Source organism: Physeter macrocephalus, chromosome 8 (genome assembly GCF_002837175.3).
Source record: "Physeter macrocephalus isolate SW-GA chromosome 8, ASM283717v5, whole genome shotgun sequence".
Lineage (NCBI taxonomy): Eukaryota > Metazoa > Chordata > Mammalia > Artiodactyla > Physeteridae > Physeter > Physeter macrocephalus.
The window spans coordinates 91,785,329-91,857,417 of NC_041221.1; the positions used below are offsets into that span (position 1 = coordinate 91,785,329).

At 35.2% G+C, this 72,089-nt stretch overlaps 1 pseudogene; it reads right to left on the reverse strand.

Moving 5' to 3' along the window:
- Positions 1-46,528: 46,528 nt before the first annotated feature.
- LOC102986220 (coiled-coil domain-containing protein 6-like) lies at positions 46,529-48,722 on the reverse strand (annotated as a pseudogene).
- Between the last annotated feature and the right edge of the window lie 23,367 nt (positions 48,723-72,089).

Genomic DNA, 72,089 nt, shown 5'->3' on the forward strand with positions numbered 1-72,089 from the left:
TCTCTTTATTCTAAATATCACATTTCTTATCTATTGATACCTCCAAAAAGATAATTATTATAAAACAGAGACCATTAATCTGTATTTGTGCTTATGTTTATGTTAAACAGTGGACATATATTAATTTTGTAACAGTATGCTAGTAATTTCTAGGGACATCTTATTTTGTTTTATTCATAAACATAACTCTAAAGTTTTAAATGTAAAACAAAGCATTGCCCTGGAAAGTTAGCACTGATTAAAGTCACAATGTGCTCTTTTGTGCTAGTGTTTTTAATAAAAAATTATCAGTGGTAAAATGTAAATAAAAAAGCAAATTTCTTTCTTCATCATGTATTTTAAGCAGTTAAAATGAATGAACTCTCCTTTGAGAAAACATCGACTAAGCAAAATAATGGTTATGAGTTTGAGAATATGTTTAATGAACTTGTTAAAATGCAGTTGTTATTTTAGAGCATATTATTTTATGTTTTATTTTTTTCTTTTAAATTTTATTTTTTTATACAGCAGGTTATTATTTTATACATATTAGTGTATACATGTCAATGCCAATCTCTCAATTCGTCCCACCACCACCACCACCCCCAGCTTTCCCCCCTTGGTGTCCATATGTTTGTTCTCTACGTTGCTCTTGAGCCTATTTTATGTTTTAAATTAATTGAAGTTTCTTTGCTCAGAGACTCTTTTTTTCTTTTTCCACTTAATATTCCAAAATAAATGACCTTAGTAACTCATGTGGATGCCAAGAAGTTACTAAGCAGGGAATGCTGGTTGACATAACAGCATGTGAATGTAAGAGTGTGTCCATGAATCTTCATATTCTTTTATCCTTTGTCAATTCAAATGCAAAGAAGTTGATAATGATTGAGCATGATTGTTCTTCAAACAGCTCATATTGTAAGCTTTCTGATGGACTGATATTCAGATTCTATTTCTTCTTGTTCTGAAAACACACCTATTTACTACATATATGGAAGTTGAAATTATATTCTGTCTATATACTGAAATATTTATATACATATATATATATATACACACACATACATATATATACACACACACATGCACACATATGTACCCATTTGTTTAGGGCAATGGGAGTAAATGTTCACTTTGAAAATATAAACCTTATGGTAGCTTTATTCATAATTGCCAAATCTTGGAAGCAACCAAGGTGTCCTTCAGTAGAATGGATAAACTGTGGTACAATCAGATAATGGATTACAACTCAGTGCTAAAAATAATGGAGCTATCAAGCTTTGAAAAGACATCAAGGAAACTTAAATGCATACTATTAAGTGAAAGAAGCCAATATAAAAGGTTATATACTGGATGATTCCAACTATATGACATTCTGTAAAAGGCAAAACTATGGAGACAGTAAAAAGATCAGTGGTTGCCAGGGATTAAGGGAGAGGGAGAAATAAGTAGGTGGGGCACAGAGGGCTTTGAGGGCAGTGAAACTAGGCTGTTTGATACTGTAATGGTGGATACATGACATACATTTGTCTAAACCCACGAAATGTACACCGCTTACAGTGAACCTTAAGCTCTGGACTCTGGGTGAGAATGATGTGTCAAAGTAGGCTCATCTATTACAATAAATAAAGCACTCTGTTAGGAGATGTTGACAGGAAGGGAGGCATGTGTGGGAACAAAGGATGTATGAGAAATCTGTGGATGTTCTGCTCAATTTTGCTATGGACCCAAGACGGCTTTTAAAAAAAAGTATTTTAAAAAAATGTAAGTCTGACTATACTAACGGTTCTAATATTTAAAACAGGCCTAATTCTGAAAAAATAGATGACAGCTCTAAACCATGCTGAGCCAATCAGATGACTCATTATTCAATGAATTGATAATGTCAGATCCATGCCTATATAAGGAACATTGTGTTCCTGCACATGGTAGGAATTTAGTAGCTACAGTGCAGTGTTTGATTAAACTAAAGAATAAGTAAAGTGGAAGTTTAGATGAAGATAAGAGGAAATTATTTGGAAGAGCTCATATTAACAAAACAATAATAACAGATCATAGCCAGAGACATGTTGAGTGAGCACATTCATAATAGAAGAGTGGGGGAGCACATCATGTGTTATGTGAACATGGGGGATAACAAAAGTGGACAGTTTTCAATTACAAGGATGGATTTGAATCCAGAGCTGTCTCTTAGTCTCTTAATAGTTTTGTAATCTTGGCAAGTTAATTTATGTCTCAACCAATCAATGCCTCTACTTCTTCATTTATGGTGAGGTAGGAACTAGGTGGACATGAATATTAAGTGAGTATAACTGAAAGTTCACAGACAAAATTTCACTAACAGAATCAAGATTTCTGAAGCACGAACCTGACATTCCATCGTAGTCCAGATCCTATGGGACAAGTGATAGAAGCTAGGGAATATGTGTGGAATGAGTAAACAGGAAAATGTGGAGACAAGAAAATACATAATGGATGAGAGCCATATTATGAAGGATTATGATAAGCTCCAAAGAAAGGAAGGAAGGAAGGAAGGAATGGGAAAAAAGGAAGGGAGGGAGGGAAAGAGAGACAGAATGAAGAAAGAAAGAAAGAAAGAAAGAAAGAAAGAAGAAAGAAAGAAAGAGAAAGAGAAAGAAAGAAAGGAAGAAAAGAAAGAAAAATGAAAGAAAGAAAAAGGAAGGAAGGAAGGAGGAAGGAAGAGGAAAGAAGAAAAGAAGGAAAGAAAGAAAGAAAAGAAAGACATATCTATACCTACTGCGTATCTTCATAGTTTACAATATACAAATTGTATAAACCATATACATTCTTCAGACGTGTTTGGTATTTGACTAGTGAAATTGGGCATTCAATATATTCTGGCTATGATTCTGCCTCATATAATATACAAGTATTCTTTCATTCATTCATTTATCCAACAATATTTCTTAAATGACTATAATATACTAGGTATCAGGATAAAGCCTTAAATAGGACAATGTCTGTCTTCCTGAAACTCATATTCCAAAGCAAAAAGGGGAGATTGATAATTCTGATTTCATATTGCTTTTATCAGATAGATAAAAACATCAAAATTATATGGTGGTATAGCCAGAATCTTGAAAAGCATGTTTTAAAAATTTATATATTTTTAATTTATGTATAGTAAAATTCTCTCTTTTTAGTGAACAGTTCTATGAGTTTTGAAAAATGCATACAGCTATATAACCACACCATAATCAAGATACAGTTTTATCATCCCCCAAAAATCCCTTATAAAAGCAAGCTTTTGGTAAGCTTTAGATTTTTTCAAAGAAAATAAACTTAGCATAAGAACAACCCAAGTGACTCAAATTATAAAACTATAATTAAGTTCTGTAAGTGTAATCTTAAGGCATATTTTAGCTTTAAGACAAAGAAATCAGTGCAAAGTAGCTTAAAGTAAAACAAACAAACAAAAACATGGGATACAGTCCTTGTTAGTGAATACAGGAGGGTCTTACATAAGTGAAATAAAGTATCAGTACCCATGGGAACTCCACTACTCACTCCGTCTCCTTCTCCTAGTCTACATAATCTCTTATCTTTGCTCACCCTGTGGTCATGGCAGCTTTAAGAAGGGCGCCCTCAATCCCTGTGTCCATATGATATCACAGACTCTGCACCCACATGGAACTAACATGCACAAATTCAGGTCCCAAAGTCCAAGAAAAAAATTAGATGTGGCCAGGGAGGTGAATCATATGATACACAGAGTTACTCATTTTAGAGGGTATAGATGGTTTTGTCGGTCTCCCACTTCTTTGCAGTGATGTGTCAGAAAGAAGTGTAGTAGTAGTAGGAATAATATTAATCACAACAATAGCAATACCAAGATTCCAAAGTGAAGAACATGCTTTATTTTAAAAAGATAATCCGGATCATAGCTATCAAAGTCCAGTGAGATAATATCTCAAACAAGAAAGGAACTATCAGAGCCAGGAAAAGTGAGAGACTCTATTAAAGAAAAACTAAAAGGGGGAAAAAAAAAAGGATTCCAGTAATAGTGACCAATTCCAAAATAAGCTAGCCAATATTTAGAATCTTGAGCATTGAGGAAGACTTACAGATTCCCTGGAAGATGTTTTGGAGATAAACTCTTACCCTAATTTATTGTAATTTACTTAAACACATTAAAAAATAACCACCATTTTATTGCACGGCATTGACAATGCAAATAAAACATTAATGTTTAAAGGTGAGTTCCTGGACAATCAAACTTAAATTCATGACAGATTTTTGACACTGCCTGCAGCAGTTGATGAAATAATCTGTTTATATTCCTATAATGACACACACCTGTGATATTGGACTAGAAAGTTAAGATCATCTCCAATTAAAGTTGCATATCATATTTCTTTTGCTCCTAAAGATCTTGATAAGGAAATGGTATAAATACAGTTACCAGTTATATTGTCAAGTGTCTGGGGAAAAAACCCTGAAATCCTAGAAACAAAACAGAAAGAGAAGACATGTTTTATTTTCTTTTCCATGAGATCCAAGATGATAAAGAGATATGCAGAACACACATTTTCCTCCTACTCAAGCCAAAAAGGATAAAGAAAAGAAAAAGTATTCTGTTCGAAAGCCAAAAAAGAAAAGGGTGGGAAACAATGAGAACTAAAATGTTTGCAAAGTATGTTTTCAGAATCTAAATTCTATCTAAAAATTATGTTATTAGTTTAGTGAAAATGATTCCTGACTCAGTAAACTAGAAAGAACTCATTGCCTAAGAGTCATTTTATATATCCATATTTATAGTCATTATGTAGATTAAAAGTTATAAGCCATCGTCCAGGTTCTCCTCTTTGGCCTTAGTGGTTCTTGGTACCGTGAAATAAAATCTATTCATATGCATTGGCATGTGCACACAAACACACTCACACATACATAGCACCAAATTATGTTTTGCTATCTTCCAAACACAAGCTTGATAATGTTGAAATCAATCATGGACCAATAAATCTACAACAAAACTTGCTACATATATCAGTAGGGTCACAGAAAATAATCAAAATTAGTACAATAAAAATTCTACACTGATGAGAGGAGCTGGGCTAAAACATCTATAATCTCGGTGCAGAACAGACATATATCTATTAATATAGAGAGAACATATTCTACAATTTGGAACAGGATAACCTGCAAAAATATATTTGTTCTATCATCTAATGATCCACCTTTCATGGGAAAAATGGCTGTGTTCTCTATCCTCAATCCACCTTGAGGACTCTGAGTAGATACTCTCAGCTGTAGTCAATGTAATGGACACAGTCTTTAGAACCTCAGAAAATGGATTTTGAACTACATTTCTAGCAAGTTTTGATAGAAAATACATGCAGCAGATAGAGGTTTAATGTAGTTGAATTCCCCATTATTCAGTGACTAATTACTCCTTTTGTGGTGATCCAGGTGTGTAACTTCTCTCTTTTTTCCCCATGGCTGCCTGCCTTTGGCCATTTCACAGTTCATTAGCACCTTCAACATCTAATCGGCAAGTGAAGAATACAGACATGACTCAGATCAGTCAATTTTACAGTTTTGTATCACTGGGACTACAATTTTGATGAGATATGCTATTGAAATGAATACCTAAAATGGAATTGAAAAGGCTTTTCTGAATTTCAAATAATAATTTTCTGTCATCGGAAACACTCAAATTGATTACATTGACTTGGCATAACTATGTATTTTTTTTAGGATTTTTTTTGTTTTTGAAATCACCTCTCTTCTCTTTCTTATGTAATTACCCAGGGTTCACTGGCTTACTGCATAATGTAGACACATGACAGACGTAGAATGTGCTGGATTAAAATCATGGAAAGAACACACTGCATTAAATTAAAAAATCTGCCTACATCACCAGTAATCCCCTGTCTTCTTAATGGCTTTCGCTCAGAGTAAATGAATAGCTAATAAGCAAATTGAATCATTTAAACTGTAATATTATACACATATATAAGTATATATTTATAATAATATATTACATAAATAACTATGTGGTATATCTGTATGTCATATAGTGTTTTGTCCAACATATTTCCTCACATATTTGTAGGTCATTTATATACTATTTGCATATATATATATTCTCATATTTTGAGTCATATTTTTTCAAATATATATTTTTAATTAAGATGAGTAGACATTTACACTTAATTTGGTATTGATTCTTCTTCAGAAAATTAATAATTGTATATTAAAATTAAGAAAACAAGCCCAAGCCCAAGTGACTTCACTTATGTAAGCTTCAGTTTCCAATAAAGTTACTGTGAGATTTAAATGAGAAACTGTAGATCATGTATTGTGCCAATGCCTAGGGCATAATAAACAGTCGACAGATAGCATCTTATATTATTAAGATTATATACGTATATGTGTGTGTTTATTTACGTTTGCTATGGTTTCAGGGTGAGAATTTGTACCTCAGTGCTACTTTCCCTATCACATACTTGTCACTCTAACAATCTCCTGAGGGCTGTATTTTCTACTTGTACGATGTATAGGGCTTACCCCTTACTGCAATTCAGCAGTGTGAGGAATCTTCTACACTTTAAAGGGCCAGAGTCTAAATACCTGAGTTCTAGTTTTGACTATGCTTGAACGAACTGTATGTAACTGTGACTAAAGCATTCGACTTCTCAGACCTCCAAAACTGGTCATACCTACCCCGCAATATAACAAAGTTATATGATATCATGTCACTGAAAGTGTTTTGTAATCCATCAAAGGATATTAAAGTGGAAATATTAGTATTACAAAGGAGAACAATCCATATAAAGCAGTTTAGATTCCATTCTATAAGCTTCTAGAAAGTTGTGAACACTAAAGAGACAAAGATAGCAATAAATTCTAAGAAGACAAAGATGGTACTGACTTGCTACTGCAGGAATCTAGGCCGTTTAATAATACTGGGGCATGGGTGGAGAGGTGGAGAAGCTTAGCAAAGCAAAGCCTTAGGAATGCATCTATCATAATGATTCCAATTAAGACTTACCAAGGACAAAACTCAAATCTATCTCTCCCATTTTTGTCATATTGTAATTTGCAATTAGTAATAGCGTGAAGCCACTTGCATATTCAATCTCATATCTGATTTTCCACATGCCAGATACGTGATCACCAGGGCCTAAGGAAGTGTCACGATCCAACATAGTATCAGATGCAAACTCATTAGGTATAGTATAAACTGGCCATCTCCCAATTCACTAACTCCACTTCACACAATTTTATTACTCTGCAACCCCATTAATATATTTTAAAATACTTTCTCCCCTTCCAAGCCCTCACCGTCATGTCCACACGTCATATTCCTATGTCTACCTCTAGACAATGGGTCACATGCCTCTTTTTGTCTGTATTATCTCAACTTATAGAAACTTGATTTATATAATGGCCAACATTGAACTCATATCATTTGGGGTATCTACTGCTCAAACATTTTGTGACCAACTTATCTTGAATCTTAGTGGACCATTCTTTTGTCATCAGAGAGTCTTACTTTCCATAAAGGACTAACCCAAGTTAGATGTTTTCTTACTTCCCACTCCACTAACACTTTTTGTGTTGTGGGATTTTTGGTGCCCTTTTCTCTTGGTAAGGTGTTAGTTCATAAAATTTGATAAAATGAGATCTCTCCCAGGATATACTTAAAGACACATTAAGGTAGTCACCCTTCTGTGGTTTACTTATCCCGTGCTATCCTCATTCTTCTCTGAAATTGTCTCTTCCTAATCCAGTTCATCTATCTTGTTTGTCTTCAGAAATACATGTTGTCTCATATCCTTATCTTCTCTCATTTTTTGTGTATATACATCATATTTACACTAAGGCAAGAATGGTGTCTTATTTGGATTTCCTTAGTACTCTACTTTTTTCTGTATCCAGGAACTTCTCACAAAGAGTTAGGAACCTAGTAGGCATTTAATAAATATTAGTTGAATTGATTGAATGAGAATCACTGAGTGGTCTGAGCCAGACTAGGTATGAAAGTACTTAGAAGAAAAGTACCGTGATAAATAATTGGATAACTAATAAGGAAGTAGCAAGTGAAAGTCTGTGGGGGAGGTTGACAGAGGGGAAGTGAGCATTATCGGGAGGAGAAAAGGGAATAAAAGACATTGAGAAAGAAGAAGTTCTCTTAATAAAGGGCAATATTTCCCAGAGGATGATGTAGCATTAGATAGTCCATGTACCTCCTTTTTATTTCTGTTTTTAAAATAGAGCAGCTTTGTCCAGCCTATTATTTTAAACTTCTTTGACTTACATAGGCTATGCTCAATAAATGATAATAAGAAATGTTTGAATAAAAGTTTTTTACAAACAAAAGGCCAGTTGGGTTAATTTTGTTAATATGACTTAATTATTATTCCTTTTCAAGAAAGAAAATTAAGTTAAAATAAGATTCTTTGTAAAAGGTCATTGACAGTTTCTTTTTGTAAAAATGGAAGTAAATTGCTGAGCACTGGTAAATATCACTACAAAATGGAGATGCTCATTTTTATAAAGGCTTCCTGATTATAATGAGAGAGGGGGAGAGACAGAGTATATGCACACACATGCATACATGTGTGTGTGTATGTATACACACACATATATAGACTTTATAAAATGCAAATATATACTTTATATAGTATATGTACTTTATAAAGTGTGTATATGTATACACTTTAAATATATATTCATACTTTGAAAAGACACACACACACAAATGCATACATATAAAAAGAGAAGAGTATGAAGTAAAAGGTTGGTAAGTCTGAAACTCCAAACTCAGTTACATGTCGTTATTATAAGCCAATGAGTGAAAAACTAGGCTAAACTACAGTTGATCCTTGAACAATGTGGGGTTTAGGGGCGCCAATCATCCACACAGTCAAAATCCTGCCTGTAAGTTATAGTTGGCCCTCCCTGATACACGTGGTTCCTCCTTATCTGAGGTTTCTTCGTATTCACATCTGCAGATTCAACCAACTGCAGATCATGTAGTACTGTGGTATTTACTATTGAAAAAACATCAAGTATAAGTGGACCCACGTGGTTCAAACCCTTGTTGTTCAAACCCTTGTTGTTCAAAGGTCAAGTGTAGTTCTTTCAATGAAATAAGAGTACATTTGAAGCATTTCAACAATAACTGAGTAGGTTAAGAATGATTACGAGAACATAGAGACATTTTCTTACTGAACTCCTTGTACATCAGTTTATTTATTTAAAATAAAATGATTTTCTCTCTTATGTTGAATATGAATTAAAACCTTTGTTCTCAGATATTGATATATTATGATTATTAGGTTACAGAATATCTAATTTACCCAGATATTCTGAGTCTACATCTGGATGTTTTCTTGAAATTTAAAATGGAATTAATATAATCAATATCTGAGTAATATGTTGCACTAAATCCTTTGTTATTAAAATCTCATTACAGAAATAAAAACAAAAACACAAACAGAAATACCACTCTGCCAACAATGAATTAACTTGACCTGTGTTTGCTTGCTGTTTGTTGTTGTTGATAAAGTTTTAAAAAAAAGAACTGTAGCTGGGTAAAATTGCATACTCTTCTGTTTTTTTGGTCCCATTTCCAACATTATAAAGAAATTATTTGTATTATTTCAATTAAACTAATATTTTGGAATTACCATAAGATTCAGCTATTCCCTTCCTATGTATATACGCAAGAGAACTGAAAACACACTCATGCAAAACTGTACATGGGTGTTTACAGCAGCAAGATTCATAATAGTCAAAAAATGTAGGGCTTCCCTGGTGGCGCAGTGGTTGAGAGTCCGCCTGCCGATGCTGGGGACATGGGTTCGTGCCCTGGTCCAGGAGGATCCCACATGCCGCGGAGCGGCTGGGCCCGTGAGCCATGGCCACTGAGCCTGCGCGTCTGGATCCTGTGCTCCACAACGGGAGAGGCCACAACAGTGAGAGGCCCGTGTACCGCAGAAAAAAAAAAAAAAATGTAAACAACACAAATTTCCATCAGCTAATGAATGGATAAATATATTGGGTAATTATATTCATGCAATGGAACGTTAAAAGGAATAAAGCACTGATTTATGCTGCAACTTGGATGAACCTTGAAAATATCATGCTTAATGAAAGAAGCCAAACACAAAAAGGTTACATATTACATGATTCTATTATATGAAATGTCCAGAATAGGCAAATTCATAGAGACAGAAAGTAGGTTAGCTGCTGTCAGAGAATAGAGGGAGGGATTGAACAGTGGCTACTAACAGGTATAGAATTTCTTTGTAGGGTGACAAAAATGTTCTGGAATTAGATAGTGGTGATCATTTTACAACATTGTATGTATATGAAGACCACGGATATATATTCTTCATAATAGTAAATTTTATGGTATGTGAATTATATTTCAAACTAAAAATATTCTAAAAACAATAATATTTGAGATTAGTCTTATTGTTTAATTTGACTGAATTTTGGAATAAAGTTTGCAATATTTTCCTTACTTTGGGGATTTCTCAAACTTAGAGGATTAATGTTATCATTCATAACATTATATATTTATTCTTTACAACGTGTTGCTTGCATAACCTTTATTATGGTCTGTAAGCAAGTATGCTTATTTCCTTCCTTATGAAATGTTGGATTTCTAACAATAGTCAAAGACCTTGAACATGAGAATTCCATGTGTTTCCCACCCCTCCCCCCCAAAAAGTGAAAACATTAAACATTATCTGAATTTGCAAATGAAAATTATAATTTCTAGGATGTTGTACCAAGAAAACAAATTAAAGAATTGTAAATATACATATTCCAGGATATAAAAATTAGAAATTTTTATTTTATACAATAAATAATGCTCTTTCCTAATTTTGTTATCTCTATATCTCCTATATTTCTATTTTGTAGAAAAGGAAGCATATTTATTCACAAAAGTCTAGCATGGAGACAATTTCTGAAGTATACAAAATTATCCCATAGTTCATTACAAATAGGCTACTGATAAAAAGTAATAAAATGATGAATCCACATTGAAGATCTGAAAAATAACTGCATGTATAATATTGTGCAAATTTTTACCTACTAATATCCATCCACAAGCATCAGAGGACCTGGTATACTATAACAAAACAATCAAAAGAGAAATTCTAAAAGACCTACATTTTTAACTGGCAGATGGTAACCAAGTCGTAGAAAAAATAATAATAATATGACCCAATATGGAGTGTAGGTATCAATTTGAAACTCTATTTTCTTGGCAATTAATCACTTCCTATGAATGTCTAAATGCCTAAAGTATTTTCACAAGTTTCTGCCTTCCATGCAAAAAAAAACAAACAAACTCATCTCTTGCTGCTTCCCTATGAAAATCTTGCATTCCAGCTAGATTTGTCTTTTAGCAGGAGTCTAAAAACTCAAATGAATCCAGGAGCCATGAAGTAAGAAGGCCTGGAGACAGCAGAATTGTGAGGACTGGCCAACTGTGAGGGACAGAGCCATGGGAGGCAAGCAGGTGCTACTCAGAAGAAGCAAATTGTATTAATGTGGATATACAGGCCTAAGATTATGGAATTACATCTTTAAGATGCCTCATCTCTAAAATGCTTTATGAAAACAGTAAAATGACCACAAAGCTGAATGGCTAAAACAAAAGACAAGAGAGCAAAAAATAAAAATTAAAGAAAAGAAGTTAGGAATTGGGAATATAGAAAGTCATAAGAAGAAAACCACAACACAATTTATGTAAAAAGAGGAAACTTTCAAAAACAAATGGTGTAAAATGAAAAAAAATCTCTGCTATATATGTGTGTGCCTACTGTTTTAAAATAAAACTTGAGTTGTATTGAGTTATTTCTAGCAATTAAAAGACATTTAATTAGTTATATTATTTTGAAGGAGATTTAAAATGATTGGCTACTAAATCCAATTATTTAAAAATTAAGAAAAAATTGATTCGATATTCTTTTGTGTGTTAAAAATCTGAAGGTGATTTTAATATTCCGCATTTTTAGGTTTAAGCCGGCAGCCAGCAGTTGAAATTGACATGTGAGAGTTCTAAGTCCCAGATGCTAGCTGCCAACTGCCTTTTTGTTCTTGTTTCCTTGGAAACGGAGGTTGGTTTCACAAAAACAAGGTAAGTACAACTTTTACAGAAGAGAAATGGAACACTCTTGTCAACTTGCTGGCTGAGACCTGTGAGTGCAGCTTTCCAAAAAACACTGAAGTTGGAAGCCAGTTGAGGCGTAGAGGGGTGTGTGGCAAACCATCAGTACCCATGTTCTTCCTATTTAAATTGACTGTGGGGAAATGACCCAATAAGATATACAAAAAGATCAAAATTAAAACAGTCAAAACTTTATCAAGTCAAAAACATTTGAGTCTAGGGTGAAAAATATGATACAGAACCTCCAACAATGAGATGCTTTTAAATCTTCAGTAATGTTAAGTAGACCATTATTGAGTGATACTATAGGTCAACAGTTCTCAGAAATGGCAAGTGACTTACCACATAGTGATGGGTGGGCCAAGTTAGGATAAGAGGAAGTGAAAGGAGACTTTTCTCCCAGGAGTGTTTTGCAAAAGTTCTTCAGGTGATTCTGATTCGCCCTATCCCCTCTGCCTTTATAAATCACTGATCTGATCTAACCATCTATTTTTTGGGAAGAGGGGCACTAAGGCACAGAAAGACAAAGTTATTCATATAAAAACTGAAATCTAGCTAACGGCAAGCCAGGCAGAGAACCTAGCTCTCTCCTTTCTTCAGACACATGTTTATTTTATACAGTGTTACAGATTGTTGCTATTGTCATGATTTCAAAATTCTCTTGATCATTTTATTTTTCTTTAGGTATCATCAACTGAATATAAAGAAATGTAATCATATTATATAAAAACCATTCATAAAATATAAGGATTTAAACAGTTATGCATTGAAAGCCAACAGTTAACTTTTTTTAACATCATAGTTAAATTGCCGATGCTCTATATAGTAAGCTGGAAAATATAGCAAAAATTAGGACAGGATATCACTTCGTTTTTTAAAAATTTTAACTTAATCAGAGATGATCTTTTTTGTAACTTAATTTTAACAACAGGATTTATTTAGGAAAAACTTACCCCCTAAGATGAACCATATTGTGTAGAGATTCTTTGTATCACTAAAGTGGATTGTGGGCCAAAACAAAGGCTATAAAAGCCCATGGCTACATCTGTTACCTGTTTAGGTGTCTTAAAAAAGTATTTACATTTTTAAAATTGGAATTCCTTTGCCTGTCTCACAGTAATGACTTGGTAAACTGTCGGTGTTGTCTGCTATTTTAAGAAAAAGAACTGTCTCTTTAAAATCATGATAAAACCCAGAACTTAAAAAGCTAATTTCTATTTCAGTGAATCAAAGAACAGTGATTAAACACAAGGTTCCTTCAGTGATGTTCTACCACAGCCTTCATGTTTCCCATCACACTACATATGGTCCAATTGTTTACAGATTACCAAAAAAAATCCCTGCTCAGATGTTAAAACAAGATGTTTTCTTCACTTTCAAATGGCAGGCTGACTGCCAATTTTTACAATTAGTTATTCTGTGCAAAGAAAAAAATGTTTAATTATCACAATTTCTTATGTGTGGACATTACTCTTGTGATGGCTATCAACCTGAGGCCTGATAGAAATGAACTCTGGTCCACGACACAGGGGAAGCCTCTTGGGAAGACAGCTTTTTGTAAGGGAGATGGAATCGCAAAATAAGGAGGGCAAAGCATCTTCACCAGAAATAGGTATTGCAACATCAAGGCAAACCAGCCACCTGCCAGTGACAACGTTTCCCTATGGCACCGTCTGGCAGACAGAATTTCACAGTGTTAAACAATAGGGCTGCACACACCATGAGTGCGCCTATCAATGGGTCACTGATTCTTTAAAAAGACTTGCTGAAGGAGGTAGAGTGATGACGGCAGGGAAACAAACTGGCAGGAAAAAGCCTCTCATTTAGATGCTAAACCCCTGTTTACTGAATGAGCTCAAAGTTGGTGTTCTCATTCCTTAGAGTAATTGTTTGGATCCACAATAAATTGTCATGGTATTGTTACCTGGAAGTTGAAAAAATATATTAATGAACTTACATACTTAGAATTCTATGTACTATATATTTCAGTATCTATACCCCCTCGAGCCTCCAAAATGCCTAGCTTTACATATAACAGCTGATTTAAAAATCATATTGCATAAGTAATACATCCAGAATGATAACAAGTGGCCCCAAGAACGAGGATCTTGGCAGGTAGAATTAAGGGAAGGGTTGTAAAATATGTTAAATTCTTTTGCTTCATTTTGTTTGTCTTTAATAGGATTCTGCATTAAGAACCAGACTTTTTTAAATTACTTGAGAAAATGATAATAAAGATGTGTTTCAGGAAGAGCTGTGCTAGTGTGTTGTCCAGTGATGCTTCCTTTATGTTTTATGCTGTTTATAGGCGGAAAGAGAGGGGAGCGGAATGCCAACTTTCTGAGGTTTGTCCAAACCCAAATGACTTTTCATGCTATTCAAAGATTTTATCAATGGATGAAAAGCTTTTGTTTATTAGGTAAAACCTGTAATTCAAGACCTTTTGGCTACCTCTAGGGGCATGCATCTCAGTAAAATTGTGTAAAACTATCAATAGTTTAATGGTTGAAAATATATTGGTGAGGAAAGGGGACATTCAAATGACAATGGAAGTATAATAGAAATTGAAATTCTCTCACCTCACCTCTAGTCTCATTCCCAAAGGTAACATTGCTACTCCCATGACAGTTCTAAATAACAGGCCTATCCCTCTATATCTTGGTTTATCATTGTTAGACCAAATCAACTTGCTCTCCTCTAGGAAAAATTAAGGAGTTTACCTCAAACCTGCCACCTCTTCTCTTCCACACCTGAATTTTGTCAGCTTTATTATATTTTTTTCTTTCTGCTAGTGATTCTCATTTTAAATTACTTTTCATGAATTTTAATTACTTAAGGAATACAACAATATCTTCTCCTAAAAAATCTAAAATATTACAAGTACGACTATTATCTTCTTTGACTCTCATTTCAATGTGCACAAATAGTTGAATACTTGTAAGGCTGTGGTTCAACAATCAAAGAAATTTCTCTTGGGGCAAATGTCTCTCTAGTACCTCATGTATACCCACATAAAATAATGGTATGTGACACATAGAGTTTCCATCTGAAGCTGAGACAATGGAAGTACAGCTAGCATTTACTTTTAACATGCTACTTAAAATTTCTCTTCAGGTTGAGAGGATGCAAAATAGAAACTGGAAATGACCCTATAGAAACAAAAATTCCATAGCATTTTTATAGTATTGCCTATTCATTCTTCATTTATTCGTTCATCAAATTATTTATTCATTTAGAGCCAGATATTATGGATACTCAGAAGATTGAGTCATATATTACTCTAAATTCTTCAAAGTATAGTAGAGAGATCAGTGGTCAGTCTCCAGTCATTGATTCTTAAGCCAATATGAGGTCATTCAAATCAAGTATTGAATCTCTTTTCCAGTTGCTGCCTTTGGTAGCAATAGAGCTTCCTCTTTCAGGGAGCAGGGGGTATATGCTCTTCTACAGCTTTCCTTATACATCTCTAATGCCTCTGCAACCTCCTTTTTATGTCTGGTTTATTAATTGTTACTACTTAAGATAATTTGTATACCAAGAAATGTATTTACCCAAAAGATCTAGAAAGAGAGAAACTTCATTAATGAAGACATGCTTCCCTTAAAAAGTTCCTAAAACCTATATTTTCACACTGTTTAAATTATTATTTTAAGGAGAAGTTAGAATTCCAGTAAAGGTCAAAATTTACATAAACTTAATAAAATTTAACCTGACTCTGGGTTTACTTAATGTGAGCTTCATTAGGAATCTCTTTGATTCTAAAATATTAAACCTAATTAGCCCAAACAAAATTATTTGGCATACTGGCTACGATACTGAATGTAGTTCTCTACAGTGTTTGTAGAGAACACTGGAGGGTCAATCCAGACCATGAAGCCATGAGTAGCAATTACTTATGCCAGAATCTTCAATATTTTCATCTCTGAAAATAGTAGGCAGAAAGTAAGTATTCATGATCCTTTGCTGAATGAATGGATAGGATCTGGGCCAGGTCATAGGAAACCAAGTTTGGTTAAGACTCCAATTCAACTGAAAAGATTTTGGATTCCTGGGCCCAGTTATCTCATCTGTAGGATGAGGTGCTCAGATACATGTGATTATAACCTATTTTATATATACTTCCTGTATTCTGCTGAGGAGAGGAATTCAATGATTCAAAAGTATAAGAGGAAAGATCCCTGCCTTCCAAATACTTTCATTTCAGAAGAGTGACCAACATTTTCATCTGTGACATTACTAACTTTGAGAAAATAAAGAGAGTAAACCCTGATTGCTATCATATGCATATTTTATGTGTTATTCACTCATTTATTTCCCAAATATATATGAATTATTTGCTGTGTGACATGTATCCTACGAAGCACCCGGGACATAATGTTAAAATATTATGACGTGTCAGACTAGCTCACAAGAGAGTGAAATATATGCAGTGATCAGAGAAGTCATCATAGAAGAGACCGACTGTACTATGAAGGATGGGGAGGAGGTCATTACATAGAAATGAATTTGGAATCGAAGCAGGTAGAGCAAGCTTGAGACGGAGGAAGTAACACAGAGAACGTTATGGAGTTTGAATAAAAACCAATTCAGCTGCTGTTTAGATAAAAGACCTGTTTTCCTAGCCACTGGTTTTAAACATTGCGTATGTTTTTTGTTTTCTTTTTGGGCAACAGAACCCTTATTTCAAATGATACCTCACATAGTAATTTATTATTATATAAAATACATTAAATAAAATTACAGTAATATCAATTTTAAGCAAAAATTCTTAAAATTTGTTTACCATCATTAATAGCAATAAGAAATCTATTTAAAAAAAACAATAATCTGGAATTTAGATTTGCTGTCAAAAGTAACTCTTAATGGCTAATACATTTTTAAATGATTAACTTTCAATGAGATTGAAAATGAGAAAAAAAAGGTCTTCTGTACACTTAGGTACCAATTCTGATGCTCTTCTTTCCATTCTAAGATCCTAATTTTTCCTTCATGCATTGTATTTTTTATCACTAGATATTATATTTGGGTATTTTTTATATCTCTCACTCATTATTTTAATGTGTCACATTTCCCTCTATCTCCTTGACCATATGAAGTATATTTGTATCAGCTGTTGTTATGGACTGAATATCTGTACCTCCCCCTCTGTATTGAAATCCTAACCTCCCAGTGTGATAGTATAAGAGGTGGGGCCTTTGAAAGGTTATTAGGTCATGGGAGGAACTCTCATGTATGGAATCAATGCCCTTATAAGATGAGACAGGCTTTCTCTTTCTCCTTTTTCTCTCTACCATGTGAGGATACAAAGAGAAGATGAACATCTGCAAACCAGAAAGAGTGCCCTAACCAGACATTGGATGTGCTGGTGCCTTGATCTTGGACTTCCCAGCCTCTAGAACTGTGAGAAATAAATGCTTTTTGTTTAAGCCACCCAGTCTGTGGTATCCTGATATAGCTGCCTAAACTGGCTAAGACAGTTGTTTTAATGTCCTTATTTTTAATTGTCATTTTTGTCATCTCTGAGTCTGTTTCTATTGATTGATCTTTCTTCTGAGCCCATTTCCTGCTTATTTGCATGACGAATAATTTTTTATTTAACACTGGATATATGATTTTACATTATTGGGGGCTGGATTTTGTTGCAATCATTTAAAAAACTATTAGGCTTTGTTCTGATATTCTACTAAGGTGCTTGGAATTGGTTTCATTCTTTTGAAGTTTGCTTTTAAGTTTTACCATCCTAAGTCCAGAACACCTTTCAATCTATACCTAATGTGTCTCTAATACTGAAATACTACTCTGAAGACTCTAACCCACGCTCTGTGCATTAGGAGTTTGGTCCATTCTGGATTGCTGAAACACAAACCACGCCCAGCCTGATGTGATCTCTGGGGTTTAATCTTTCGAATCTTTTCTAGGGGTTATTTCCCTATCTTCAGTAGTTACCCCACATGCAAGTGCAAATAAGTACTTTGCCAAAAAAACTCAAAGGGACTCTTCTGAAGACCTTTGGAGTGTTCTCTCTCTCTCTCTCTCTCTCTCTCTCTCTCTCTCTCTCTCTCAGTCTTTCTCTCTAATATTTTATCCTGCAAATTAGCCCCTCCTGAATGCGGAACTCTTGACTGCTCAACTTGGAGAAACTGCCAGTTTCTTAATGGGTTCTCCTGTCCAATAACATGGCTGGGAACTCTATCTAGACAGTGAGCTCAGGTATGTCTAGGGTTCCTCTCATTTGCTTTCCTTTTCTCTGGGAATACTGTACTCAGCTGCCTATTGTCCAATGTCTGAAAATCATTGTTTCATATATTTTGTTGAGGTTTCTAGTTATTTAAGATGAGAGGGTAAATTTTGTCCCTCTTGTTTCATCATGGCTGGTTTGCAGAAATCCCTGATTTATTTCTGCATTTGTTTTACGGAAAGAGAGAGAGACAGAGAGAGGGAGAGAGGTAAGGGGGTGGGGGATGGAAAGAGAGAGGAAAGAAAGTTAATCATGAATCACAAATAACTATAGTTATAAAGCTGATAATTCTAATGACTGACCTGAAAATTATAGGATTTTCCTAAATTATTATAAAATGATCAAGAACTTTTACATTATTTTTAGGAGGACATCATTTGTTTTAAAGTTAAATCACTGAAATATCCAACAACTGTTCACATTTCTTTTTCTAAACATAAAAATCATATAGTAAGCAAACAGAACATACAATACAATGTCTGTATCACAATATTCTCAGAATACAGCACATAACTTTCACTCGCCATGGTGCAAATTTCTGTGATTCTATCGTGTGAGAATATGCCAAGCTAATCTATCTGGCATTTCATTGTCCATGGCTTATGTGTGCACTAGTCAACAGAATATTTACTTTTAAATTTAAATGAGTGGATGTGCATACATCTGAATTAAGGAATGGCAGATGGAGGAAGAGGAGAGGAAGGAGAGAGAGGAGGATTAGTGGGAGAAGGAGGATGAATATATTTACAATTCTTGAAAAAGTTCAGATTGCAAAATTCTCAAAGAACATATTTAGAAGAACTTCAACAACATCTATAGAGGGAGCCAAGGAAGCTTTATACAGAGTTCTGAATTATATTTGCAACACGATTGTTGAAGATATCAATATTTTTCTATTTAAATATTTTTATATAAAATTATTTGAATAATTAAAACGTTTAAAAAAACTACACATAAAAAATTTACTGAGCCATAAAAAAGAATAAAATAATGCCATTTGCAGTACCGTGGATGGACCTAGAGATTATCATACCAAGTGAAGTAAGTCAGAAAAAGACAAATACCATATGATATCACTTGTATGTGGAATCTAAAATATGATACAAATGAAGTTATTTACAAAACAGAAACAGACTCACAAACGTAGAAAACAAACTTATGGTTACCAATGGGGAAAGGAGGTTAGGGAGGGTTAAATTAGGAGTTTGGAATTAGCAGATACAAACTACTATATATAAAATAGATAAACAACAAGGTCCCTATGTATAGCACAGGGAACTATATTCAAAATCCTATAATAAACCGTAATGGAAAAGAATATGAAAAATAATATGTATAATCTTTTTGCTGTACACCAGAAACTAACACAACACTGTAAACCAACTATACTTTAATTTAAAAAATTCAACTCAAAATGAATTTGAAAATGGTTGGTACAGAAGGATTATGGAGAGAAGTAATGGAAAATTAGTAGGAAAGAAAGGGAAGAGCCATCACCTGGTCCTGGAAAGTGATCACTAGCTTAGTGATTCCCTAAGCTAGTGATCTCCAAACAAGGTGTGTCCCATTTGCAAATGATGAATCGTGAGGGAGCAAATATAAAAACAGGTTTTTAAAATGTATTTTCCAAAACATAAAAATTATATGATATACAAAACTTACAATATTGTATACATATCTAATAGCTACATGAGTATAATATAAATATGCATGTGAGTGTATGTTCAATATTTTTTCCTAACCAGAATTGCATGATTAAAAGTTCTAGAGATTACTGTTCTAAGCAAATGGGGCAGAGGCAATTGCAGCTTCTTAAACAAAGGAGTAACAGGGTCACAACAGTGATTTATGAAGACTCTCCCAGTGTCTACATGTAGAGTTGTCCCAAGTATCACTACCCCAGGGACACAGAATGAGTCGATCCTTAAAAGTCTTATTTTTCACTACACCCCAGTTGTCATAGTCTCTCTTACCTCTATTGGTGCAAAAGGATGATTCTGTACTAAGTGGCCATTTGAGATCATTTTAAAGGGCAAATAATTTGGACTATTATTTCATTAGTACAAAATATCAAGAACAGACATTTACACCATTTATGCAGGCATTAGAATTCAGGCCCTGAGAACTACAGAAGATAATTGGGCATTTGCCTGTGGAGTAAACTATCAAACTACATCTTGTGCTTCATTCTGGGTAGGGGAGGGAGCTGGCAGTGTTCTTTAGTTCCTGAGAAGGCTGCCTAAAGGCACAGTGTTATGGAAATTCACCCAGCTTTCTTTCTGGAGGGATTTCAGCCTGCTTCAGGTCACTATAAAATATAAGGTATTCTCAGTGTAAAAGAAAGGGCTGTGTGTATATGTGTGTGTGTGTGTGTGTGTGTGTTTGTGTGTGTGTGTGTGTGTGTGAAAATTAAAGTTACTCTGGCAAAGAAGAGTGAGAAGAGCCTGGCATTTAATCTTAACAATTAGCAAGCTTGGAAAGCCTTTAAATACCAAGAAATGAACATGCTAAACATGTAATGAATTGGCATTTTGATGCTGCTAAAAGGGGATAAATGCAAATACAAAGACCATAAATCAAAGTTATCCTTTATCTTTTAGGTGCTGACCACAATTAAGACATAATATTTTAAGAATGTATTGTTACTATGAAATTAAAAACTAAAAAATGTATACTGCCATTACTTGTTTGAAAACATACTTATTACTTGAAAAATTTCACTAAAAAAATAAGAATTTTTAAATTTTTCTATGAAACAAATGCCATGAAAATGGTTATATTTTAAAAATATGGTTTTAAATCTATGGGCCTGTGCTGTCCAGTACAGTCACCACTAGACATAGGTGGCTCTTTAAAATTATATTTAAAATAATTAAAATTATATAAAATCAGAAATTTAGTTTTTCCATAACACTGCCCACATTTCAGGTATGGACAGGTGCTACTGTTTTAGATGTCTCCATCACAGCATTGGTATAGACGCATATAAAATAAATCTTAAAATAATTTGAGAAATCACAATAATAAAACCCTGAAGATATTAGTATCTATATTTACATTTGTGTGTGGTGTGCATAAACATGATAACTACTAAATTTCTTTTTATTTTAGGGCTGCTGAAATGAAACCATTTTGATAGGCATTTTACACATCAAAATGGAGTTGTAGATAGTAACAAGTTATTGTCATCCATGTGATTAATTCACAATGCTTACCACTTACAATAAGAGAATTGCTACAATGGTCTGTTATCATTCCTTCAATTAAACATGGAAATAATACATTTCACAAGTTTATAAAAATTAATATGCATTTGGCAGTCTATCAAATTAGCTCATAATCTTTGTGAATTTCTCAGTTAGAACTGTAAACCCTTGTCTTACTCAGAATAATATTAACAGAAATTTTGAAACAAAAGTATAAAGTGGATCTTTTAAAACACATCTGTATTAAGTTTGATAAGTAATTATTATAATTAGTGCTTTTGGTGAAGATTTTATTAGAGGAATTCAGTTTGCTTCTTAATCAAAGAAGCCCATCTAAAATGGGTAGATTCATAATAAGCAAAGGCTAAACATATGAAACCTAATGTAGGACCAAAAAATAACAGGATTTGATTGAGGAAGGAGCTATCAGCAATTTAGCCCTAGTGTGCTTTAGGTATAATTTCACTACATATTTAAGTCCTAGTGTATTTAGGTATAATTTAATCCAACCACCAAATTTTACAGATGAAGTGATAAAAATGCAAATATATATATATATATATATATAAATTAAGTGGCAGACCCAAAATACAGCCCAGTTTTCCAGAGTACCAAGGCAAGGGCAAGGCTCTTTCCTTTTTGTACGCATGTCAAAGAGCTGAGAAAAGGTGACATTAGCTTAGCAAAAGCAAATAGAATCCAATGCCTTATCTTATCATTAACCATTTGAATAAGGAACATAATAACTTCCAAGGTTACCCATAATTCATATCTGACATTCACAAGGATGGGAATAAATGTCCACTAAACTGCACATAAATCATTATAGAATAACTCTTTTAGACACTAACAATTAGAGTGGTAGTCAAAATGAAAACGATAAATCCAAAGTCTTGACTTAGCATACAAGACCCCGAATGATCTGGATCTGACCGAAATTCTATTGCTTACGTAGCAACACATAGCTTTGTTTTATTTAGTCAGTAAATTTAAATCCAACACACATTTATTACAGTTGCCTACTATATATCTCGAAATATTCCAGACAGTAAGATTGGTCCCAGAAAGGAGGCATTGTTTACTATCTTCAAGGAATGGAGGTAGATGGAGAAGCAAATCTTTCTCATTTCCTTGAGGATATTTATTTTGTAAGAAAAGAAAAGAAAACATTGAAAAAGGTAATAAGTGCTGTGACAAATACCCCTGCTATGGAAATATTTCAGATGGGGTCAGTTCAGGCATTAAAGAGATAATCCATGATTTAAATTTTCAGTGATGATTAAGCATTAGCTGGGCAAAGCCCAAGAAAGGTATCCTATACAGAGAGGCCAACCCAAATCTCTTCTGAGGCTTAGAGTCATTTATCGAATTGCCTTCTCCACATTTTTTAGATGTTCTAGAGTTTCTTCAAACTTAACATATGTAACTGAACCGATGACCTCCTATTTACTGAAATTTGAATGTCTCTTGCTACTCTCTTGAGCAACCTAGACATCTGGGGTTATCCTTGACTCCTTCCCTCACATATCCTACTACTATTTAGCTACCAAATAGAATACTGCCAATTTAACCTCCCAAGGGTCTTTCAAATCCATCCTTTACTTGGATGGCTGCAGTTATCTGCCAGTAGGCCTCTCTTCCTTCAGTATTACCACTCCTCCATCCATTTTAGGAAGACAGAGGAACATTTTAAAAGGCAAATATGAACATGTCACCGTCTTGCTTAAAACCTTTCAAAAGTCCTTAACTGCCCTGAATAATATGAGCTCTGACCTGAAGCTGATCTCTCTACCTCATCTCAGGAATGCCCTTTACTATACAGCAATGAAGAACTTCTTTCAGTTTCTCCAAAGCACCAAGTTTTTTTTGCCTCTGGAGTCTCTACATTTACTAGTCCCTTGGCCTGAAATCTCACCATTACCTTGTATTTCCTTTGATGGAAAACTCCTATTCAACTCTCAGGATTCAGCTTAAATGTCACTTCCATCAGTAAGTATCCCTAAACCCTTGGAATCTAGGCAAGTTGTCCATCTGTGCTCCTTTAGTTTTCTTGACTTCTTTTGTCAGAGCATTCACCACATATTTTGAAATGACTAAGAGTAGTGAAGCAGGACCTAATTTATATTTTTCTCTGCTGTTTCCTCTGTTCCTGGCATATAGAATAGGCTCAGTAATTATTATATGGAAATTATAATTTCTGGGACATATTTTCTCTATTTTAAGATGAATAAATTAGTGTAATAGATTAGATTTGAATACTCTCTCAGTTTTTAAATTCTCTGATTCTATGGTAGAGATTTTATCAATAGATATCTTAGGTTCATAAACTGAATAGCCAGTTCTTGACCTCACATCTTTCTACTGTACTGTTTCTTTTGTACATTAGATAGCCAGTGATCATTTCTTATTCATCTCTGTATTCCCAGCCCCTTGCCACCCATAGATACTCAGTCTTTATCAGATGAATAACCATTAAACATAGAAAGTAGGAAATACAGTATTTTCCAAAAATCTATCATTTTAAATTTTGAGAAATTACAATTACAGTTGTCCATTGGTATCTGCAGGGTATTGGTTCCAGGAGTCCCTGCAGATACCAAAATCCATGGATGCTGAAGCCCCTTATAAAATGGCATAGTGTACTTGGCCCTCCATATTCACAGATACATCAACTGTGGATTCAAACAACTGCGGATGGTCCTCAGTTGGTTGAATCCAGAGATGTGAAACGCTTGAAGGAGGGCCAATTGTATATTTATTGAAAAAACACATGTATGAGTAGACTCATGCAGTTCAAACCCATATTTTTCAGGGGTCAACTGTACTTTTAAGTGAAACTTTAATGCATTGTGAAACACTAGATTCAGAACTATCCTAACTTTAGCAATTGTTAAGTAAATAATCATTTTTTAAAAGCATGTGATATGGCGCACATACAAGTCTTACCAACCTCTTCCTTCCTCTATCATCTCAACTGGAAATGTCTTCAAATCTCAGAAGATAACTTTTTCTGACTATAGGAGAGCCCATGTTTTTTTTCTTTCCTTTGAGTAGAAAGGAAATTGTTCCATTTAGCCGACAAAAGTGATAGATAAAATTGTGACTACTCCCAGTTGCCCTCCACCCTCAACTGCTATGCACTAAGTAGGCTGAAATCTCCCTCTGCTGCAAAATTCAGGAAGGAAAGAGACACATCACTGTAATAAAGCTCACATTTCCACATATTCACAGTGACTTCTATTAATGAAAGAAACAGAGGGTCACTCTAAAGAATAAATGAAATGACCTATTAAGGGTGTTCTAAGAAGTTAGGACACTGGATGAAACTGGGGTTTTGTTAGATCAGGAGATAAGAATAAGCTGATATTAGAATAAATATCAATTGGACTAGAAGGGAGGAAGTAGGAATGTGACAAGGAAAATTATGATTTTTTTTGCGCTATTGAGCATATATTCCTCATATATGAAAGCATCTGATATATACAGATGTTTATTTATAAATACCATCAATCATATTTATTCCCAGGATGCAACTTTTTGTTCACTACCAAACTGTATTTGTATATGTTTAGCTATGCTAAGTACTGAAGTTATAGTCTGCTAAAAGAAAATATAAATTTAATAATATAATGTTATAGATTGAGAATAATCCAGAAACTAAGAATCAGTTCTCTTCCTAGATATCTCAAAACATTCTTTCTGGGGCTTCCCTGGTGGCGCAATGGTTGAGAGTCCGCCTGCCGATGCAGGGGACACGGGTTCGTGCCCTGGTCCGGGAAGATCCCACATACCGCGGAGCGGCTGGGCCCGTGAGCCATGGCCACTGAGCCTGTACGTCCGGAGCCTGTGCTCCGCAACGGGAGAGGCCACAACAGTGAGAGGCCTGTGTACCGCAAAAAAACAAAACAAAACAAACAAAAAAAACACATTCTTTCTCTGTACATGTAAGAGGAATCCTAAATGCATCTGTTCTGGCTTTGCTAAGAACTGGCTCTAGCACGTGGGAGAATAACATAACTTCCTTAGATCTCATATATAAATGAAGCACTTCATTATTTCACTTATAAAGTCCTGTGTGCACACATCTGATAAATTTATCATGCTCATAGGATGTATGTGTTCATGATAGAGATGTGAAATTAGCTTCATACATCCTGACATGTTTACAGTATCAACCTTTAAGTATGTGTATGCAGATATATTTATTTTTGTAGCAACAGTAGCACAGTACCCATGCCTTTAAAATAGAGAAGTTTGCGCATTCTAAAAAGGCTTAGGTTAAATAAAGCTAATGAACTGGTAACTGTATTCAAGGTAAAATTAAAATAAATATTACAAAATTGTAAGAGGTTATTCATGTATCTCTTTCCTGATCAAACAAAAAGCCTGAATATTTTTTCCTTTTACATTCTTTAGAACCATTAATTCTGACTAGTACAGTATCATACATTTAATTATGTGTTGTATTTATCAATAGACTAATGGCAGAAGAACTTATTTTTACCCCGATAAGAGCTAGTTTTATTTTCTTTTCAAGCTCTCCCAAACTGCATTTTCTAACTGTTTTGTTTACTGATCAAATCTTAAGAATATATCTCATTGGTCATGGACTCTGCTCAGAGTGTGCTTACATGTTAGTTATTTCCTGTTGATCCTTGATATTTTTTCTGTGTTAGGAATGAGTCAATGCATACTTGTATGGTCTCTTTCTGAATGACTCAGTTCTTCTGGTATGTGTTTGATTCTAAGAATGTCAAATTGTTAAATATAACATTCATTTATTAATGATTTTTCTGGAGAAAAAGGCACTACCTTAGTAAAGCGAGCTTGTACACTGATTCTAAGAAGCACTAAAATGTATAGTATATGAAAATATAAGAGGAAAAACTGTGACTTAGAAAAATATGACATATATATTTATTAATATATATTCATATAAAATACTTTTCTCTGTAGATGAACACATACATTTTGTTTATACACTCGAATACAACGTATTACTTTGTGGCTGCAGAAATTGATGCCTAAAGTAACTAAACTAGGGAAAAGAGTACAATAGAGTGAATTTAAGGAAATGAAAATTTGAGTTCCATATTTTATTCTAAGCCTGCCATTTTTTCCTAATCTATGTGACCTTGGCAAGTTATTTAATTTATCTCATCTAGTTTTCTCATTTGTAAAATGAGTATATTAACAATACTTACTCCATATAGGATTGATATAAAATAATGCATGTATTATAAAATGTTTAGGATAAAGAATGGCTTATATAATTGCACATGTAATACAATTTTAGAATTAGACACTTTTTCTTCCTGTTTCAGCTGAGACCTTTGAGATATTAAGTGTCAGCTCTTCCAACATTGTGAAGTGAAAATCTGAATCACTTACGTAGGACTTGCAAAGGAAGCAGCCTAGGTCCTTAGCTGAGCTGACCACTCACCCCCAACCTACAAAGAGGTGAACAGGACTCAAATAGTCATTGGTTATTAGTGGCAGAGTGTCCTCAAGGAGCTGTCATTTTGAAATGATGCCCAACTTCACCCTCCATAGTAGGAATGATGTATCCTCTCCCTCATAGAAGGAGAGTTTACCTTGTGGTCCCCTGGCGTCTGTGGGGCTCAAAGCTCAGACTCAATCCATGCTTTAAAAAAGTGTGTATGTGAGAAGTATGGTTACTCGTACATGGGGAGAGGAGAGAGAGAACCAGGTAGTTTCAGAAGCTTTCTATGTTCCCATTTGACATAAGGACAAGGATACATGAGTGTTTCTCATGAACCAGAATTGAACAAGTGGAACAGAGTGGGCTGGAGAGCATTAGACTCTAGCTGTATTCCACCTGAGAGAGGAAAGGCTACATAACTGTTTCTCACGGACCATAGTGAAGACTGTGAGAGAAGGTCCAGAGCCAACTCAAATCTTCTGTAAGAAGTCTGCATGGAGAGGCACAGTGACCCCCTCCAGAAAAAAAAGGAGAAACTACTGGATTCAAAAGGGAGAGAGAAGGAATATAAACGTGTAGCTGAAGGAAAATGTATTGCTTATTTCATGGGGTCACGGCAGAAAGTTTCCAGTTGTTTCAAAGGCTCCAAGAAAAGGAGGCAACCTGGATCACCCAGCCTAGAAAGAATCAGCTGTACACACTGGTCAGAGCCAGAGGTGGCCAGTTCTCAAAGGCTGTCTGTCCTTACTCGTGTGCTGCTTCCCCACCATCCTGACCTTAATGCCTCCTCCTCTCCCATCACAGAGACTCTTGGGAAGGGTGAGTGGGATGCAGGTGGGGGGAATCTGGCCAAATGATAGGGTAAAGGGAGAAGCTGACTGAACTTTCTATCCTTGTCATAGGCTTCCGACCTCAAAGGACCGTGGGCTGGGTAAGAGAAAGAGGCTTTTTTAAAATAAAGTTTGGAGGTTTTGAAGACCACCCTGGTCTACACCTGTGCTAGCCAATACAGTAGCCACTAGCCACGCTTGACTATTTAAATTTAAAATAATTAGAATTAAATAAGATTAAATATTCAGTGTATTAGTCACATTATTCCACATTTCAAGTGCTTGATAACTACAGGTGGCTACTTTACTGGACAGCACAAATATAGGACATTTCTAATAGCACTGGTTCTAGATATACTAATTACTGAACTGAGGATTCTGCTTATTTGTTTGTTACTAAAAGTCATAAGGAGATATTTGTTATTATCTGAGTGTAAGCAGGTAGCCTGATTTCACAGAGCAGAGTTAAATGGCTAGGAGTGGAGAAGAGTAGTTGATCTTTGGATTGTACTCTGAGTTATAGCTCTTCAGTGTATCAGTTATATATGTAGGCAAAACTCTCTGCCCTATTTTAAAGTATCAGTCATCATTTGGAATAATAAAGTTCAAGTGTAGTGCCTGTGAATCTATCTTCTTCCATATTCATTTTTTTTTCTTGGAAAATTTTAGGTAATATGAGAAAAGAATATTAAACAGCCAGAAAAGGCATTTAAACCAAATAATGGCATTTGTAATGTTCTAAATATTCGTTCTAAATTTAAAAAATGGTCCTAAAAATAAAAGTATTACTTAAATGCTGTAAATATTGTAAAATTAACATTTTTATAGGACTGAAAATTTGAACATTTACAAATCTGTTTTTTAAAACTTTTGTGAATTTGAGTTGTCTTGATAATAATATAGTACATAGTCATGATAATTTAATCATTAACATAAATAATTCAGGTGTTTAAAAATCTTCTTGGATCCTCATGAGTTCTAATAATCATTACAGTTTTCTTTTTTGCCATGTGCAGAACCCAAGACAGAAGGTGAGTAGATTTATTCCACTTACAAACATATTCATTCTCTTTTTATCCACTACTTTCCAAAGATTTAATGTGACATATTAAAAACATAAAATCGTTTGAAATACTTCATCATAAACACCAACCCTACAAAAATTCTTATCACATTACTCCGTGGGGAAATAAGTGTAACCTCTCTGCTGAAAACATGTGGCAAATTCACAAATAGTGCTTTTGCACGTGTTTTAGATGGGAATAATGGTGCTTATAAATCTCCAGGAAAATGATAGCATGTTTAGTGCTAGAGATGCTAGACACTTCAAATCCAACCCACCCTTTGACAGATGTGGAAATTGAGGTCCATTGTCACTTGCCTTGGGTAGCAGGTGAACTTTACAAATGTTACTAATGGGTGATTTAGAATAGGAAAAACGAAATTCATGCACTGGCCCTGGCAAGTATTTGCTGGCAAATTTGGGCAAGGTGCCTAACATCTCCAGACTTCATATTCTTCCCAGGTAAACTGAGAATAATAATAGAATACCTACCTCATAAATTTTTTATAAGATAGATTATATTTGTAACATATACCATTTATGTTAGCAATCATTTTTCTTCTCATTTAGTGCTTTAAATGTTTCTATAATCACCTGCTTAAAGTTACACGACAAAGTGAATGAAGTCATAAACCATTCACCTTCCTCCGTGTGACCTCAGCTCAGGCATGCAGCACTTCAGATGTTGACAACCCAGAGTCAGCCTTGCTGAGCTATTTTTCCCAAAGCAGGCCCTTAGTACCAGAGTAGGTAGGATTAAGACAGTGTCCATTCTAAGCTATATTTGTTTCCAGACTCCTCTTTCACACTTTCATGCTTGGCCCCAGAGCAGAGGAAGTTCCCTCACTCCCAGGCCTTGCCCATTTCCTTTCCCCAAATAAGTGACACATTTTTCAAGGGAAAACTACATCTTCTTACACATGAGTTTTGTGTGCAGCACTTTGACATAGGCTATGTCAGTCAAGAGACACACTGGAGTCAAATCAACAGAAGCAGAACAGGAAGATAGAAAAATCTGTGACTGAACCAAGAACCGCTCGCTAGACAGCACAGCCTGTGTTGGGGAAACAAATTGGCTATAGGTGACAGGGTACCGGAGCTGGCCTAGATTTTGCCTCCAAAGTACATAACAAATCAAGGTATGCTTCAGACAATCACCAGTAAATACTGGGGGGTACAAATCTGTCAAATAAATGAGGGTGTATCATTTGACCAAGCACATGGGAGTCTGAACCAGTGCTAATAGGCAGGAACCTCCAGAGATGTAGCAGCAGCCAGAATACCTGATCTAATTTCAGGGGGTAGAAAAGCGTATTCCGACATCACGCATTGTTCTGTGTCCTGACAAACTTCAGTTCAATTTTAAAGCCTAGGTTTTAGAACTCAAAAGTTTTGTGTTTTTTTTCTGTAAATCAACCAATGTAATTTTCATAAAGTAATATATGCTCCAAAGACTAACTGACCAAATGGTACAAGGAGAAGGGTTATGGGAAATAAATGTATCCCTGTTGTATGTGAAAATAGATCCCACTGTATCAGGAGCTCCAAACTGGCAGGCAAAACACATCACCAGAAGATAGGTGGCAATGTGTAGATCAGAACTGAGTTAGATAGAATTCATTCTGGAACATTAGGCTCCCTGCTACTCATTTGCACCCACATTTGTAAAAGATAAAGGATAACAGAACTTATGGAACAAGTCAGGGATTTGGAAGACATATTACATTAGGGATAAATGCTTCTGTATTCCATATTTATCAGCAAAACCTGACAATGTCCACATAAAAAAGGCAATAACTTACTGGCCTCCGAGGTAAGTTTTTATTACCAACCCTCAGAGAGCTTGGTATCAGAAAGATGTGTAAGACACTTATCCTACAAGGTTTCTTTATATTCCTTGGTGCTAACTTTACATGTGGATGACTTGGCTCAGAAGTCTCACCTCTTGGCTTCTTGCTACCTACCCTTTCACAATATTTTCCCATATTCTTAACTCAAAAGCTCTCTCTCAAGATCATCACGTAGACTTGTCATCAGCAGCAATTTGCCAGACCTAATTTTGTCACTCTCTATTACTCCCTTCCTGTCCTTAATTTACCAGCTTGTATTCCATTGTTAATTATTACAATTACCTGGTGTAAATACGTTAAACTATCTTGCCCTTTTTCTCCCTTCATTATGCTCATTTCACAGTGCTGGCTGACCCCAGAAATCTCCCTTCTCTACTCCACCATGGCTGCCTGCCACTGACCATAGCTGAAAGAACACCACACGAGGTTGACTGGTTATATTCATGACCTTAATTCTCACATGGATGCTAAGAACTACCCAGAGATTCTACTCTATTTTCCTTAATAAATTCACTATCCCATTGTCTATGGTGACTGTTTTTATAACCTCTGCTTTTCATAGCCTCCATGCTCCAGTCTCACTTATTCCCTTGCTAATGACCTTGACGCAAACTTCACGGAAAAACAAGACTTACCTTGCCTCAAACATGTTCTCCTTCCCCACCGAAATGAAAGGAAACTAATCCTTCCTTCTACTTATACTTTGTATCCCAGCCCCTATTTGCTCTTTCATTTTTCTCTTTCTCTTGGCATCATTATCTATCAACAGCTACATACATACTATCCAATATATGCACTCTAATATCTCCTGTGCTTAAAATGGTCCCCTCATTTCTGTTTCCCTTTTAATAAATATTCTGCTTCCTCACTTCCTACTAACTACACAGTCCTCACAGTCTTGCTTCTGTTTTTTTCTATCACTGTAAAACTGCTCGGTCAACATGACCAGTAACCTCCATTATACCAAATCCAATGGATACTTCTACCTTCCCCTTTTACTTGATAGTTCAGACGTGTGGACCCTGCTCTGCTTGGCTTCTCTCTCCTCTATTGGCTCAGCTATCGTCTCACTCCCTTGGCTTTCCTCCTACTACACTGCTTTCTTCTCAGTTTCCTTTGCCCTCTTGCTCTTTTCTACCCATCTCTACCTGGAACCTCTTTTGTTTTTCATCTACACTCTCTCCTTAGATAATCTCAGGTGCCTGTAAATTTTAAGTGTCACTTCTATGTTGATGAGTAACAACTCCGCACCTAGTATCTCTCCTGAGTTCCAGTCTAATGGGTCCAATAGCCTATTCAACTTTAACACTTGGATGTCTAATAGTAAACTCTCCTCATAGAAGGTCCCTTTCACACTATTCTCCCTATTAGAAAAAGGTACAAACTTCCAATTCATTTTTTTAGGATAAATTCCCAAGAATATTTCTGGTTCTTCCCTTTCCTTCATCATCTAAATCCAGTCCACAGTCCAACAGTCCATCAGCAAATCCTGTTAATCCTACCTTCAAATATATATATAGAGAGAGAATTTTAAATTTCTCTTAATACCATTGTCACCCCTCAAATCTAAATAATCTCCTCTCAACTGGACACTATTTTAGACTCCTAAACTTGTTTTCCTGTTCATCTTCTTGCCTTCCCAATCAATTTTCCTTCAGAAGGTCAGAATAATCTTTAAAAAGATAAAACATTATGTAATTTATCTGTAATTTATTACTTCCCACTTAAATTACAGTGACCTTTAAACTCTTCTGTTAGAAGAGCATCTAAACTCCTACCATGGCTGGAAATGTCCTGCAATATCTGGCCCTGCTCTCCTCTATCTTCATCTGGTATCACTCTCCCCCTTGTTCACTAAGCTCTGTGTAGGCTCTTTTCCTCTAATATGTGAAGACATTTTATATCATAAGCCCTTTCATTTGGTTTAATCCTGCCTAGAATGTCTTCCCATTCCTATTTCCAATGGCTGGCTACATTCTTCCAGGTTTCAGCTAAAAGGTAGTTCGTTCTGAGAGGCTTTGTCTTAGTATTCCTTTGAATGCTTTTTTGAGCCCCCCTACCCCTGATTGGCACTATGATCAATAACTTTTGCATGTCATCCAGTTTTGTTTTCTTGCAAAGATTTATCATATCCAATAATCATTGTGTTTAGTTTCACTCCTTCTCCATCTACTAGGATATAAGTTTATGAAACAGCATGCTGATCACTGCTCAGTATTTAGTACATTGCCTGATATAAACAGTGTGCCAGAATGCAAAAAGTTCTGACATTAATCCATGACCTTATTTTTATTTCACATAGCATTTGTTTTATTAAAATTATTATTTTTTTAAATATCCAAACATGTCATACATCAGTTCCTCTCACCTGGAATATTAGTATATAATAATTGATTGCACATCTTTAAAAACTTTCCCCTTCTGATTTGTTCTCCATAGCAGCCAGAGTGAAAATCGTAGATATATTTGTACAAAATTTGATTACATTTAATTTCACTCCAGCAATATGCAATTTACACAAGTGATGTATTTTGCTTGCTTTTTATTTCTAACATTCTGCACAGAGCCTGATATCTAAAAATGCTCAATAAATAATTCTTAAATAATGAATAAGAAGTATCATACATGCTGATTTAAAACTATATTACAAAGCTATAGTAATTAAACCAGAATAGTAATGACATAAAAACAGACTTTTTTTCAATAGAGCAGAATAGAGAACCCAGAAATAAACCCACATATATGTGTTCAATTAATTTATGACAAAGGAGCCAAGAATATGCAATGAGAAAAGAACAGTCTCTTCAATAAATAGTCTTGGGAAAATTGGTCAGCCACATGCAAATGAGTGAAACTGGACCACTATCATGCACTATACACAAAAATTAACTCAAAATGGAATAGACTTGAACATAGGACCTGAAATTATAAAACTCCTAGAATAAAACATAGGTGGGAAGCTTCTTCACATAAGTCTTGGCAATGATTTTTTTAATGTGATACCAAAAGCAAAAACAACAAAAGCAAAAATAAACAAGTGGGACTATATCAAACTAAAAAGCTTCTGCACAGCAGAGGAAACCATCAATAAAATGAAAAGGCAACCTAGGTAATGAGAGAAAATATTTGCAAATCATTTTTCTGATAAGGGGCTAATATCCAAAATATACAAAGAACTTATACAACTCGATAGCAAAAACCAAAAACAAAACAAAAAAACCCCAACAATTTGATTATAAAATAGGTAGAAGATCAGAATAGACATTTTTCCAAAGAAGACATACATCCAACAGGTACATGAAAAGATGCTCAACATCATTAATCATCAAGGAAATGAAGCTCAAAACCCCTATGAGGTACCACCTCACACTTGTCAGATTGGTTATTATCAAAAAGATGAGAAATAACAAGTATTGGTGAGGGTGTGAAGAAAAGGGAACCCTTGTGAACTCTTAGTGGGAATGTAAATTGGTGCAACCTTTTGGAAAAAAAGTATGAAGTTCCCTCAAAAAATTAGAACTAGAACTACCATATGATCCAGCAATTCCACTTCTGGGTGTATATCCATAGGAAACAAAATCACTATCTGAAGAGATATCTATACCTCCATATTCACTGCAGCATCACTGACAATAGCCAAGACATGGAAATAACTGTGTCCATCGATGGATGAATGGATAAAGATGATATTGTACATATATACAATGGAATATTATTTAGTCATAAAAAAGAATGAAATCTTGCCATTTGTGACAAGATGAATAGACCTCAAGGGCATCATGCTAAGTTAAATAAGTTAGAGAAAGACAAATACCATATGATCACTCTTATATGTGGAATCTGAAAATAATAATAATAATAATAAATTTAAAAATGCAAGCTCGTAGAAATAGAGAAAAGTTTGGTGGTTGAAAGAAGCAGGGAGTAGGATATAGAGGAAATGGGTGAACTGTTATTTGTTTCTTGTTTTCAGTTTAAATAAACTGAATAATAGATTTTTAAAAACCTAGCCCAGCAGGAATTTGGGGAAGGGTAGGGAAATAGTCTAAAACCAGATCAGAAATCAAGGGGATTGTGAATGGAGGCTATACTAGTTTAGGGCAGGGCAAGACATGTCTCCAGGTCAATTCTCAAAGTCCACTGGAGTGCAACTACTGATTAAAAAAGAAAAAAAAAAGAAAGAAAATGTAGTTTTATTTTTGGCTTTTTTTCCCCTACTGTTAATCAGTATTGACATGTAAATTTTTGATGGTGAGAGACATTTCACTACTGTAGTATAGTACACTATTATACAATAATAGGGAATATTCTGTATTAACTTCCAGATTCATGCCTGTCCCACCCTGAAAAAGCTAAAGCAACCCCCAATTGTCCATCTATCTATATCTATATACAAAATGAAAACATGGGTTATTATAAAGGAATTCCTTCCTTTTCAGAGATAATTTTGCATAGCCAGTCTTCCAGGTACATTTAACTTATGGTTTTATTTATATAATTTAGGTTACCTTAACTTCAGAAATGTGTGACATGAACCTAATTCTAAGCAATTCCAATTCTGTCTTAGATAAATGTATGTCTTTGCACACTACAACTAAGCTCTAGGCATAACTACTACATAGCTAACATTCCCACAAGTCCATTTCAACATTCATTCTCAGAGATTACAAAAAACAAGAATAAATTCATGTAACACACTAAAGAAATTTCTGTTCCACATAACTGCATCATAGAATTATCGGAGATCAAAATATGAGAGGGAACCTCACCATGATTTTTCCTAAAAGAAATTACCTACTGCCTGTCAAATTTTGCTCTATTACCTCCTAGAATATTATATCATATTTCTTTGGAAAAGCAAGAATTAACCTTATGCTCAAGGACCAAATGTGTTTTCCTTTCTCTTATCTACTTTCTTGTATCTTTTAATCTCAGAGTGAAGAAATAATCTTTCATAAAGGGAATGTACATAGTTGCTGTACAATCAGTCACTACTCTGATTATATAAAAGTAAATTAGGGACTTCCTTGGTGGTCCAGTGGTAAAGAATCCACCTTCCAATGCAGGGGACATGGGTTCGATCCCTGGTTGGGGAACTAAGACCTTACATGCCACGGGGCCACTAAGCCCAAGCGCCACAACTACTGAGCTCACGCGCCTCAATTAGAGAGCCCACGTACGGCAAACTGTAGAGCCCACACACGCTGGTGCCTGTGCGCCACAACCAGAAAGAGAAAACTTGCAGGCCACAACTAGAGAGAAGCCCACGTGCTGCAACGAAAAATCCTCGTGCCTCAATGAAGATCTCGCGTGCCCCACCTAAGGCCTGACGCAGCCATAAAAATAAAGAAAATAAATATAAAAAGTAGTAAATTAACAAGTGGAATTATAATAAAAGGTACAAGAGGGGAGCTTACCTAGGTGATGTATTGTTGTCCAAAGTAGTATTTTTTTTTTTTTTTGCCACTGGGAAAAATATCTATGAGAAAATATTTGAGCAGATTCCTTGACTGAAGAAGAAATTCACTACCTTCTATATTCCTTAACACAGGTCTTTGAAGTCATCTAAAATAAGCTAAAGAGTATCTAATTTAAGGGGTTAGTAAGATTTGTGTCCATGTAGAACAAGTCAGTTACAAACCTACTTCCCTTTATATTTTTTAGAAACACTGTATCTCACTTCAGAAGGGATGCAGGCATCATAAAAACCAGAGTCACAAGATGCCCTTACACAAACATTTAGGAATCCAGTAACTTCTGATTTAAATGCTGCTTTGAAGAGAAGGGAAACCTTAACGACAGTTTAAATTCTGTTTTTAACCATGAATGTCTCTGGAATAAAACCAATAGTACTGCCAAGAAGCCACAGGTGTTTAGTACTGCACAAAGAAAAATATAATTTTGGACGGCGCAGTGACAGTTCTTCTCTTCCTCCACTAATGTGCTGTAAGATTAAAGGTTAATAGCAGTATAAATACTATAACTACATAATGTTGGGTTCATTTTTCTTTCAGATTTACAAAAACGTTTTTTGCTCCTGTACTTTTAGGGGCATGGGAAAAAAATGAACAAATATAGTTGATGCTTTTGCCTGTTCTCTTCTCCCAACCTGGAATATTTTGTCCCAGGAAATCCCCACCTACAAAGATCATATTCAACTTCTAAAGGCTAACTCAAAAGATGCTTCCTTGATTATTCTTACCCAATTTCTCAGCTAAAACTGATCTCTTTCTCCCTTGAACATGAACAATATCTTTGTTTAAAAAATTATTTTGGGATAATTGTAGATTTTCATACAGTTTTAAGAGATAACATAAATAAATATCATGCACCCTATACCCAGTTCCATCAATGGTGATGTCTTGCCTAAATATAGCACAATATCACAGCCAGGAAGTAGGCACTGATACAATCCACCAACTGTATTCAGATCTCACCAGTTTCATATCCACTCTTTTGGGTTTGTGTGTATATTTGACTTTAATTTCACCACATTTGTAGATTCCTGTGAACACCAGCACAGTCGAGATGCACAACAGTTCCATCATGAGGACCCCTTGTCCTACATCTTATAGTCAAAATCAAAATTTTCTCTTTCTATATCATTAGTCCCTGGTAACCACTAACCTGGTCTCCATCTCTGTAATTTTGTCATTTCAAGAATGTTATACAAAGGAAATCATACAGTAGGTACCCATTTGGGATCAGCTTTCCTCATTCAGTGTAATTCCTTTGAAATCCATCCAAGTTGTGTGTGTCACTAGTAGTTCTTTTTATAGCTGAGTAATATTCCATGGTATGAATATGCCACCATTTGTTTACTCACTCATGTATTGAAGGATATCTGGGTTGTTTCCATTTTTTGGCTCTTACAACTAAACTGCTCTGAAAAATTCATGTACAGGTTTTTGTGTAAACATACGTTTTTATTTCTTTGGAATAAATGCCATAAGCAAAAACATTTTAAAGTTAAGGAACTAATAAAAGATTATTAAATGCTTTTGGAAATGGAAATTTGAAGTCTCTAAGGAACTGAGTAGCTATGAGAAATAGGTATTGTAGTGGTTTTTTTTTTGGGGGGGGCGGTGTACGCAGGCCTCTCACTGTTGTGGTCTCTCCCGTTGTGGAGCATAGGCTCCGGATGCACAGGCTCAGTGGCCATGGCTCACAGGCCCAGCCGCTCCACGGCATGTGGGATCTTCCCGGACCGGGCCACGAACCCGCGTCGCCTGCATCGGCAGGCCGACTCTCAACCACTGCGCCACCAGGGAAGCCCCATGTAGTGTTTTCTCTTAAGTGAAAAATTATGTTCTTTTATTCTGAAACTTTTCTGTTTTTTATTTTTTCTCAGTCATGAAAAAAATTTAACCTCATATTATAAAAGATTACCAAGACAAGGCTAACTGTACCAATGATCCATAAATAATCCAGTATTTGGTAATAAAATATGCTCAACATTTGGACATCAAGTAAATTAATTTAACACCTGACTAGGACACAAAAGCCTTGCACAATTTTCTTTCTTTCTCTCTTTCTTTCTTTCTCTCTCTCTCTCCCTATCGTTAAATCAGTCTTATGGTTCTTCTTGCTGAAATTCATAATTTGTTTTGGTATTCATAATTTATTTCCTATGGCATAAAGTATAGAAGTTGTTCAACAACTACTTCATAATGAACATTTGAGTTGATCAACTTTGGTTCTATTTAGAGAGACAATATTGTGATCATGGCTATTTGCTGAACACACAACCACAAATTGAGAAATGCAGTTAATCTAATTATTTGCTTTGCATTCTAAAGAACACAATTTTTTGACCTTTTTATTGAACAAGTGAATTGTCTATTAGTTGAAAACAGCCAGAGAATTATTGCTGATCTTGATGTTTTCTGAGAAGCTTGTCAGCCAAGGCTAGATCCTTTATGCCACATTTTTTTTCCTGAGGAATGTCTGAGGCAATTTTCCTACTGAGACACAATCTTTGCTTCCAATTTACTGAAAAGAATGAGCCCACTCAATGTATATCCCTTTAACTCACTACACTTTTATTTTGATTCTTATTTTCTATGACTTCTTAACCAAAAAGAAAAAGTTACATTTTTTTTCTTCCAAATTTGGAAGGTAATCCATGCCTTAGATTCCATACCTTTATTATTCTTTGGTCTCCCTCTTCATTCAGTTTCTCCTTTTCTGCCTTCAAATATATAAAAACCTCATTCTACAAATTTATTTTATTTAGAAGTTTTAGCCTTTATTTCCCTTTTAATTATCAGATTTCTTACATGTGTGGTCCACAGCCTCAAGTTCACTTTCGTTCCATCTAATCTTTTTTTTAACCCTCTGAAATGGATTTTTCATTCTCAACACTCAGGCTAAAATGATGATTCCATATTTGATAAACATGGTCTCCTTATTCCAAAATCATCATCACCATCATTACCATCACCATCAACACCATAAGCATCTCTGCCCTCAGGCTGCCTGACACCACTGTCAGCAATGGTTACTGATTCCATCCAAAAAAATTTCCCCTCAGTGGTGTCTAGAAAAGTTTGTTGTTTTACTTCTAAGACATATTAAAGTTGTACTGTTTCTTCTCCATCTCCATTCATCTCCATGAATCTCTAAACTCCTTTCTCAACATATGTTTTAAAACACAAATGAGGTAGTCTAATTAAGATGTCATTCAAAGGAAAGTTAGGCTTGTGTTCTGTGACCATGGGATAAGGGTCTTACGAGGAACAAAGCACCAAAAGGGACAGTAAGGCCACATTCATTAAAATACATTATACTTTATTGAATTCCTAGAATATACCCTGAATGAAAGCACCAAATAAGACTTTTTTGTAGCATTAGAAAAAAAGAAGAATTTGAGAACAGAAAAATTAAGGTAGATGAGTCTGTTACAACTCTTTTCTCCTAGAAAGACAAAAGTTAACTGCATATATACCAGTCTTGAAAGCTTTCAAAGTGCTTCATTCTGAATATTTGATATAGATTTATCTTGACCTAAACTTTATTTAAATACAGATTGGAAGGGAGTGTTTTGATACTCTTCTGGGTCACAGTACCTCCTTTTGCAGTGTTATCTCAAGATCACTTAAGAAACTAAATTCACTTGTCAGAAATATACTCTACACACAACAAAAAAATCATCTTTACAAGGAAACCAAAAAAAAACCCCAAAAAACAAAAAACCTTGTTTTTCATCCCAAAGAATGAACCAAAGCCATTTCCATGAGTTTGAAAACTAAAGCCATCAAAATGAGATATTATCCGGTGTAAAAGGAGAAAAACACAACCTTGGATATATATGATGTTCACTTTCATCTAATAGAGTTAATATAAATCTTTGCGGCTGTTACCCTGAAGAAATGAAATGAAAACGATGAATATAAACTACTGAAGTTCCTCATATAACAATGACCTCTTTTGGCCTTGCATTTCTCTCCCTACACCCACCTTACTTTTACATATCCCGGAATGTAATAAGCCTGCCACCACTAACGTTATAAAGTAGTAATTGTTCCTAATTGGTAGGGAGGTGACAGACCATTGTGGTAATGTTGTGAAACTGTAAGAAAGGAGGAGTGAGAACATTCACAGGCCCAGCAGTAATTATCCACTAATTTGGCCTGTTTGTGTGGGGACAGCTCATTATAGCCCTTAAGAAACCTCAGAATAAAGAGGGAAAGTAGGTAGGAGGCAAGGTTAAATAATTAGTGTTCAGGAGGTTTTTTTTACAGATTCAAAGAATAGGATTAAAGGCAGGAAATGTGACTAGAGTAACAATTAAGAAATGGTAGAACGTTCTGAACTAAGTGAGTTTTATGTTTTTGTGGGAGTAGGGGTATTTAGGAACCCTATAATATGGCATAAAAAGTGACATGTCACTTTTATTACACACTTTCAATTATGACCCTGGTCATCCTTTACATTTTATGGTGCCAATCTCATGCTTAACAAGAGATTTATTCTTGTGAGTTCTAAAAAAAAGGTTTTCACAGTTTTCATAAAATGATGAATAAGAAAGTTTTCATACTGTTTTAACATTTGTAGATTTGTTTTGGGGGCTGAAAACATACTTATGTGTGCACACATGTGCATGTAGCATACAGACTTTGCAAAGAAATTGATATTCAACTACAACTTTGTTAGTAAACCAGAATTCCCAAATTTCTCACCTATATATATCTAATGCCTCTATTTCAAGAGTAAAGTATGCTTACTCTTGGTTATATATATCTATACACACATATATTTGATAAATAATTGATCTGTATATAAATGTTTTAAAGATTCTCTAAGGCTATCATTTTTAACACTCTCCTTAAAAGAAGCATTATTATTTCAATCAACTTATGTGATTGCAATTAAAGCTTTTTTGTCCACCTAATAGAAAGGGAGATGCAATGGATGAATGATTTTAAGTTAAATGAGCTCTATAATATGATTCATCCAGAAAATATCTATGTATGTCTTAAATATATTCACATTGAAGGACTCTGGGAAAAGTTTTAAAATGCTATATATTCCATCCTTTTGTTAACTGGCAAGTATATAGCCAAATATAACAAAAAAGTAGAAGCATGTGGCTAATCCAACAAATTTAAGCTAGAATATATTAATGTAACAAAGATTATATACTTTATCTCTATGTGCATTAGATAACTTTGCCCTCTCGTAATTCAAAACACACATCCCTGAACCAAGAGTTAGGTTAGAAATGTATTCTGCTGTTAATAAGGGGAATTACAGGGTGCCAATATGAGTAAATTAGTAAAAATTATCACCAACATTTGAAAACAATTCAAAACATAAGCCACAAGTCCTATCTACTAAAAATTAAGCATTGTCTTTATTTATGAATAAAATAACTGCAGTGTATGAATGATTGCATTCATTATTATTTTCCTTTTCTTTTAAACATTTATTGGTATCTTTCAATGAATGGCATGTTTTTAACTACTTAGCAACTCCTGAAGCTCATGTCATATGAAACTTTAAAAAACAAGAACTTATTTGTATGCTGGCTTTGCAAACTTCTTTTTTTTGGTATTCCATTAGACTATTGGTTATCCAAATTGTTTTTCTCAAGATCACTTTGAAGACTGCCAATAACTCCATGCCATTTTTTCAACTTGCACTTTTACTCTCCTTAAATGTCCTCCCTACAAAAAATTTTTTAAAAAATTAACCTAATTTCCTATCAGGAAAATTAAGAAGAAATGTTTCCATTTTTTCAACCTATAATAATTTATCAGTAAAAATTTTAGGTATTATGGATGTTGAAGAAATTTTTTTAAATTCCAGCTTTTTCTCCCTAGCATATGGAAAAAAAAATGTGATAAGAAAGTAGAAGAGCCAGAGGTATTTCATTTACCACTTGCCTAAGAATTACTTACTGCTACTGAACTCCAATTCCTATGGATACAACAGATTGTATATGCTCAATCTGCAGGCTGAGCAACAACATCTTAGAGAATTAATATTTGAACATATTCTTAGGTTTGCTAGTAATATTTTCTCTAAAATTAAATGAGCACACAGATTTATTATGATGTTTTATCTGACCCATTAGAATTGTCACTTTTATTGATCATAGAATAAAGTCCTTATCCTTATTGTAATACTTCTTCTAAATGTGATCAATGTAGTTTTTTTGTAGTTCTAAACTGGTACATTATAGATGATTACAAAAGAACATGCCAATTCTCACCAATATTCTGTTGCACTCCCTTACATTTTCCATCCTTCCTTGCAGTTATCATGGGATCATGTGCCTAGTTCTGGCTACTGGGCTGAAAGTGAAAGTTTTAAGTGGCACTTCCAAAGAAGTTAAGAGAGGATGTATGTAATACACTCTCTATCATCCCCTAGTTTGAAGACACTGGAAAATACAAGGAAATATGACAGCAACACAATATAGAGCAATGTAAAGCAATGTAATTTCCCATCAGGAAAATTTTCCATTTTTTCAAACTATAGTAATTTTTTTAGTAAAAATTTTAGGTATTATGGATGTTGAAGAAAATAAACATTTCTACCCGTATAACTAAAAATCCAAGTAAAGAAATAAAAAGATATCTGAAAACCACTGAGGCAAACAGTACTGGAGGGGGCTTTAATCCAGAGAGAAGGAACCACAAATGAAGAGCTGATATTTTGATAATATCTTTTCCCCTGGAATATATATATATATATTTTGTAATTAATTTATTATTATTATAATTATTACTATTATTATTTTTGGTGGTGGCCAAGAGGCAAATAATCCATCCAGGTGACTAAAACAAAGAGGCAGAAAAACTGGTGTATCTTTTTGCAATCTCAAGGGGCTGGAAAGACAAAATTGTAGTTTGGAGCTGTTTAGGCAATAAATGATTTGAAGAGTTAAGATCCTGGAGAGAAAAAGACATGTAAGTTTTAATGTGCAGTTACATTAATAACTAGGTGACTTAAGAGAAATGACGGATGACAGAAGACAAAGGACTGCCATATTTAAAGTACTAAGAGAAAATAGCTGTCAACCTAGAATTTTATACCTTGTTACACCATTCTTTACACATGAAAGCAAAGACATTAACAAACAAAAACTGGAATAATTTGTCACCAGAAAACCAAACTAAAAGAGATGCTAAGTGGAGATCTCCAAGCAGAAGGAAAATGATCCTGAACAAAAACATGGTAACGCAGAAAGAGATAAAAAGCAATGTAGAGAAGTCGAGAGTCAATATATAAGTAAATAAACATGGATATTGACTTACAAATTATAAATTTTATATTGGGTCAAAACTATATGCAAAATTAAATTCATGACAACAATACACAAATATTGAAGTGATGAGAAGCAGAGTTATTGTGTTCTGATTTCATTATATTTTCATACATATGTACTAATTTATAGTAGACAATAATGAAGCATTAATACATGTTTTAATCTGTGGTGAAAATAATATATAAATAAGAAGCTAATGAAGGATAAAATAATAAACATTATTTAATCCAGAATAAGACAAAATGGGGAATTCCCTGGCAGTCCAATGGTTAGGACTTGGTGCTTTCACTCTCTGGGCCTGGGTTCAATCCCTGGTCAGGGAACTAAGATCCCACAAGGCATGAGGGGAGACCCCCCCCCCCAAAAAAAAAATCAGAGTAAGACAAAATGGAAAGAAACTATAAATAGCTTGACAAATGGAAAATAAATACAAGCATACCTCAAAGGTATCTCAGGTTTGGATCTAGACCACCACAATAAAGTGGGCAATAAAGTGAGTCACACAAATTTTTTAGTTTCCCAGTGCATATAAAAGTATGTTTACATGACACTGTAGTCTATTAAGTGCACAGTAGAATGTCTAAAAAAAATGTACATAACTTGATTAAAAAAATACTGCTAAAATATGCTAACCATCATCTGAGCCTTCAGCAATCATAATCTTTTTGCTGGTGGAGGGTCTTGCCTCAATGTTGATGGATGACAGTTGCTGAAGGCTAAGGTGGCTGTGGCAAGTCTTAAAATAATACAATAAAGTTTGCTGCATTGATTGACTTTTTTTTTTCATGAAGGATTTTTTTTCTTAATTAGATTTACTTCTAGGTAATTTTTTCTTTTGACATGATTATAAATGGAATTGTTTTCTTAATTTATCTTTCTGATAGTTCATTGTTAGTGTATAGAAATGCAACAGGTTTCTGTATATTAATTTCGTATACCGCTACTTTATCAAATTTATTGATGATCTCTCATAGTGAGAGGCAACTTGAGGATTCTCTGTGTATAGTATCATGTTACCTGAAAACAGTGACAGTTTTACTTCTTCCTTTCCAGTTTTGATTCCTTATCTTTCTTTTCCTTGTCCAATTGCTGTGGTTAGGACTTTCATGACTATGTTGAATAAAAGTGGCCTTTGTCTTTTAACCTTCCTAGTAACTTTATATGTGGTTGCTTTACTACCTTTACTATGTATTTGTCTTTACCAGTTAGCTTTTTCCTTTCATAATTCTCATGTGTCTAGTTGTGGCTTTTTCTTTTTCACTTAGAGAAGTCCGTTTAACAATTCTTATAAAACTGGTTTTGTGGTGCTGAGCTCTTTTAACTTTGCTTATCTGTAAAACTTTTGACCTCTACATCAAATCTGAATGCCAGCCCTCATGGCTACAATATTCTTGGTAGTAGTTTTTTTCCTTTCATCACTTTAGACACATTGTGCCATTCCCTTGTAGCCTGCAGGGTTACTGCTGAATAGTCGGCGGATAGCCTTGTGGGAGTTTGTTTGTGTGTAATTTGTTGCTTTTCCCTTACTGCTTTTAATATTCTCTCTTTAAATTTTGCCATTTTAATTATAATATGTCTTGGGGTGATCCTCTTTGGGTTGAATCTGTTTGGGACTCTCTGTACTTCTTGTACCTGGATGTTTGTTTCCTTTCCCAGGTTGGTGGAGTTTTTAGCTATTATGTCTTCAAATATGTTCTCTGCTCCTTTCTCTCTCTGTTCTCCCTCTGAGATTACTATAATGCAAATGGTAGTATGCCTGATGTTGTCTCAGAGGTCTCTTAAATTGTCTTCATTTCTCTTTACTTTTTTTCCATTTTCTGTTCTGGTTCAGTGATTTCCACTACTCTGTCTTCCAGCTTGCTGAGGAGTTCCCCTATCGTGTAATCTACTATTGATTCCTTTTAATGTATTTTTTATTTCAGTTATTGCATTCTTAATCTCTGTTTGCTTTTTCTGTATATCTTCTAACTCTTTTTTCTAATTTAAAGTGAAACCAAACAATTTATTTGTGCTAAATGAACGGTAATAATGCATTCAAGATATACTTCTAGGGGCTTCCCTGGTGGCGCAGTGGTTGCGCGTCCGCCTGCTGATGCAGGGGAACCGGGTTCGCGCCCCAGTCTGGGAGGATCCCACATGCCGCGGAACGGCTGGGCCCGTGAGCCATGGCCGCTGGGCCTGCGCGTCCGGAGCCTGTGCTCCGCAACGGGAGAGGCCACAGCAGAGGGAGGCCCGCATACCACAAAAAAAAAAAAAAAAGATATACTTCTTTGTACACTGCACTCGATTTTACTGGGCGAAATAGGCAGTCCTCAGTGATAATGTGCTCAGCAATAAAGTATTTTGTGGCCATTATGCCAAGATATTCCTATAACGTTTATTTCAAATAGTATTTTCTAATAGTATTTTGCACCTTTAAAATATTTGTTTGAACTCTATTTTAGGGAAACACAAGTAAAGAATGGAAAGGGGAAATAGCTGTTTTTGTTACAATCACACTATCTTCTGTGGCTGAAATCACACAGCACCTTCTAATCAGTCATAGCAACCACTGGTGGGTAGGACAACAGTTATCGACTCATGTGAGAGGGGTCCAGTTTGAGGAGGTTAACATCAAGGATAAAGAAAGAATCACACCTGGATATACAATAATTATCAATCCCATGCATGTGGAAAAGATATAGCCATGTGATCCAGTACTTTAGGCAATCTGTTTCACAAGAAACATGGACGTTGGGATATACTGAAAATACTCCATACAAAGTGTATCTGTAGAAAGCTCTATTGAGCATTGTCTTTGGCACTGATCCATCTAACTTCCCATTTTATACTGAGTGCTAGCTTTTCAAAGTTCTGAATTGTAGTGCTGAATTATTGGTATGCTGGGTAAACACCATTATAATGGGAGGGGAGGGGTAATAACAGCTCAGTAATTTTCTGCAAATTCACGGAAAAATATAAAAAGATATCCCTTTTTATTTTCCAACCTAAAAGCCAGGAAAATGAAGCTCTGGGGCCAGGCGAAAATCGCACACTGCTGCTGAACTACCAAACAGTCGAACAGCCGACGTCCCAGCCAGGGAATGTGCACACATGTAAATTCAAGTAAAACACCGAAGGAAAAAGTCATCCGTGTAGTGTTGTAGACCCACAACACTGGCTGCGTTTCCGACACACATTTACAACATAATGAATAGTGAAGCCTAGATAACCTCAGTGCAAATAAGTCACATCCATATGCCAGGGAAGGAAGCCTTTGGCGTCGAGTCGAAGGCTCGGCTCCACTATACAAGAACGCGTGCCGATGTGAGGTTCGGACTAAGCACATGCATTAAGGCTGGGAGGGGGTGGTGATCTGACTGTTGCGAGGGGGCAGGCTGCAAGGTGGCTGTTGAGGGGACTGCGGGCTGCATGGGTGGTGGAGATGGAGGTGGCAGTGGCTGGACAGGGGTCTGTGTGTTGTGAGGCGGAGGCAGCGTGGGCCATTTGAATTTATCAGGACTTGCTTCTCTGCAGTGAAGGCCTTGTGATACCGTGGAATGCTCCCATATGCTGCACGTGAAGACCTGGGGAATTGTAATGACATTCCGGCTCTAGTCAGTGAAGTTGGTGGCGTGAAACCAAGTGTGTGACTTGCATACGAGAGACTGAGTGATATCGGCCGGCTTGAACTGGGAGAAGGTGTGTAAGGGATCGGGCTGCACACAATGTGAGGTCTTAATCCTTGTGCAGACAGCTCCTTAAAATACCTTTCATCATCCATCTCTAAGCTGGACTCACTCTCTGAGAGCTGTCGACAGAGGGCCTCTCTCCTCTCCATCTCCCTCTGCAGCTTCCTCTCAGGTCCTCTTCCCTCATGTGAAGTTCCTCCTCCAAATACTGCGTCATTATCTCAGAATGCTGTAACTGGGCAGCACTCAGTTGCTTCTTCACCTTCTCCAGTTCATTCTTTAAAAGCCTGATGTGTCGCATCACATTTTCTGGAGGGTTGATCTACACGGAGATGTCTCTAGACAATGGAGGAGCAGACACCAGCTGGTCTAATTTCTCCTGCAGGATTCGCTTTTCAGCTTCAAGTTCCATCTTTTTCCAGAAACGATTCACTAGTGCTTCTTGTTCCTGTTCCAAAGTATTTTCAAGGTCAATCTTCTCTCGTCTCAACTGTTCTAATGTAAGCTGCTTAGAAATGGTATTGTTCTCCACTTTTTAAATTTTCTTCATCAGTTTGTTGACCTGGAATTCCTGCTCCAGATGCTGTTCTAGTTCAGCTTTCTCATGCTGCAACTGCATCAATTTTCTGGACAGCTCATTAGTGAGGAACTCTTCTTCCTTCTCGTAATTTACAGCAAGGGTTTCTTTCTCCTTCTGCGAAGCTGAATTTTCTTGAATAAAGTGTTACTGATGAATTCTTCTTTCTGCTCAGCCTGGGCTTGGATGGTCACACTGGCTTTGTGCAAGCCGCGGTTCTCCTCCTTCAGTGCCTTGCACTTGAATTTGTAGGTCTCCAGCTGGACCTACAAACTTGTTCTGCTGCAGCGAGGCCAGGTGCTTGATGAGTTCCTCGGGGCTGAAGGGTGAGATGACAATGGGCCCAGCCCCAGCCACTTCCCGCCGCTGCCGCCCGAGGTCAATGACTATATCTTCTCTTTGTTAATCTTCTCACTGTGTTCATCCATTCTTCTCCTGAGTACTTTGATTATCCTTATGATTATTACTTTAAACTTTTTAGCGGGTAGATTGCCTATCCCTATTTCACTTCATTCTTCTTCTGGGGTTTTATCTTATTCCTTCATTTCCATGTTCCTCTGTCCCCTCATTTTACCTAATTTGCTATTTTTATTTGTGTGTATTTTGTGGGCTCCTTATGTTTCCCGATCTTGAAGAAGTAGCTTTTTGTAGCAGATGTCCTATGTATCCCAGCAGCGCACTACTCTCTGCTCATTTGAGCTACATGCCCTACCTGGCTGCAGGGCCCTGTGGGTCCCAGAATGGGTGTTTTGGTCTGCTTGTGGGTGGGACCAGGACCCAGGATTTCCTGGAGCTGGTGCCTACCCACTGGTGGGTAAGGCTGGTCCTGGAGCTACTGCCAGCCCACTGGTAGGCAAAGCTGGGGCCCAGGGTTTCTGACTGCAGGACCCTGGTGGTCCCAGAATTGGTGTTTTGGCCTGTTTGTGGGCTCATGGGGTCCTGGGGACAGTGCCTACACACTGGTGGGTGAGACTGGTCCCAGGGCTACTCCTGGCCTGCTGGTGGGCTGAGTCAGGTCCAGATCTCTGGCTGTAGGGCCCTGGAAATCCCGTGGCTAGAGCTGGTATATGGAGCCAGGTCCTGGGCCCTCTGCTGGACAGGGCCAGGTCCTGAGGTGGCTGTGCGCTCAGGGGGTTTCAGGGCAACAGGCCTGCTGGTGGGTGGAGTTGTGTCTCAGCCTGAGGCATCCCAGTACTTGTACTGATATCCTGGTGAGTTGGTCTGAGTCCTGGTACAAATAAGCTACAGGGAGGATTCCAAAATAGTGCTTGCCAGCATCAGTGTCCATATGGTAGAAGGAACTCCTCAAAACAGCTGATGCTAGTGTCTATGTTCCCAGGACAAGCCCCAGCTGCCTCTACCCCTCCACGAGGCTCTTCAAGATCAGCAGTTGTGTCTTACCCAGGCTCCTTTCAAATTACTGCTTCTGTCCTGGGTCCCAGAGCATGTGAAGTTTTGCATGTGCTCTTTAGCAGTGGAGTCTCTATTTCCCACAGTCCCCTGGCTCTTTTGAAAGTAAACCCCACTGGCCTTCAGAGCCAGTCATTCTTGGGGCTTATCTTCCGTGTGCAGGACCCCCAGGCTGGGAAGCCACATGCACGGCTCCAACCACTTCCTCCTTGAGGAGAACCTCTGCAATTGTAATTATCCTCCTGTTTGTTGTGATTCTTTCTTTACATCTTTAGTTGCAGATCTTTTCTGCTAGTGCTCTGGTTTGTCACATAAATAATTTCTCTGTAAATAGTTGTAATTTTGCTGTCCTCATGGGAGGAGGTGAGTTTAGGGTCTTCATACTCTGCCATCTTGTCCACTCCCTCTTACCTTTACGAACTATTTTTCTGTAGCATGCCATGCTGTTTGATAGCATTTTACCCACAGTGGAACTTCTTTCAAAATTGGAATCCTCTCAAACCCTGCTGTTGCTTTATCAAGTAAGTTTATGGAATGTCCTGAATCTTTTGTTGTCATTTCAAGAATCTTCACAGCATTTTTCCAGGAGTAGATTCCATCTCAAGAAACCACTTTCTTTTCTCATTCATAAGAAGCAACTCCTCCTCTGTTACAGTTTGATCATGAGATTGCAGCAATTTAGTCCCATCTTCAAGTTCCACTTCTAATTCTAGTTCTCTTGTTATTTCCACCATATCTTCAGTTACTTCCTCCACTGAAGTCTTGAACCCCTCAAAGCCATCCATGAGGGTTGGAATCGACTTCTTTCTAATCCCTGTTAATGTTAATATTTTGACCCTTTCCCACGAACCATGAATGTTCTTAATGGCACCTAAAATGGTGAATCCTTTCCAGAAGGCTTTCAATTTACTTTGCTTGGGTCCATCAGAGGAATCACTATTTATGGTAGCCATAGTCTTATGAAATGTTTTTCTTAAATAATATGACTTGAGTGTCAAAATTACTCCTTGATCCATGGGCTGCAGAATAGATGATATGTTAGCAGGCATGAAAACAATGTGAATTTTGTTGTACAGCTCCATCAGAGCTCTTGGGTGACTAGATGCATTGTCAGTGAGTAGTAATATTTTAAAAGGAATCTTTTTCTCTGAGCCTTAGGTCTCAACATTGGGCTTAAAATATTCAGTAAATCATGTTGTAAAGAGATGTGCTATCATCCAGGCTTTGTTGTGCCATGTAGAGAGCACAGGTAGAGTAGATTTAGATAATTCTTAAGAGTCCTAGAATTTTCATAATGGGAAATGAGCATAATGGTAAATTGGCTTCAACTTAAAGTCACCAGTTACATTAACTCCTAACAAGAGTCAGGCAGCCCTTTGAAGCTTTGAAGCCAGGCACTGACTTCTCCTTTCTAGCTATGAAAGTCCTAGATGGCACAGTCTTCCAATAGAAGGCTATTTCCTCTACATGGAAAATCTGTTGTTGAGAATAATCACCTTCATTAATTATCTTAGCTAGATCTTCTCGATAACTTGCTGTAGCTCATACATCAGTATTTGCTGCTTCACCTTGCACTTTTTTTATATAATAAATTTATTTATGTATTCATTTATTATTTTTATTTTTGGCTGCTTTGGGTCTTTGTTGCTGCGCATGGCTTTCTCTAGTTGCGTCGAGTGAGGGCTACTCTTCGTTGTGGTGCACAGCCTTCTCATTGCGGTGGCTTCTCTTGTTGAGGACCTTGGGCTCTAGGCATGAGGGCTTCAGTAGTTGTGGCTCGTGGGCTCTAGAGCGCAGGCTCAGTAGTTGTGGTGCACGGGCTTAGTTGCTCCGCAACATGTGGGATCTTCCCGGGCCAGGGCTCGAACCCATGTCCGCTGCATTGGCAGGTGGATTCTTAACCACTGCGCCACCAGGGAAGCCCCTCACCTTGCACTTTTATGGAGAGAGCTTCTTCTCTTCAACCTCATGAACCAACCTCTGCTATCTTCAAACTTTCCTTCTACAGCTTCCTCACCTCTTGCAACCTTCATAGAATTGAAGAGAGTTAGAGCCTTGCTCTGGATTAGGCTTTGGCTTAAGGGATTGCTGTGGTTAGTTTGATCTTCTCTCCTGACCACTGCAACTTTCTCCGTATCAGCAATGAGGCTGTTTCACTTTCTTATCATTCTTGTGTTCACTGAAGTAGGACTTTTAACTTCCTTCAGGAACTTCTCCTTTGCATTCACAACTTGGTTAACTGTTTGGCACAAGAGACCTAGCTATTGGTCTATCTTAGCTTTCAACATGCCTTCCTCACTGAGCCTAATCATTTCTAGCTTTTGATTTAAAGGGAGAGATGTGCAACTCTTCCTTTCACTTGAACATTTAGAGGTCTTTGTAGGGTTATTAACTGGCTTAATTTCAATATTGTTTTGTCTCAGGGAATAGGGAGGCCCAAGGAAAGGAAGAGAGATGGGACAGCAGGTTGGTGGAGCAGTCAGAACACACACAACACATACCAATTAAGTTTGCTATCATACATGGGCGCAGTTCATGCAATCCCAAAACAATTATAATAGTAACATCAAAAATCACTGATCACAGGTCACCATAACAAATATAATAATAATGGAAAGTTTGACATTTTGTGAGAATTACCAAAATGTGATGCAAAAATACGAAGTGAGCAAATGCTGTTAGAAAAATGACACAGATATACTTTCACAATGTGGGATTGTCACAAACCTTCCATTTGAAAAAATTCAATATCTGCAAAGTGCATTAGAGTGAAGTCAGTAAAATGAGGTATGCCTGTAGTAAGATTTAAGATCAAATATATAAATAATTACATCAAATATAAATAGGCTAAATATTACAATTGAAAAACAAAAATTTCAGCCAATTAAAATAGAAAGTCTAGTTACATGATATTTAAAGAGATCTATCCTAAATATAAGGACAAAAACACATTGAAGTAAAACTGTCAAGAAAAAAAAAAAAAGAAAAAAGAAAGAAAATGGTTGCTGACATATTAATGCCAGAAAAAGTAGATGAAAAAGGAGTATTACCAGGTTTAAAGAGTAATTTTGTAATGACTAAAAGATCAATTCACTAGCTAGATAGAATTATGTTAAATGTATATGCACTGAATAACATAGCTAAAAATTCTAGAAAGCAAAAAGTGTCAGAACTAAAGAGTAATAAATCAATCTATAATGAAGCTGGCAGAATTTAATTATTCACTCAATAGCTGATAGAACAGATAAAAATTTCCAATAAGCATAAGAAGAAAAAAAAAAGCATAAGAAGGAATGGAAAAATACAGATAATAAATACATATTAGAGGGATTCAAAAAAAAAAAAACCAAAAGTTGATTTTTTTGAGTAATAAAGTGATAACCCTTGGCACAAATGTTCAAGAGAGGATGAAATCACAATTTATCAATACCAAGAATAAAAAGAGAGAGATTATAGATTCTACAACAAATAAAAAGGGAACAAGATAATATTGTAAAAAATAATTATGCCAATATATTTGGAAAATAACAGAAATGGACAAATTCCTCAAAAAGCAATCTAAAAAAGTGACCAAAAAAATGATCAAAAAGTATAAAATCAGAACAGAAGTAACTGAATTGAATTATAGCATTCCCACAGATAAAGCTGTGAAAACCAAGTGTCCTTTACCAGTAAAATGTACAAATAAATTACAGAATTTGGCAATAATAGAAGAACTATTGCTATGTACCATATGAATGAATCTCATAAGAGTAATGTTGATAGAAAGCAACAAAGCACATTCTGTGTAACTCTATTTATACACAGTTCAAAAGAAGAAAACCAATCTGTGGTCTTAAAAGTCATAAAGGTACTTACTTTGCGGGAAGGAACAGATAGTGAGTAGGCAAGAAAGGGCTTTGTGGGATGCTGGTAATACTTTATTGCTTGATTTGTTTTTTCATTATGCTGGTGTGCTCACATCATGAAAATTCATCAATTTGTTAACTCATAATTTGTACAATTTCTGAATAAATCATGGTTCTCAACCAATGTCCCCCACCTCCAACACACACATTCCCAGAGGACATTCTACAATGCCTGGAGCTATTTGGGTTGAAACAACTTGGCAGGAGTGCTACTGGCATCTAGTGGGCAGAGGCCAGAGATGCTGGTAAACATCCTACAATGCAGAAGACAGCCTCTCTCAACACAAATTTCTGGTTCAAAATGTATCCATAGTGCCAAGTTTGAGAAAACCTGATATATGTGATATAATTCAATATAAAAAAGAGTTAACTACATAGACATAGACTTTACTCTGTGTGGAAGTTTAAATACATAAAAGACCAATTCCATCAACAGACACAATGTGTACAGGGCCTGCAGAAAATTAATTGAAGTTAATGAAATGTGAGTGCAAATATTTATATTTGAGGAAGACTAATCATAAACCAGAATTTTAATCCCAAGTCTACTATTATATATTCATTGGTAAGGATTTTAGGAAGATTGCAACTAAAATCACATATACTATAAGACCAAAAGTTTTAAAAAATAAGGGAAAATAAATGTGCCTAAAGCTTAATATAGAAGGATAGAAATGAGTATTCATTATAAATCTATATTTCCTATAAACCAAGTTAAAAAGGGTAGTGAGATACGTAATTTTAATTTTCTGATACGTAATTTTAATTTTCTGATAAATGAGATACGTAATTTTAATTTTCTGATAAAATGAAACATGCTAATTCAGCATGAGGGCAAAAAAAAACCCAAACACTCCTGACACAATTTTGAAGGGAATTTGTAATGTGAAGAATTTATAAAAGGACATTGAACAACAAATGTTGTACACTGACTTCAACAAGAGTTTTGAATAAGCTACAGAAATTTTTAAAAATGACTATATATTTTTTAAATCACATATCAGTTAATGTCAAGGGCATAGCATAAAATGTACATGAATGGCACCCTCTCTGGGATGGCCATAAGAATTCATCATGGACATAGGGTACCCAAATCTTTACACCAGGAGTTTGCAAACTAAGCAGTCTCCCTCTCCCCCCATAGACCAAATCTATAAATAAAGTTTTATTGTAATACATTCACAACCATTCATTTACTTGTGTTCTATCCCTCTTTTCATTCTACAGTGGCATGGTGAATCGTTGTGACAGAGACCGTAGGTCCCAAAAGTCTAAACTATTTACTATGGGGCCCTTTAAAAAACATTGCTGACCAATACAAAGGAAAAAACTCAATACTTTATCCATCTTTCAAGTTTCAGTAGCACTTGATAAGATTTTTGGAAGAAGCAGTATAGCAGATAGTTTGAATTCTCTATTAAGCCTTAGAGTAGGGGTATTTTCTGTTATTGGTTAGAGGGGAGCATAATTACAACTTATTATTAAAATTGGATAGGCTTGTGTGTATTCTTTCCTAAGCAGATAATCTATCAATCTTAATATAAGAAATGTAGTCTCATCTATCTTTTAATACAGCAAAGAAACTATGACTAAGTACTTGGATAAAACTCATCTTAAATTTCCCTATTTTTAAAATCAGAAATTTGGACTAAATCAGTTCTAGGGTAGGCAGAATTCTAAAGATGTCTCTTCCAGACTTCCATCGCTTGGTTATTCAAACACTAATTTAGGTACTACTGCTATGAAGGTACTTTTCATCTGACCATAAAATAGAGAGATGATCCTGGTTTCACATGGGTTCAATGTAATCACATGCGCCCTTAAATGTAGAAAAGGAGAACAGAAAAGTCCTTCAGTGAAGTGTAGTGGAGGAGGAAAACAAAGATGAAATAGGAACGGAGGTCAGAGAGATAGAAACATAAGAAGAATTCCACCCACCGTGCCTGGCTTTGAAGAAGGAGGAAGAAGTCAAGAAATACACAATTATTCTTATTAATTAACTCCTGGATCTATCTCTATAAGCCTTTTAAAAAATCGTTTGGCTATAAGTTCTTTGATTGTTTCTTTGTATGAAAGCAATGTTATAATGATTTTTAGAGAGATAGAGGAATAATTTTCTACTTTCCCTTGAATGTTTGATAGATCACTTTATTATTGTTATTATAATTATTGTTATTATTATTATTAGGCCAGAAAAGTTTATTTCATTTTGACAGCTAATTGGTAATATAATAGGAATTTTTAGGATTGCCATCACATTGTAGAAAAACTTTATCAACATTCTTTTGTATATGAGTTGTATGATCTAGCATGTTTTTCTAGAGACTACTTTTTCTCTACGTGAGACTTTTTTTTTTTTGGTCTTCTACTACCCACATATTTATTATTTTTTTTTTTTGCAGTACGCGGGCCTCTCACTGTTGTGGCCTCTCCCGTTGCGGAGCACAGGCTCCGGACGCGCAGGCTCAGCGGCCATGGCTCACGGGCCCAGCCGCTCTGCGGCATGTGGGATCTTCCCGGACCGGGGCACGAACCCGTATTCCCTGCAACGGCAGGCGGACTCCCAACCACTGTGCCACCAGGGAAGCCCTACCCACATATTTTTGATGTTGGGTGCCTAGAACTTGTTCATATTATCATATTACCTCTGGCCCCTATGCCTTTGGGTCATGATATTTGGAACAATTAGTAATAGCTTAACTATACACAGAAGTGATTGCAAACCACTTAAATAAGCCCATTAAATAAAAAATAAATGTGTCTACAACTCAACATTTTCCTAGCAAAATATCCCAAATGTTTATCCTTAAATACCAACTATTATGGAGGGAAAGTCAGAGTGAAAAGAGACAGCAGTCTTAACTGATTACAGTTAAATTGTCCCACCTAATTTTACAAAATAGCGTGACCAAGTGACCATGTTATAGTGTTCCTCCAATGGCCTTGGAAGGGTAAATGAGAACGAGGGTCCTTGAAGCTGAAATAAGCATCATTTGCTTTATAGTAAAATCACTTTTGACAACATTAGATTATAATATAGTCATTTTTCTTTCAAAGATTTATGGTCAGTTGATATTTATGATGAGATGTCCTAGTGTGGTGAAAAATTTCAGCAAAACCATTCTTTTGACTAGTGTTGGTGAAATGACTAACTGATATTATTAGCACAGTCTGTAAACATATTATCTTTATTTAGTGCTCTTAATGAATGAGTTAATTGGTCAAGAATAGTATATTTTAGTGGTGAGAGGAATTTTGTTAAAGGCATAAGATTCAGAATGACAAAATACCTAACTGCTTTTTTATTTACTGTAGTTAACCTATTATATCACTTCCTTTTCCTAATATCTAAAGGTATAACAAATCCAACTTTTGGAAAGCTTTTATATAAATATTTTCCTTACTCCTAAACTAGAAGATATGTTCCTTTGTTTAAACAGAAAACAACAAACACACACGCTAGTCCGTATTAACTATATGAACGGACATTAGAAGAATTTTTTCTTAGGAATTCTAGAAACTATGTTAGATTTGACAGTAACGTGGTCAAGTGGACCAGAGCAGACTGTATAACTTCAACAGTCTAGCTTCATTTTTCAGTAAAAAAAAGAGTTCCCTCTAATGTCATCATGCAGACAGAAGAAATAACAAAAGGCACTCATGGGTTTGAGAATATGGTGCCTGAAGCCCTGTGAATACAGTAAATTTTCCCTTGGGATGATTCACATCTAAAAGTGAGAGCTTCTATGTTCCTGTGAAAAGTGGATTTCGGTTTGTTTTTTGTTTAAACTGAGGCAAATATAAAAAAACTTGAAAAATTTTTCTCAAGTTTTCATGTTAAAAATGTATTTCACACTCCAGGAATGTAATGTTTCTTTTCAATATACTTTGTATGTGTTTTAAAAGATGTAGATATACTCTATCAAAAAAGAAGAAGGAAGAGAAGGAGAAGAATGAGAAAAATGAAAAACATGGCCCTCTCATTTTTAATTAATTGAATAAACCAAGGTCCTATTGAATAGATGCTATAGGAGGAAATGTATATATACTGCATCCCAAATTTAGAGAATTTTCTTCCAAAGAATGATCAAGCAAACATAAAGAATAGCGTGAGACAGTATTTTGAAAACAGAAGCACTTGAGAAATATTTTCCATTTTTAAAATAGGATAACTATTTGCCAAATGTTTAAGTTGGGTGACTGCTACAATATTTAAATTTTTGTATGAAATTAGCAGTCTTTTGGCAAAAAAAATTACACGAGACAACTGCCAGATTAAAATACATACACTCAATCTGTCCTTTAACTCACCACTCATCCTCTCCTACTGTTTTTTCCCTTTTTCTTTCTTATTCCTTTAATCAGAAGTATCTTTTTCTTGTAATCAAAAATGGAAATAAATCCTGAATGTGTGAAGACTGAACAAAATTATTAATCACAGACAATTCTGAGTTTATTAAAAGCATTCTGCTATAATATTTTTAATCCAGAAGAATATATTTCTTGTTTATGGAGAATCCAAAATAGCTGAGTAAGAGCATATGTTAATGCATCATCTTTTAAATGTCCACATAACAACTGTTCATTTGCTGATATTCTAATTAGTTATAACATTAGTTTTAAGACCTCTGGAAGAAGTAATTTTCATAAATTAAATCTGGTCTTTTCTGACAGCAAATGTAGGAGGCTTTGAACAAGTTGACCTTTTCTATCTCAGTCTTTTCCTGAGAAGCAGGATACCCCTTCTTACATGTATACACCTAGTTCCTCTGTCAGCCAGTCTTTTAAATGAAAATGGTGTTTCATGAAAAAAGTATCTACTACTACAGCTCATACCTCAATCATACAAGGGCTTTTCTTCAAAACAACTATTGTACTTTGAATGCAGCAAAGTGCTTTACATACTTCCCATTTCCTCAAATGGGATACAAAAAGATCTGTACTCGAGGGTTGAGATGTAACAAAATTATTTTTAGTGCTTAATCAGGGACATTCTTAAGGAAAAGTCACTTCTCTATCTGTGAGCATGCAATGATGAAAAAATCAATTCTAGTATAGTTGTTGCTACTGCCTTGATTTACACTGAATTACCAGTAGTTTTACCCACCATCCCATTTGTACTATCAGTTCAAGTGTCAACACACTTGACAGGATAAACCATAATATTCAAAAAGGTTATTTGACACTTCAACTATTTACCTCCTTTTATGTTTATTAAACATTTACATAAAAAATCATATTCTCTGATTAGTTGGTGTTGGTAACAGAGTCCAGCCATATCTGGATTTTTTATCCATTTGTAGGTACCGTTCTCCAAGTGAGATATTAAATAGTCTTCATGTTTGATGATGAATCTTTAATTCAATGAGTTACTGAATCATTGGAAAGTGGCACTGCTGTGATTTCTTTTACTGACTGTCCATCCAGTAATGTCAATTGTTCAAGGCTTCTTTTAGTCTTTTAGCTGTTGTATAATTTTCTCCAGCCAACAAAATTTAATAGCTTACTCTATAATATACTTCTGTAGTTCATTTCTAATTATTGTATACTGAGCTTATCATACCTATCTTTAAAATATTATATTTATTTTTCTTTAAATTAAGAATGGTTGATCTCAATATTACATCACATAACTGACACTGTGACACTATTCAAACATGTTCTGTTGCATGAGACACAATAAAGTATTGACATCTATAATCCCCACAGAAGTACAACTTTCATCATATTTTTATTTCTTATTTATAGTTTTGCCAGTTTCTTTTGAACCATTTCCCCTCTCTAATGAGTTAGATAATTCTCTGGCATTTAAGTTTCATCTCTTTTAGCATCTTTGGAGGTAGTCAGTGCAGCTGTGTGTTGATAAAGTGAGTCTTCCAACTCTCTTGTGTTAAGTAAATAATGCATTGTTAAATATAAAACAAATGTATTGCAATCTTTTATTTAAAATATTTCAAATTTCCGAAATAAAAGTTTTAGATAACTAAAAATTCAGAAAAATTTTAGGAAAAATTTTTGATATTACAGCAAAACTACGAAGTGCCTTATTTACACTCGAGTGCACTTATTCACATGAGTGTAAGGAAAACTTCAAGATTTCAAAATTATGATTTTTTTGAATGATAGGAGGATACAAAGATTAGAAGATGTATAAGCAAAAACAATTAGTAAGATCAAAAGACAAGCTCCAAGAACAAACAGTTAATCTCTGAAAATGCACATATTTATACCTTAAATTTAGCATGTTAGAAAATTTTAGAAAACACGTGAATATAAACACATGCTCTGTGTCATGAGAGCAATGATGTCATCACATATCTTGTAGTCTCTGGAATACTCCACTATAGACCCATGAGAGAAGGAAAGTGATGAAGACAAATGACATCTTAGTATTATAATAAAAATAGTTTTGACCTTGTAGACCTATCCCCTGAAAGAGTCTCAAGGTAACTCACTTTTGGAAACACTAGCCTAATGGAACGATTGAATAGAAAATTAGTATTTTATTCATTCTAACCATCTCTTTTTACCATGTCCATTCTCTCCTACACTCCATACTTATCCTGTATATTGCTTAAAACATTCAAAAACCTGCTACCATGACAGTGTTAAATATCCCCACATTTAGCTCAACATAGGAACTAATTCAGTGATGCAAAATTCACTTTTAAGATTACAAAAACTGAAAGAACTGGAAACAGCTTATTTGATTTTTTTCAGTTATTTTAAAAAATATGAATTCATATTTTTTAATACATGAATTAAAATATTTGTTACATATTTAAATGTGATTTAATGTTAACTACAAGTGACATTTTTTGTTTCAGATAAACATATCTTAATCATATAGTAAAAACTAAGGCAGGGGTATGAAACAGTATTTATTTTACAGAAGTATGCTTTACAATGAGTTTGAATGAAAATATCTATTTCAAAAAGGAAGAACAACCTAGAGTTGGTTTGATAAAATTTGGAAGAGGAAAAAGCAAAAAAAGAGAGGACAAGAGATGCAAGAATGAGAACAAAAATATCAAATAATAGGAACAAAAGAAAAGTGAAAAAGAATAGTCTGTAATAACCCATATGATACTTTTATATGAAGATTTTCTAAGTTAATATTTTTCTCAATAAGTAGAAATAGGTAACATTAATGTTTAATTTTATGTTTGTAGCTTATATTGTAGTCTATTACTAATCATAAATGTAATAACATGGACAGAAGATATGGGAGTTTGGTGGGAGGTCTGACCCTCCACAGAAGTCCTTGAGACCAAGGGGGACTCAATCATAGAACTGAAAAAAAAAATGAGTATGTCAGTTTTTCTTGAGAGAATCTTTGTCCTGTAAGCTGTGACTTCAGGGCTTCAGTGTTTTTGCTGCCAGTTTTAGAGGGAGGACTAATTGCCAAAGTATCACACTCTAACACACCACAAATCATGATTGTGGATGCCTTCATAATTCAGAAGACAAATGAGGCCATATCTTTTATTAGTATAGACTCTTTCAACTAAACTTCTGAGCTTGGTGGCACTTTATGGCCATAGCCATTTCCTACCACGTGGAGGAAAATAAGCCTGAAATGGGAAGTCCGGTAGAGGCAAGAAGAAATAAGCAGAGTGGTGACATGGAGAAACTAACAGAATTCCAGTCCTATCAACTCTAACTGATACTAGCCTCCATCTTCAACTTCCCATTTTTATGAAGTTACTAAATTTTCACTTCAGCTAAATTGGATATGGTTTCTGTTACCTGCAATAAAATAATCTAGACTAATACAGTAATTCATTTTATCTATCTCCCATGGCAAACACCTCAGTAGAATTATAAGGCAAATTTAGTAGAAGATATTTTCCTTTTGACAGTCATAAGTTTAATGAATGCACTTTTTCCCCCTTTCAATACCATTTTTGAAATCCCTGAACATGAAGTATGATGCTAAATTTCAGGCTATTACATCAGGTGTGGAGTGGAGAACTATACAATGAATATGTCTACTTCAGCTAAAATTGTTTCACTAAATTCTGTAGGGAAAATATGTTAAACATAAGGTATATATATTTGTCCAAGAATAAATTCTTTTTTCCTCCTTAGAGATAAATATCCCAAATACTAGGGTCCTAAATCCTATATGTTAGTCATAGAAGACAAATTTTTATGATTTTTTTGACACATTTGTACTGCTAGACTTCACTAAACATTTGAAGCACACATTACCCTGACAGCAAAGAAATGAAAATTATGCACTATATATATTTTTTAGTGGCATCTTTGTAGACCTTGCCAGTATCTGAACCGTTAGAACATGGATGAATGTCAATTTTGTGCAGGAATTCTCAAGCAGGTTTGTAATAGTGCTAAATATATTTGGTCATAAATTTTGCTATGCAGAAAAAGCAAACTTTCTCCAAACATGAAATTTTATAAACATCCATTAATTGTTCAATATAGCACAGCTTTTGAATTCTAGACATTTTGTTAATACTGATGGGGCTTTTCAGTGGCTTTCCTCTTAAGAAAATATAATATACCCCTTATTTTAACACTGAATTTCAGCATGTAGTTTCAATATCTGTCAGACTACTTAAGAAAGCAAAGTGTTAAATAACACTATGGGATTTTAGAATATTTAGAATATTTTAAAAGGAATGAGTTCATTAGTAAGTGAGAATTTTAATAAATATTGAAAATACCTTCACAGTTTTATTATTTTATCCCATTCTGTTATTGACACTGCTCTCAGTTCTTTGTCTTTGACACTGAAATCACACTAATGGATAGTTCACAGGTTTGAAATAAATTGGACAGACCAATTTTTTAAGATGATTTGCAAAATTTTAATAATTTAGTATTGACATTCAACTTTTAACTTTAATAAATGAACTAATATTCATTATTAAAGCAAAATATGAATACTCAAAAGGAAAACTCATCCCACAAATATGGAATTATGATGAGTATATTTTACCTACCTACCTACAAATACATACATACATTCATACACAATTGTAAAAATAAAATAATTCTGTGACAGAAAGTCTAAAATAAGTGAGGCATAAATAGGATAGAATTGAATTTTTATTCATGAGAAAGAAGTACAGTAGGGCCTGACTCCACAAGGAATTCAGCACAGAGGACCTTCCAGTTTATGGTTTATCCAACCTTAGGGTGTGGTTTTTTTGTCCTCATGGTCCAAAACAGCTGGAGCTATTATATCAGCATTCCAGGAAGTAGAATAGAATCACTGCCCACTAAAAATATAATGTGATTTGTAAGTTTAAGTTATTATCCTCTTCCTCTTTTTGAATGGGTGGAGATATTTGGCTGGTCTTTTTTTTCTAATTTCCTAAATTGAACAAAGTCATGTTTTCAGTCTCCATTAAAAAAAAAAGGAGAATTTAAGGTCACAAGGTTTTCTTTGAGTACAACTTTACTATAATTCATAAGTTTTAGATGAATTCTTTACTACAATAGTTTCCAGAAAATATATTACTTTAATTGAAGTTTTCTCAATGATGTAGGAATCATCTTAGAAAAATGTTTCATAATTTTCAAATGGTTGAAAAATTTGAGGGTCATTTTTTCTTGTTGACTTCTAGTTTTATTGGCCTATGATCAGCACATGTTGCTTGTAAAATCTCTACTTTTCAGAATTCATTAAAGTTTCCACTGTGCCCCCCCAAATATGTAAATATCTACATGTATATAAATATATATGTATAATATTAAATTTTCAATAGCTTGTGCTAAAAAAGTAACAAGGAAAATTAATTTTTCATAACAGACCATTTCAACATGTAATCAGTACAAAAGTTATTTTAAAAATTTTACTTTCTTTTTTTCGTAAAATGTCGTGGAAATTTCATATGTATTTTATACTTAGAGCATATCTCAGTTTAAACTAGCCCCATATCAAATGAATTCAGCAAGGTAGTAGGATACAAGATTAACATACAGATACCAGTTTCATTTCTTTACACTAACAATGAAATATCAGAGAGGGACTGTAAACAAACAATCCTTTTTAAAATTGCATAAAAAAAAATACTTAGAAATAAACCTCACCAAGGAGGTGAAAGATTTACCTGCTGAGAACTACAAAACATTAATAAAGGAAATTAAAGATGATGCAAAGAAATGGAAAGATATCCCATGCTCTTGGGTTGGGAGAATTAATATTGTTAAAATGGCAATACTGCCCAAAACAACCTACAGATTTAATGCAATCTCTATCAAATTAGCCATGACATTTTTCACAGAACTAAAACAAATAATCTTAAAATTTATATGGAACCATAAAAGATCCAGAATTGCAAAAGCAATCCACAGGAAAATGAACAAAGCAGGAGGCATAACCCTCCCAGATGTCAGACAATACTATAAAGCTACAGTAATCTAAACAGTGTGGTATTGGCAAAAAAGCAGACATATGGATCATTGGAACAGAATAGAGAGTCCAGAAAAAAATACCACACACCTATGGTCCATCTTCAACAAAGGAGGCAAGAATATAAAATGGGAAAAAGACAGTCTCTTCAGCAAGTGGTCCTGGAAAAGTTGGACAGCCACACATAAATCAATGAAGTTAGAACACACCCTCACACCATGCACAAAAATAAACTCAAAATGGCTTAAAGACTTAAACATAAGATATGACACTATAAAACTCCTAGAAGAAATCACAGGCAAAACATTCTGTAACATAAATCATACCAATGTTTTCTTAGGTTAGTCTCCCAAGGCAATAGAAATAAAGACAAACAAACAAACAAAAAACCACAAACAAATGGGACCGAATTAAATTTACAAGCTTTTGCACAGCAAAGGAAACCATAAACAACATGAAAAGACAGCCTACTATTGGGAGAAAATATTTGCAAACAATGTGACCGACAAGTGCTTAATTTCCAAAATACTCAAACAGTTCATACAACTCAACAACAACAAAACAAACAACCCGATCAAAAAATGGGCAGAAGATCTAAAGAGACATTTCTCCAAAGAAGACATACAGATGGCCAATAGGCACATGAAAAGATGCTCAACGTCACTAATTATTAGAGCAATGCAAATCAATACTACAATGAGGTACCACCTCATACAGTCAGAATGGCCATCATTAAAATGTCTACAAATAACAAATGCTGGAGAGGGTATGGAGAAAAGGGAACTCCCTTACACTGTTGGTGGTAATGTAAATTTGTGCAGCCACTATGGAAAACAGTATGGAGGTTCCTCAAAAAACTAAAAATAGAACTACCATATGATCCAGCAATCCCACTCCTGGGTATATATCCAGACAAAACTATAATTGGAAAAGATACATGCACCCCTATGTTCATAGCAGCACTATTTACGATAGCCAAGACATGGAAACAACCTAAATGTCCATTGACAGATGAATGGATAAAGAAGATGTGGTATATATATAAAATGGAATGTAATTCAGCCATAAAAAAAGAATGAAATAATGCCATTTGCAGCAACATGGATGGACCTACAGATTATCATACGAAGCAACTTAAGTCAGAAAGAGAAATACCATATGATATCACTTATATGTGGAATCTAAAATACGGTACAAATCAACATATCTACAAACGAAAAAAGACTCACAGAGAACAGACTTGTGATTGCCAAGGGGGAGAGGGGTTGGGGGGGAAGGAATGAGAGTTTGGGGTTAGCAGAGGCAAAGTATTGTATATAGCAGTGGTCCCCAACCTTTTTGGCACCAGGGACTGGTTTTGTGGAAGACAATTTTTCCACGGATTGGGACGGGGGAGAGGGATGGTTCAGGCAGTAATGTGAGCAATGGGGAGCAATGGAGAGTGGCAGATGAAGCTTTGCTCACTCTCCTGCTGCTCACCTCCTTCTGTGCATCCTGGTTCCTAACAGGCTGCGGACCAGTACTGGTCCATGGCCTGGGGGTTGGGGATCCCTGATATATAGGATGGATAAATAACAAGGTCCTACTGTATAGCACAGGGAACTATATTGAATATCCTGTGACAAACCATAATGGAAAAGAATATATGTATAACTGAGTCACTTTGCTGTACAAAAGATAACACAGCATTGCAAATCAACCATACTTCAGTAAAATAAAGAAAAAAAAAACAAAACAAAACAAAACTAGCCCCATATCAAAATGTCCAACCTGTGACCATTGGTTACCATATGAGACACCTTCCACCTAAGATTGGAAGCAATGCAAGCATGCTACCATTCATCCCTGATAAGCAAGCTGGTATTCTACTGGAAGTCCTAGCTAGTCTAGTAGATAAGAAAAAAAATAAAATAAGTTTTAAAGATTGGTAAGAAAGAAATGAAACTTTTAGTCACAGATGACATGATTTTCTGTGTAAAAATACCCCAAAATTGACATACACAAATACTCGTGTAAGTAGTAAATGAGTACAGCAAGGCTGCAGGATACAGAAGAAAGGTTAATATACAAAAGTAAGCTGCTTTTGTATATACCAGCAGTCATCAATTGGAATTTAAAACATGTGACTTTGTCTCTGTCCTAGAGGATGAGATGAATTTTTTTCTTAATTTTTAAAGCTTAATAATGAAATGTCTCAGTAGAGAATTTTGGTTCAATATCCCCAGGTATTAAACAGGCAGTTTCAATTTTCATACTCTACTATTTAATTTCATAAACACCTTTATTTCTAGTTTTAAATATTAATTAGGTTTCATTCATTTATTTTTCTGCTTCAGATGCTACAAATATTATACTGGATAATCTTTGTTCTTTGTTGTGTTCTACACATTTATTAGTTTCTCACATATTATTATTACCATTTATTTTCTTGACTTTTCTTATTTCTTCTCTATATTTCTTACTGTACGTTAACATGTACCAATTATTCTTTAGGTACCTATTAATTTTATCTTCATTTTTGAGATGTATCCTGAGATATTTGTTTCTTTTTTTTTTTTTTTTGAAATTTCTTTCTTTAGATCACTCAGGTCTACTTCACATCTATTTTTTGTTTATTTTCAGTTTTCGAATTTCTGAGTCACATTGCTATTTTCCATTTGCAATTTCTTGTTTAATTATCTTCAATTTCAACCTGAGTTATGCTTCATGGCTTCATTTAATTGATGTGCTTTACTATGCGTAAGAGTTTTTATTATTTTTATTTTTAGCGTATCTTTATATAGATTCTGGGCTTTTTTTTTTTTCCCCGCTGGGTTTCACTTTTCTTTGTCATATTCATTTGTTTTGGATTCTTCTGCACCATCAATTTCAGGATACTTCTGAGATTATGGAGGTGGTTTTCCTGATGTCTGACTTCAAGGCCTTCTCCTTCTGCTAACAACAACAAAAAAAGCTTCTCCTTTCTGTTTGTTTCAAATACATGACACTTCTTTCTTTTGCCTTACATCTTCTAATTCATTGCTGTCCTCCTGTCTCAGTAGAGTTATCTTCTTTAGTTGGTCCGTCCTTTCCTTTCACTGCTCAGGACACCCACTCAGGACATTTCATCATCAAAGGTGTCTCTCTTCCCCAGAAGCACTGACTTCTCAAGACAGACATCTCTGGTGCCATGAATTTTCCAAGCTCTTTACCTGTGTCTCTCCCGTAGCCAGTGGCCTAACCTGCCTTGTTTCCCACTGAATGAGGCCCTGACACCTTCCTTTTCTGAAGCTGAACTCTAGTTAGTATTGTATGTGTTCAGTCACCCTATGACTCTGTTAAGACTCCTCTCTCTTCCATTTAGCCCCCACCAACTCCCTCCATCTGGATGGAGTCTGGAGCTAATTTTTCCAGTCTTAGGTATTTATTTACCCTATTAACAAATAAACTGAGTTTTATCATCTTCTTCAGTGGGAAGTTTAATTTGATTTGCTTTTTTAAAAATATTTAGATGTTTTCTAATTTAGAAGAAAAATTGAGAGCATTAGAGTCTTGAAGGCCATTAGATTCTCCTACATGAGCTCAGAAACCTCTACACATTCCTTTATCACTTAGGAGTACAATATAATATCCCTCCAAAGGAATCTTTTCTGGACTCATTAATTCTAGATAATATTTACATTCTATTTTATATCATGAATATACTACAACTTACTTTGGTTTTGGTAAAAAGTCTCAGTTACATATGATGAATTTACTCTGGTGTATTTTAACAAAAACTGGATTTACTATAGAGTTGTGGTAAAGTAACTATACACATTATGTCAGTTTTGTTTTTAAAGTTGTTGTCCTGGGGATCATGTGTTAATTGTTTTCACTCTCAAAAGAGTCCTGGTTGATGACAAATTGTATAGTCACCTAATTAATGGCTCACACCATCACTGGGGAGCTGGAGAAAGACATCTGAGACTAAGCTTCTAGGCATAATACCTGAAACTATGCTACTGCCACTGTTGCCACCAAGCTTGAAAGGTCAGGCTCTCCACTTCAGTGTAATAGCTTCTGTCATCCATGCCACTGCTGCCTCAGGAACTGCACCATGCACCTAATACCCCTGAAAAGTGGACACTTCCCGGGGTGAAGAAATCTTCTGAGAAGGACTGTTTCTCCATGTTTCTCAATTCTGGATCAGTCTCCAGTGAGTGCATCTGCCTCTTCAGCATACAAGTCAGAGTGTCCCTTGCAGTTAAGATGCAGGCAGTTGTTCTGAGCTCTACCAGTCATGCACATCCCCACACACAAAAGTCTATCATTCCTTTTATGGGTTCATAGTTTCCTGGTTAAATTAGAAATGCTTCCCCTTTGTTGAACTTACAGCTTCCTATGTTTTTTTCTCTTCCAAGTTATTTACTTACTTATTGAAGAGCTATACATTTTCTAAAATGTGATTCTCTTAATTCTTTGGGGAGCCACACATCAGTATCATTCCACTGATTATACAGTTGAAATTCATTAAATATATGGTATGGCAAAAGCAAAATACAATATTCTTAACTCTAGTATTATATTTCAAGAGTTGATAAATTAAGTGTGCCCAGAGAGTAACCCCAAGGACTAAGTGAATCCTGAAGGCATTGAATTCATATCAGAAGTGGGACAAATATAACTGTAAGATAGGATGATTTAAAGAAAAATAACTCTTGACTAAGTTATAAAGTGCTATCACGTGAAAGGGGAGAAAGATTTTGTCTCTACTTAAAGACAGAACTAGGTGAACTAGGTACCTCATACAAGTATTTGTACTTATTGTGTTTAAATATTTCTAATTTATTTTTGTTATATTGTTAACAGAATTCTTATACTGTATTAGAGATTGTTTTTAATCCACAAAAATCCACTTCCAAATCTAAGACTAGGGTATGCTTCCAACCCAAAGCATTTTATTTTTAAAAATACTTAAGAAACAAGCTGTCCTAAAAATAGTATGCTATACATTAATTTGCCCTATAGTATCATTCCAAAGGACATTTTGTCAATTCATTGGCGGGCCAAAGAGCCCAAGAAGCAGCACAGTTTCATTTTGGTATAACATTATACCAGGTTGAATATGTGTAAAACGAAATAAGCAAAAGTAAACTAATTTCAGAAGAGGTCAGAGAATCTTAGAGACATTAAGTAATTTGCATAGGACCAAATAGCTAAGAGATGACAGAGACAGTATTCATGAGCCCTGAATCACAAGAAGGACATAGCTCCAGAACTATCCGTTATGACATTCCTTGTGTTCAAAGCAGTCTGCCTTTAAGAGAGATTCAAGGAAGATGTTATTAGTCTTCAAATAAGAACAGTATCATCTGTATGGACAACTGAAATATTTTGTAAAGATAAAGAAGGTTGCATCACCAGATAGCTCACAGATAAATTATTTGTTAAGAAAATGGGCAATTGAGTTTGAATTGTCCACTTGATTTTCTAGACTGATCCAATTTTCTTTGGTTGGTTCTATGTGTCTAAAGCCTAAGAGAAAATTTTCATGTGTTCCATAATATGGCCAGTCTATATAACTTCTCCCAATTTTAGAGTAGTCCAAAGTATTTCTGATCTCATTGTACAATGGTTCTCATGAGCCCCAGTGAGAGGAACAAGTGAATTTTTCAACTAGTGAAGTTCTACTTTCATCAAGTATATATAACTTAGTCAGATACATATTTACTTTGGGCAGTGAGTGGGTTTTTCAGTTGGTTTTAAGTTGTCCATACAACTTAAATATAGACCAAGCATGAGAAGAATATTTGTAAAATTATTTTTAACAAATAAGTGTTCCATTTTTGTATAGACTGAACTGATAACTATGGCTTTACATGGTTGGTTATAGCAAAAGGAGAACTATCAACCACTCTGTCAGTGCCATGATATTTCATCTCCTTAACTTATTCTGGTTAAACTAATTATATAGAGAACACTAGTAATGCTTTCTCTGTGTTTCACATGGCAACCAGGTTTTCTAAAGTTAAAGAAAAAATGTTTACCGTCAAGTCATCAAGGAAGGCTTTACTGAGCCCCACAGAATGCTTTACGTGGAGCTACTTAAATAGTATTAATATATTGCCTTGAGGTATCTATGTGATATCACAGAGTTTCAATTATCTTCTGGTGTTTTATTACATTCATTCTGTGTCTTTTCTTTTTTTAAAATATAGTCAATGGTAAATATATTTAAGCTGGTAAATACTATTACTTATATTCTTCTAAGAATTATTAAAGTTTTAAAAATTCTACACAAACCTTTTAATTTTAATGGCATAATTAAGTGAAAAATTGTAGAAATTTTAGGTTTGGATAATTATTTTAAAAATTGGCTGACGTAGCCACCACAGATTATTTATAAACTTATGCATCACAGAGTAAAAATACTCTCAGATAAAAACGTCCCCATGGTGCTCATATTTGAAAGTACATGAATTAAATATGCCTTCCTCATCTCTGGTGGTACATGGAATTTTAATGTCTTACCTAGGCTCCTGTATTTATTTTATGTAAAAATACTAGTATGCCTCTAAAATTTTTATTTTTCTGTAAATGTCATAGCATAAAATATAAAAAACACAGCACTGCCTTCACTTAAAATGCTCCAGTGTAACTTACCCCACAATTGCCTCTAAGTCCTATTGAATATAACATCCCTATCTTCCTTTTCTTCTGGACTGCAAGAATATTTACTTTATCTACATGCCATCCTTCTCCTCTGAATTTCAACTGCTCTTTTATTTCTCTTGCTTAAACATATCTCCCCTCATTTTTCTAACATTCTGAATATGGATATGGTATTCTTATAATTCAACATTTTCTAAACTTGAAGTTCATGTACCAAAAACTGTTGTCTAGTTAGATATGATTAATTAGATTTAAGTGAGCATTATTTAAGCTAATATAGCACAAACAATTAAAAGTCCAGGCTTTGGGGTTAGATTTCCTGGATCTAACACTTCTGCTTGTGTGCCGGTGAGCAAGTTACTGGAGCTCTTAATGCCTCAGTTTTCTAATCTGTAGAGGAGGATAACAACAGTGTCCATGTCATTGGGTTGTTTTGAGGACTAATGTGAATATCCACTAAGTAAGACCTTTAAACAATAAATGGCACAATGAAAGCATGCATTATAGTTAGACATTTGGGGGGTTTGGTTAATATAATTATTACTACTATATATTAATAATTATTATAATTATAATTATAATTTGATTTTATTTGAAAGCCATCTCTTAAAAAACCCCGCCAGGCACAATATAGGGCCAGACACTGAAGATATAAAGATGAGTAATATATGGTCACTTTTGAGAAAAAGTAAGAAACGGTAGAGAAATAATATATGATAGAAAAAGAGTATGGGGAAAATGCACAAGAATTTTGAAACTACTCCAGCCTCCAGCTCAGTTTTATGATCAAGTCTAAGGGGACTAGATTTATAAGATTCCAGCAATAAACAAAATCTGAACTCTATCTGAAACAAAATTTGAAAGCTTGAAGCAATCGTAATTTCCTCAATAGAAAATCATTTTTCACTAAATCCCTATTGAAGAAACTAATCATTCTTCATAACACTGGTCACTATGTAACATTGTATTATACAGCCATTTGTTTATTTGTTCATTTATTGTTTTTCTCAATAAACTCGAATTTCCATGAAGGCTGAGACTTCCTTTGTATATGTCACTGTCTGTCAATGCCTTGCACATAGTACATGGACTGTGATGTGGGGTTATATTATATGGCATTTCCCAAACTGATTTGATCTTGGACCGTTGTCACTGTGGCTCATTTTATGGAACTAGTACTCCTGGGGACATACTTTGGGAGACATTATGCACTGAATATTTTCAGTTTGGTTCTCCAGGTCCACATTCCAACCATTTCCTCTCACAATTTGCCCCTGGATGCTGATTGTACTGACAGGCTCCCTTTCCTTCTGCTTCTGGTTGGATTCAGTCCATCAGAGGCAATAACAAAAGATCCAGAGGAAAGGAGGAGAATGGATGGATGGAGACATTTATTCTCCAGGTCCCTCTTCTTAGGTCACTGTGGGTTGACTGCATCTCTGCTGAAGTCCACAGCTTCCATGAAGTGATTCTCTCCATAAAGATACCCTCTCTGTGTACAGGTAATGTCCCCCTTCCCTTGTCCCATCAGGCTAGCTTTGGTGAAAGCTTCCCAGGTCTCCAAACCTTCCTTTTCCAAGCCTCAGGTTACTGCACTATCACTCGCTGGTTTTCCAAAAATCTGCCGGATGTCTTAAATAGTCCCTTTGACAAACTTTCTTCAATTGCTCAGTTTGGCTATACCATCTGTTTCTTGCCAGAGCCGTATTTCACAATGAGATATAATCCCATTATATCCTTAGTCTTTTTAAGTGGATGGGTATTTAGGTAAGGTCTATCTCAAGATTTCTTCTTTTGTCAGTCTACTGGATAGAAGTTTTAGAGGTCCACAATTGGGCAACATCAAGTCAGAGTACCCCTGCGTATAGAATGTTACCTATGTCACAAAAAAGTATTTGATTTCTGTAAAGAGAGTTCATATATTTTCATAAATTCTCAGAAACAAATAGGAGGATAATCATGCTC